At 42.3% G+C, this 72,089-nt stretch overlaps 2 protein-coding genes across 2 annotated transcripts; both read left to right on the top strand.

The window, feature by feature from the left end:
• Positions 1-3,246: 3,246 nt before the first annotated feature.
• LOC128066198 (paired mesoderm homeobox protein 2-like) lies at positions 3,247-4,049 on the top strand. Its single transcript, XM_052659294.1, has one exon. The coding sequence runs from the start codon at positions 3,247-3,249 to the stop codon at positions 4,009-4,011; it is 765 nt and encodes a 254-aa protein (XP_052515254.1). The 3' UTR covers positions 4,012-4,049.
• A 9,189-nt stretch (positions 4,050-13,238) lies between these two features.
• Positions 13,239-62,349, top strand: IL31RA (interleukin 31 receptor A). Its single transcript, XM_052659286.1, has 14 exons — positions 13,239-13,296; positions 18,719-18,836; positions 20,026-20,195; positions 27,211-27,362; positions 33,532-33,697; positions 40,462-40,541; positions 43,940-44,156; positions 49,526-49,708; positions 50,711-50,812; positions 53,169-53,315; positions 55,621-55,761; positions 58,779-58,872; positions 60,486-60,567; positions 61,903-62,349. Exons 1-14 carry the CDS (start codon positions 13,242-13,244, stop codon positions 62,347-62,349), a joined length of 2,154 nt encoding a protein of 717 aa, XP_052515246.1. The 5' UTR covers positions 13,239-13,241.
• The last annotated feature ends 9,740 nt before the right edge of the window (positions 62,350-72,089 follow it).

Genomic DNA, 72,089 nt, shown 5'->3' with positions numbered 1-72,089 from the left:
GAAGAGAGAGAAAAATGTGTTGAAAATATAATTTGATTAAATTGTGGGTTAAAAGTGTCTGAATCTGGAGAAGGAAACATATCTAGGTATGAGAGGCACAGTGAGTTCCCTAAAATTTGTGAACTCAAAGAGACCCATACCAAGATAGAATTAAAACAGCAAAATTTAGAATTTTAAAGGCAGCAAGAACAGACTCATGTAAAAGGGGATTCTCATAAGGTCATCAGCTGATTCTTCTGCAGAAACTTTGTAAGCCAGAATGAAGCGGCATGGTTTATTTAAGGTATTAAAAGGGGGAAAACCTACAATTTAGGATAATCTGCCTGGCAAGATTATAATTCAGAGTTGGAAAAATAAAGAACTTCTCAGACAAGTAAAAGTGAAAAGAATTCATCAATACTACACCAACCCTAAAAGAAATGTTAAAGGATTTTCTGTAGGTGGAAAGAAAAGGCTGCAAGAAGAACTTATAGGCAAGGAAAAATCCAATTAGTAAAGGCAAATATATAGATAGTAAAGATTGTGCATCAACCAGTTAAACTTGTGTAAAGATTAAAGATTAAATCTTTAATTAAAAGATTTAATTAAAGAATTAAATTCTAAAATCAACCATAACTATAATAAACAAGGGATAAACATGAAGATGGAAAATATGACATCAGAAATACAAAAATGCAGGGGAGATGAGTAAAAAAATTAAATCTTTTGTTTTTTTATTATTATTTTTTAATTTTAACATAATGTTGGCTTCCCTGGTGGTGCAGAGGTTAAAGCGTCTGCCTGCAATGTGGGAGACCTGGGTTCGATCCCTGGGTCGGGAAGATCCCCTGGAGAAGGACATGGCAACCCACTCCAGTATTCTTGCCTGGAGAATCCCATGGATGGAGGAGCTTGGTGGGCTACAGTCCACCGGTCACAAAGAGTCGGACACGACTGAGCGACTTCACTTTCACTTTCAACATAATATTTATTTTATTTTTTTAGACCATTTATCATTTATTTATTATTATTATTTTACTTTACAATATTGTATTGGTTTTGCCATATATCAAGATGAATCCACTACGGGTGTACATGTGTTCCCCATCCTGAACACCCCTCCCACCTCCCTCCCCGTACCCATCTCTCTGGGTCATCCCAGTGCACCAGCCCCAAGCATCCTGTATCCTGCATCAAATCTGGACTAGCGATTCATTTCTTATATGATATTATACATGTTTCAATGCCATTCTCCCAAATCATCCCACCCTCTCCCTCTCCCACAGAGTTCAAAAGACTGTTCTATACATCTGTGTCTCTTTTGTTCTCTCGCTTTCAGGGTTATCATTACCGTCTTTCTAAATTCCATATATATGTGTTAGTATACTGTATTGGTGTTTTTCTTTCTGGCTTACTTCACTCTGGATAATAGGCTCCAGTTTCATCCACCTCATTAAAACTGATTCAAATGTATTCTTTATAATGGCTGAGTAATACTCCATTGTGTATATGTACCACAGCTTTCTTATCCATTCATCTGCTGATGGACATCTAGGTTGCTTGCATGTCCTGGCTATTATAAACAGTGCTGCGATGAACATTGGGGTACACGTGTCTCTTTCAATTCTGGTTTCCTCGGTGTGTATGCCAAGCAGTGGGATTGCTGGGTCATAAGGCAGTTCTATTTCCAGTTTCTTAAGGAATCTCCACACTGTTCTCCATAGTGGCTGTACTAGTTTGCATTCCCTTACAAGAGGGTTCCCTTTTCTCCACACCCTCTCCAGCATTTATTGCTTTAGACTTTTGGATTGCAGCCATTCTGACTGGTGTAAAATGGTACCTCATTGTTGTTTTAATTTGCATTTCTCTGAATGAGTGACGTTGAGCATCTTTTCATGTGTTTATTAGCCATCTGTATGTCTTCTCTGAAGAAATGTTTGTTTAGTTCTTTGGCCCATTTTTTTGATTTGGTCATTTATTTTTCTGGAATTGAGCTGCAGGAGTTGCTTGTTTTTTTTTGAGATTAGTTGTTTATTAATTGCTTCATTTGCTATTATTTTCTCCCATTCCAAAGGCTGTCTTTTCACCTTGCTTAGAGTTTCCTTTGTTGTGCAGAAGCTTTTAATTTTAATTAGGTCCCATTTGTTTATTTTTTATTTTATTTCCAGTATTCTGGGAGGTGGGTCATAGAGGATCCTGCTGTGATTTAGAATGTGTATGAACTAAATGACTACCAGTTTAAAACAATAGATACAGGCCAACATATGTGAACCCCATGGTAACTACAAATCAAAAACCTACAACAGATATGCAAAAACTAGAGAGAAAAGGACTTAAGCATACCACTGAAAGGAAGCAAACCATAAGAAAAGAATCTAAAGGAAGAAAACAGAAGAACTGCAAAAACAACCAGAAAACAAGTAACAAAGTCACAGTAAGTGTATTTAAATGTCAATAAACCAAATGCTCCAATCAAAAGACAGGGTGTCTAATTGGATAAAAAATAAGACCCCTGTATATACTGCTTACAAGAGACTCACTTCAGAGCTAAAGACACACATGGAATGAAAGTGAGGTGATGGAAAAGAATATTTCCTGAAAATAAAAATAGCAAGAAAGCTGGGGTAGCAATACTCATATAAAACAAAATAGGCTTTAAAACAAAGACTGTAACAAAAGACAAGGCCATTATATAATAATAAAATGATCAATACAATAAGAGGATATAACATTTGTTAATGTGTGTATCTTATATAGGAGCATCTAAATAAAGCAAATATTAACAGACATAAAGGGAGAAATTGACATTGATAATAGGTGACTTTAACACCCCCATTTACACTGGTGGACAGATCATTCAGACAGAAAATAAGGAAACAGTAGTATTAAATGTAGTCTAAATACATTAGATCAGTTGGGCTGAATAGATATTTACAGGACATTCCATCCAAAACCAGCAGAATACACATTCTTTTCAAGTGTACACAGAACATTCTCTAGGGTAGATCATATGCTAGGTCACAAGTTTCAACAAATTTAAGAGGATAGAAATTATATCAAGCATCATTTTCTGACCACAATAGTATGAAACTAGAAATCAAATACATTTTAAAAAAATGGGGGGGCGGGCCGCGGAGCCAGGAGGCGGCCGGGAGCGGGGCCGAGAGCGGGGCGGCCGGGGCGCGCTCGCTCCGACCTGCGCCTGCCACCCGCGCCTCGGACCCGCGCCCACCACCGCCGCCGGCTACCCCGGGGCGGTCCGCGGGCATGGACAGCGCGGCCGGCCCCGCCTTCGCCCCGGACAAGCCGGCGCTAGGCCCGGGGCCGCCGCCGCCGCCGCCCGCGCTGGGGCCGGGCGACTGCGCCCAGGCGCGCAAGAACTTCACGGTCAGCCACCTCCTGAACCTGGAGGAGGTGGCGGCGGCCGGGCGGCTGGCGGCGCGCCCCGCGCCCAGGGCCGAGGCGCGGGAGGGCGCGGCGCGCGAGCCGTCCGGGGGCAGCAGCGGCAGCGAGGCGGCGCCGCAGGACGGTGAGTGTCCCAGCCCCGGGCGCAGCAGCGCCGCCAAGCGGAAGAAGAAGCAGCGGCGGAACCGCACCACGTTCAACAGCAGCCAGCTGCAGGCGCTGGAGCGCGTGTTCGAGCGCACGCACTACCCCGACGCCTTCGTGCGTGAGGAGCTGGCCCGGCGGGTCAACCTCAGCGAGGCGCGCGTCCAGGTCTGGTTTCAGAACCGCCGGGCCAAGTTCCGCAGAAACGAGCGGGCCATGCTGGCTAACCGCTCGGCCTCGCTGCTCAAGTCCTACAGTCAGGAGGCCGCCGTCGAGCAGCCGGTGGCTCCCCGGCCCACCACCCTGAGCCCGGACTATCTCTCCTGGACAGCCTCCTCCCCCTACAGCACGGTGCCGCCCTACAGCCCTGGAGGCTCAGGCCCCGCGACCCCGGGGGTCAGCATGGCCAACAGTATCGCCAGTCTCCGTCTCAAGGCCAAGGAGTTCAGCCTGCATCACAGCCAGGTGCCCACCGTGAACTGACAGCCGGCTCCGCCAGGATCCCAGTGCCTCCCTGGTCTAACGACAACAGAAAAGAGGGCAGACGCGCAGGAAAGTGACCTTCTCCTGCCCCCTGTCTCCGGGACAGGCTGGGTGGGCTCTCCTGGCTGGCCCTTCTCTGAAGCCCAGACTCCTGGGCCCAAGAGGCTGCTGAGATGCCTGGAGCCTGGCTCAGCCCCTCATCCATGGCCGCTGGAGACTTCGGCCCCTGATTCTTGGAGGGGTTGGGCCAGAAGGTGGAATAGCAGCTCACCGAGGACCTCACTTACTTGGTGTATGAAAGCCAAAAAGCTGTTGTCTGTAAGAAATAAAAAAAGAAGAAATTGAAAAAAAAAAAAATTAAAAAATGGGGAAAAAACGAAACACATAGAGACTAAACAATAAGCTACTAAAAAACCAGTGAGTCAACAAAGAAATAAAAAAGGAAATCAGAAAATACCCCGAGACAAAAATACAACTTTCCAAAATCTATGAAAGTGAAACTGTTAGTCGCTCAGTCACGTCCCACTCTTTGCAACCCCACCAGGCTCCTCTGTCCATATAATTCTCCAGGCAAGAATACTGGAGTGGGTAACCATTCCCCTCTGAAGGGATCTTCCCAACCCAGGGACCAAACCCAGGTCTCTTGCATTGCAGGCAGATTCTTTACCACCTGAGTCACCAGAGAAGCCCCAAATCTAAGGGACACAGCAAAAAGAGGTCCAGAAGAGAAGTTTATAGCAATGCAGGCCAACCTCAGGAGACATGAAAAGTCTCAAACAACCTAAGCTACTATCTATAGGAATTAGAAAAAGAACAAAGCCTGAAGTCAGTAGAAGGAAGGAAACTGTAAAGATCAATCAGGAAATGAAGTAGAGCCCCCTTAAATAAAAAACCAATAGAAAAGATTGATGAAGATATGAACTGTTTTTTGAAGAAATGAAAAACAGAATTGATAAGGTTTTAGCCAGTTGCCTTGTCAGGCCCTTACACATCTCTACCAGAAATATGTTATTTTTATAATTTTTCCATTTACTTTCAATGTACTGCTAAAATGTTCCTTTCTCTTACTTTCTGGGATCCATTTCCCTTAGGGCACAATTAATGGCTCCTCTTTCCCATTTCCTGTAGCACTTTATACACACCTTTAACAGCACTTGCCACTTTGTTTTATAGTGCCTTGTTTATTCTTGCCTGGAGAATCACGTGGACAGAGGAGCCTGGTGGGCTGCAGTCCACAGGGTAGCACAGAGCTGAACATGACTGAAGCGACTTAGCACAGCACAGCACACAGCACCTTTGTTTATGAGTCTGTTTTCCCACCTAAGTTGTGAATTTTTCCCAGTTGGGACCTCTGCTTTGCTCAACTTTGTTTCCACAATCTCAAGCATAAGATCTGACACTGACTTATGTTTGTGGAGTTGAGTTGAAAGGCTGGAATGTGTGGGTTTCATCTCTCCTCCTCCAAACTCAATGTTACTGTCTTCCAGTGTATTAATTAGCCCTTCTAGCCAGCACTGTCTCCTACTGTGCTCTGTTGCATGCTTTCTGTCATATGCTCAGATTGACTTAACTCCCTATCAGTAAACTCCTGCTGCCATAGCTTCTGCTGCTGCTAAGTCACTTCAGTCGTGTCCGACTCTGTGTGACCCCATAGGCAGCAGCCCACCAGGCTCTTCCGTCCCTGGGATTTTCAAGGCAAGAACACTCATCTTCTGAAATCATGAGATTCACGGCACAGATCTTGCTTCTTGGTGGCCTCCCTTTTAGGTGTTTCTAGGTTTCAACTTTCTCATGTTTCTTAATTCAGCTGCCACTTGACTCACTTCTCATACTCCAAAACTTTTTGACCTCTTTTATTGCCATGTTTTGTTGTCTCTTCTCCCATTTGTTTTGTTTTGTGTGACTTTGTAGCTTTCCTCTACCTTTATCATAAGTTTCATGGAGTTATCTGGTAGAGCAGAGAGAAATGTATATATCCAATCAACCGTGTAGCCAGAATTTTATTGTATAGCATCATTAGTCAGGTGCTATATGTATAATAAGTTTACTAAGTATTTGTTGAATAAATTAAAGAACTGCTATTTTTATGCAAAATTTTACCAGTCTTAGATAGTACATTATAATGGGATTTTTTAGTACCTCATAGTTTACTAGGTAAAAAAAAAAACTTTCTCCTCCTTACTTTTGCTAAACTTTCCTACTTAGTCAAACATTGCCTAAGGAAGATGGGAAATAAATTAAGACATATATGGGGACGTCCCTGGTGGCACAGCGGATAGGAACACCACTAATGCAAGGACATGGGTTCGATCCATGGTCCAGAAAGATTCCACATACCTCATGGCAACTAAGCCCATAAGCTTCAACTCCTGAGCCTGCATGCTTCAACTACTGAAGCCCAAGTGCCTTTGCTCTGCAATGAGAGAAGCCACTGCAATGAGAAGACTGCACCCTGCAACAAGGAGTAGCCCCTTCTCATCACAACTGGAGAAAGCCCATGTAGCAACAAAGAGCCAGCACAGCCATAAATGAATAAATAATAAGTTTTAAAAATTATTAAATAAAAAACCATATTCAGCTGGAGAACACATTTTAAAGCTTAGGTTGAGTTTCTTTCCTTTTGCATCGTAATTTTTTTCCATAGAGAAGAGATTTCTTTATGATTTTGTCAATTACAAAAAGTTATAAAATTGTAATGCCTAAAGTGATGCCAGAAACCATCAGATTTAACCTTTGATTTATAGGATACTGAGAGTTAGGCTGTCTTGGTTCAGTTCCTGGCTCTACTATTTGCTTTGGACAAGTGTCTTTTTCTGGCCTCGTGTCCTCATCTAGAAGATGAGAGGGAAAATATTATTGATGTCATAGAATTGTTGTGAAGATTGAGATAATTTCAAGTTCGTCATACTGTGACTGACACGTAGTAGGATCTCCATATATATTTAATTATCATATTAAGCCACTTAATTAGTAATTTAGCTGGCTTCCAGCCCTCCAGTTTAGTATACTTAATATTGGGTTGGTCAAAATGTTTGTTTTTCTGCAATACTGGATGAAAAACCCAAATGAACTTTTTGGCCAACCCAACACATGCTTAGGAATTATAAATCTCTTTCCAAGTTAGCCACCATTATTTTCTCTCCATCTCCTTCTTCATTTGCATGATGATGTATTTCTGAAGCTAAACATACTCTTAGCATTTCACCCATTACCACCCACATTTGTAAGGACTTCCTTCCTGTATAGAACATTTTAAGTTTAGTCATTCCTTTTAGTTGTTTAAAGGCACTTTCAGATGGCACTTTTTCCTGTAAAGTTGAGTGATCTCACAGAAGCAGATTTTTTTAAAGTTACAATAATGCACTCCACTTCCCAGCATAAGTGGATTAAGTGCCACCCTGGCCTGGGCTGGGCTTAAAAGCAAAGGAAAAGCCCTTGGACCAGAGAGGAAACACTTGCATAACTGTGTTGATAAATTACAAACCACTCTCCTTGCTCTCACTTGTGCTGTGGAAGACAGAGCATCCTTTGATGTGGATCTTTTTAAACAGCAGAACCTCTGTGGGATACCACCCCACACAGGAAGGTGAGTATCAGGCCACAGAATCTGATAACGCAAAAACTTGCAAATTTGGTCCCTTATTCTATTATATGAGGGTTTATTTCTGCTTTCTTCAATAAAGTTGTTGGTCAGAACTCGCTGCATGACTTACTCTGTAGTTAGACTGGTTATGGATGGTTACAAGGAATCTAATCTTCTGGCAGTAAATCTTTTTTAAAATGCTGTTGCTAGGGTGGGAGATGGTGGAGGACAGCGATCAGGGGCTGGGGAAAATATAGGAACATTAAAGGTTTATCTTTCTGGGAACTTGAGGCTGTAGAAAATTAGACCTAGGAGATTCAGAAGAAAATCCCTGTGGGTAATGGCATTTTGTGGCAGGAGGACTGAGGGAGAGTTAAATCACTAATAACTACTGCTTGATTTTGATGGAAAGAATCTAGGCTTTAGAATAAGACAAGCATAGGTTGGAATCCGGCTATGAGGTCGCAAAGAGTCGGACACGACTGAGTGACAGAACGGAAAAGGAAACTGAAGTCACTTACAAACTATGGGAGTTTTGGACTGATTACGTGATGCTGTGAGCCACAACTTCCATATCTGTAAAGCAGGGGTAATAATACCAACTCTGCAAGGATTTTAGGAAGAAAAGATGTAATTTATGTAATGCAATTAGGACTTTGTAGACTCTTACTATCGCATCACACTTGTGTTTTTACCAGTCTTGTTGCTGGCAGTCTCAAAGTATTCATTGTGTGAAAGCAGCCTGAACCTCAAATGGGTTTATACTCTGAAACTGAATGCAGTTTCCTTATAACTCTTTTTAAAAATAATTGAGATATAATTAACTTATTAGTTTCAGGTATACAACATAATGATTGAATATCTGTAGCAGTGTGACATGATCACCACATTAAGTCTAGTTAAGGTAACATATATGGTGGCACTAATGGTAAAGAACATGCCAGCCACTGCAGGAGATGTAAGAGATGTGGGTTTGATCCCTAGGTTGGGAAGATCCCCTGGAGGAGGGTGCGGCAACCCAATATTCTTGCCTGGAGAATCCCCATGGATAGAGGAGCCTGACAGGCCCCAGTCCACAGAGTCGCAAAGAGTCGGCCATGACTGAAGCAACTTAGCATGCACCAATATCACTATACATAGACAAAACTTCTCTCTTGTGATGAAAGCTTTTAAGGTCTACTGCCATGAAAGTGGAGGAGGCTGGTGGGCTGCCGTCTCTGGGGTCGCACAGAGTCGGACACGACTGAAGCGACTTAGCAGCAGCAGCAGCAGCAGCAGCAGCAGCCATAAAAGTGAAAGTTGCTCGCCGTGTCCGACTCTTTGATACGCCATGGACTATAGAGTCCATGGGATTCTCCAGGCCAGAACACTGGAGTGGGTGGCTGTTCCCTTCTCCAGGGGATCTTCCCAGCCTAGGGATCGAACCCAGGTTTCCCACATTGCAGGTGGATTCTTTACCAGCTGAGCCACAAGGGAAGCCCATACATAGTTACACAACTTTTCTCTTGTGATGAGCGTTTTTAAGGTCTACTGCCATAGCAACTTTCAAATATACAGTATTATTAACTAATATTAATATATTAGTCACCATGCTGATAGCTCTTAATCTCATCTTGGATAAGGTACATAAGAATTTCCTCACCCAAAAAGAAAAGATACAGTTCATTTACTAGGAGGAAATTGCCAATATTTGACTGTTTTAGACTTATAAAAATAGCAATTTTGTATAATTCAACCTAAAAGTATGTTGCTATCCCTAGAATTTACTTCTTTGCCCATCCTTTAAAAACTCAGTCCCATATTCTGCACAGTTTGTGGCACAGAATGGGTATCAACACACATTAACTGAGTAAATGTATGAGTGAATGAATGAAAGCAGGGTCATATAGTGATATATTTGTGGGCATGCGAAATCAGGTAAAACAGCCACGAGGACACAGCCTTGAGTGGGAACTGAAGCTCCAAAGGACAGCCTGTGTGTGAGGTGGCGGAGGTGTTTGTGTGTGTGTAATGGGAGATTTCTAGAGAGTAAAACAGCCGTGTTATTGCTTCTGCTTGGGTGATAGGAGACAGAATGTGGAGAGAAAGGGGTAGTTTAACATCAGCTGGCAAGAGCCGTGTCTCTTCCTTTGTTTTCTTGTCTCCAGCCACTGCTGTAGCCAGCAATAATTGGTTGGTTTCACTTCCAGTCATTGTACTCCTAACAGTAGCTACTAGTTTAAAGATAAGACACTAAAAATTACTCAAGTGGCATCACTTTATGTTCTGAGTCCTTTGGTTCAGCATAGAATATTCATAGTGTTGTTTGAGAATTCCAGAGCTCCTGTTGTATTCAAATCAGGCACCACTAATGAGAAGGTGTACATTTCTAGGAAGTGCCCTCTTAGTGGAGACAGTTATTCAAAGCTGCTGCATTTTAAAAGTTAGCGCTAATGAGTCAGGCAATGAAGGTAATAGTTTAATGGTTCTCCTTAAGAGCACAGGATAATCTTCATGAATTTTCTATAGCCCACAGTCTTGCTACACCCAAAATTGCTCAGATTTGGGGAGGCTGATTACCGCATATAAGACTTCATGAGGCTGGTATGTTTAAACAAGGAGAGTAGTCTTTTCTAATTACTAGAAAGCTTACATCCTTTGTTCAGAATCTGAACTTCTGCTAAATTATCAATAATCAGAAACGGCTTCACAGAATCAGAGCAATCATGGAAATTTTGGGTTTTGAGATATGTTGCATGAGGCTGCGGTGAAGTCTAATGATTGTCCTGTTATAGAGTACAGCTGACCCTTGAAAAACATGGATTTTAACTGTGTGGGTCCACTTATAAGTGGTCTTGTTTTCACTAGTAGATACTGTTGCACTAGACTGTTCGTGATTGGTTGAATCCAATGTTGTAGAACCTCAGATGGGGAGGAACTATGTGTATGGACAGAAGTTATGTGAGTGGATTTCTGACTGTGTGGAGAGCCTGTGCTCCTAACTTAGGCATTGCTCAAGGTCAACTGTATGTCACCCCAGCAATGGAAAACTTCATAATTTCCTTCCATGGATGCTTAGTCACTCAGTCGTGTCCGACTCTTTTTGACCCCATGGACTGCAGCCCGCCAGGCTCCTCTGTCCATGGGATTCTCCAGGCAAGAATAGTGGAGTGGGTTGCCATTTCCTCCTCCAGGGGATCTTCCTGACCCAGGGATCAAAACTGCATCTCCTGTGTGGCTAGCAGATTCTTTACCATTGAGCCATCAGGGAAGCCCAATGAACACCAATGAACACTGCCAACATTTTTTTCTGTGACCTCTCCTTTCGGTTCCCATAGTCTCCTTCCATTTAGGATACATTTAGTTGAATAAATTCCTGCAACTAAATGACAATGTTAATTTTCCAGATCCAACTCTCTTGGGTTTACACCTAGGCTTCCTTGGAAGAAGTTCGGAGTGAACTCAAGTTCTTCAAACACCATTTTACAAACATTCTTGATTTACTCCCACAGTTAACTAGGATCACTTCTGTGCACACATTTTGCTAGTTGAACTCTCAGTTGAACTTATTTCTAAGTTCCTGGGAGGTACCCATATTTGTTCACTTTTACTACCAATAAGGAGTCATGAGTGATGGTTCTCTGGTGTGTGAGGGGAAGTGGAAAAGGCACTGGAGGACAAACAGGTGTTAGGGCAGTGTCATTCTAGCAAAGCTTATTGACTCCCCAGTCATGAGCTCTTCCCTCTCTTTGGACATTCTGTGCTCTCCTTGCACTGCTGTAATTACAGCACTCACCAGGCGATATTTGCTATTACTATCCGTGCTTCTGTCGCTGCAAGTAGGTTAATGGTTCTCAGCCCTTTGTTCTTCTGCAGCTTTGTCTCTGGGTATAATTTAGTACTTTTAGTACTGCTGTTTTTTTGTTAAGGCTTTAAAAATTCACAAATAATAGGTGAGTATTCTCACGGTAAAGTAAAGAAGCAGTAATTACAATTAATTAAGTACAAAATATTCAATAGTTAATGTTGATAAGATTTTAAAATGTAAAACCCTGTGTTGGAATAACAATTTGAGCTTTAGCACGTATAATTGTTTATTTATTCAATCATTGAGACCATCAGTATCATGTCTTTAATAATGTCTTCATGACTGGGCCTCCCTCCCTTTCCAGTATGCTTTTAAAACTTGTAAAGGCATGTTTTTTGGCTAAGAACTGGAGAAAATTAAGACAACATTGTGAATAGTTGGATGTTAAAAAGTGCTATTACTGGGAATTCCCTAGTGGTCCAGTGGTTAGAACTCTGAGCTTCCATTGCAGAGGGCACGGATTCTATCTCTGGTCAGAGGACTAAGATCCCTGATGCTTCAAGGCCAAAAAAAAAAATAAATAAATAAAATTCTATTCAAGGCCAAAAAAAATTCTATTGCTGTTATAATTCATTTTCAAAGAACACATTTATTCTTCATTGAAAAATTTTAAAACTTCCTGTTTTATACTCATTTAAATGAAAATGGTTGTTTTTGGAGAGATTAGCCACAGCTCTTAAGTAACAGGCATTAACTATTGCTGTTATATAACCAGTCTTTTATTGTTTCATAATGGTATTTCTATTACTATGGATCCAAGTTCTCACTCTGCTTTATTTTGCCTTAGGCACTTTCAGTTAGTTAGATGTTTCAACTGGTTTGTGTGTGAGAAAATGTTATCCCTGTGGTTTTCATCCAGAAATGCTGCATTCAACTTTTCCTAAAATGATTTATCTTGCTGAAAACTCTCCTTTTCCCCCATAATAATATGTCAGCTGAAAATGTAGCATCATTTATTTCTTTCTGAACGTGAGGTATTGCCTTTACATTTGCTTTAATCCTTAGACTATCTCACCATCTCATCTGGGATGACGTGAGGAGCCAGCAGCCTTGTTATTCTAATTATTCCACAAACAATAGTGAATGTCTACCAGGTACCAGGCACTGCCTTCAACACTCAGGCTTCACAGAGAGAGAAGCTCCACTCTTCAGAAGCTCCCTACCTGTAGAGAAGCCAGCAGGTAAACTACTAAACCCCATTCTGTGTGCTGTGTGCACAGTACAGATGGCATGGAGGGTGGGTGGGGCACAGAGGCCGACTGGCGGGCTGAGTCCATCTGGGAGTTCAGCGAAGGCGCTTAGAGAAGGTTAGCTTTGAGCTGAGTCTGGAAAGATGGATCACTTTGTCAGGAATAGGGAAGAAAGGACATTCTAGACAGAAGGAACCATATGGACAAAGCATGGAGATGTGAAATTGCATGGTGCTTTCGGGAAATTACGAGATGTCTTGTTTAGCTGCAGTGCTCAGGAACTGAGGCAGAGACTGGAGGACAGTACAGTTTTTCTGGAGTATATTCTTGCTGGCTGGTGTACTTTTTGTATTATATGGTAGAATTAACTGTGGACAAAAAAATTGGGGTAATGGAATAATCACAGAGGGATCTGTGTGACACTAACCAAAGAAATATAACAAAATAGAATGTAACACAAAATATATAAAATAAAATACCTTTCCTCAAAATTCCCAGAATCCGTTTATCACTAGAAACAGAGCTGTTGAGGACAGACAGGAAGCAAACTAACTCTTGACTGATGATATTTTCTGTTCTCTTTCCAGCCTCCCTGCATTATTTGGGAACAATGTGGGCCTGGACACTGTGGATGCTCCCTCTGCTCTGTAAATTTGGCCTGGCAGGTAGGTCAGCCTGTGCCCTTTTATGGATTAGGTGATTCTATTTGCCTTTTTTGGATAAGAATTGTTAACTTGAGAACAAAGGGGCACCTGGACATGGGCATTCATGGATGAACAATGGTGGATTTGTGAACTCCCTAAATTTGTGTGGGGTTATATGTGCATGTTGATATATACGTATGCATATGCAAGTTTGGCAAGATGATCTATCATATTTTCAAAGGGAGATATGACCCTTTGAAAGTCAAGATTCACTGTTTTAGAGTGATAGTAGGTGATTATCTTGGTGATTCCTGTGTTCAGGATGCATTGCTTCATATAGGATACACACATAAAAACATATATACATTTTCACACTATTTGCCATAAATTCCAAGGGTATAAAGGGAAATGAAACAACATGTTTCTACAATGGTCCAACTCAAAACTATGGGCCTAATGGCCATATAATACCATGTAGGTCTAAGATGTATTACTTAGATCACATATTATGTTAAAAAAGATAAGACCAGATAAAAAGAAATGGTGATTGAGCACTGGGAATGTAGACAAGGCTTGTAGTATAAATATTGGTCTGGTCAGGCTGCTATATAACAAAATACCACAGACTGGATAGCCTAAACAACAGAAGTTTATTTTCTCACAGTTTTGGAGACTGGAAGTCCAAGGTCGAGGTGTCTGCAGGGTTGATTTTCTCTGACACCTCTCTCCTTGACTTGTTGATGACCATCTTCCTGCTGCCTCTTCGCGTGGTCATCCCTCTGTGTACCTTAATCTCCTCTTATAAGGACACCAGTCAGATTGAATTAGGACACACTGTAAAGGCCCCATTTTAGTTAATATATCCTTATATGCCCTGTTTCCAAATGCAGCCACCTTCTGAGGCACAGCAGAGAGAGAGGAGGGCTTCAACATATGAGATTTGTGGGAGAGGGACAAAATCCAGCCCATAACGTATCATAATTGGAGGTCACCCAGAAGGCAGTTGTGATCCAGAGATAATAAGAATGTCTTCCAAACCTCTGGCATGGCCTGGCCCACCTTGCAGGTCCCTGGGGTTATACTTGTGACACTCCAGAGCTTTGTAGACAATACAGGCAGGTAGGGCTGTGTGTCTCTGTCTCATTCAGCCTCTTTTGGCCATCTCAGAAATCCCCAAATGCTTCCAATTCTCCAATTTAAAGTTCTGCTTATACGCATCATGACACCTTTTCCCCTCAACTTGTCTTTTTCAGTCTTGTATCTCTGTCTTCTCTTACTACCTTTCACTAATACCATTTCCTGTGTAACTGACTCCAGTTTCCGTACTACTTCCCTTCTAGACAATTTTCCCCTTGGTCTCAGCCTTGCCCTTCTTTTACTTCAAGACACTGTTCGCAACAAAATTTGAGTTTGCAATGACACCAAAGTGATATGAGCGTAGAGAGGAAGAAGGGAGATTGAGAACAGAGGTAAAATGCCCTCCATTGCTCTATCACAATTATATAATGTTTGTGACAGTCTTTTGATGAAGAGTTTATGTTCTAATTAGAGGTAAGTTGAATAAGACTTAAAACAGGCACACTAGTTGCCAGCAAGTAGGCAGGACAACAGATGTATAAGCCTTGCTTCTCACTGACAGTTCTATTACATAAGTCAGGGCAGTTCAGATATGTGGGATCCACACCAGATAACTGAGGCTGTAAGTAATAACTATAAGTAAAGAAAGCAAGCAAAACTGAAGCTATTTGTTGATCTGGTTTTCCTTTTTTATTCTAGTTCCCCTTGACACCCTCATTTGTGATAAAACAAATCTACAATGCCCTGAGATCATATGCAGAGTTAGGATGTCATGAGGACATAACAAAGAGAAGAAGAGGGAAAATTACTCTTAAATGAATTCCTCCTCCAAGTCCTAAAATCTTGGATTTTCAGACAAGCTATTTTTCACATGAGGCAGGGAAAGTCGTTTATGCTGTGAAAATAAACAAGCCCAAAATCTTAGTGCTGAAGACAACAAAGTCTATATGTCCATCACAGGTAAGCAGGGACCTAGGCTGATGGAGGCTGTACCAGCCTAAGACTCATGATCTCACCATGGATTTGCAGGGTGTGCAGGGCAGAGGGAGGAGAGGAAGGGTAATAATGTAGTAGTGCTTTAGTCTCCTTTCATGTCAGGGGCCAAAGAAGTCACGTTGCTATGCCTAATTTCAAGGAAGCAAGGAAATAAAATCTTCCCATATGTCGGGGAAGGGGAAATACTGATGAGCACTGGAAATGTTCTTGGGCACTCATTTTATTTGCCATAAATCTCTTTTGTAACACCAACATAGGGGATCAGAATATGCCACCCCAAAATATACCACTTTGGCATAAGGATTTATTTTGGTTTGGAGTCAAATGAGAATCAATAGATGCAAAAGTGAAGTCTTTGGAACTTCTTTTATTTATTTAAAAGAAGAAACTTCTGAAAAGTAAGGACTGCTATAAATCTCCTCTTCTGGAGGAGTTTTATGACCATGAGGAAGACAGAAAATCAGTGCCAGGATGGATCTGCACATGTAAACCCTGACCCATTAGTGTCTCACATATATTTACCTTTTCACAGTCTGCCACCCTTGAAAGCCTAAGTTCATTTTCCTTTGCCCTGTCAGTTCTCTACAGATTTATTGGTTTGTCTTAAGATGCTGTATCAGCACAGGTTCTAACCACCCCTTTAAGTTACTCTTTATTGAGTTTTCGCCTGTGTAATTTCACTGCATGCATTAATACAATGTTTTTCTCTTGTTAATCTGTCTTTTGTCAGTCTGATTTTACAGGGCCCAGGCTGGAGAGCCTAGGAGAGTGAAAGGAAACAGAATTTTTTCCTTCTCTATACCAATATCAAGTGGCCTCTCCAAGAATATTTCTGTCTTGCCATGTACCAAACAGTAAGAGTAAAACAAATGTAGCTCCTTAAAAAAAGCTCAGGTGAAGAGGAAAATCATTTTTAGAACTACTTTCTCTTCTGATATCTGATGACACTGATGGTTCTTGTAACCAGAGGTTGGACTCCCCTCTGATTTATGGTTTTTATAGATATTAATCAAAGCTTCTGAAAGAGCTAAAGAGAGATATTCAAGGAAGAATAGTAAAGACCAGAGTTCACCGTGGTTCGACGGGGATATGTTTAGATACACAAGGATCTCTTCCTGTGCTGTGCTATGCTAAGTCACCTCAGTCATGTCCGAGGCTCCTCTGTCCATCTATTTCTACACTGGTTTTTTTGGTGGCTGTCTTTAGAGTCAGCCTGTTCAAGGCAAACCGAGAATGAAGGTGGAAATAAAATGTGACTGTAGGGGGCCGTAATGAGAATAGTACAAAACTAAAGACCATTCTGAGTAGACAGGGAAAGACATCTTTTTCTTTGTTTTCCAGCCAATGATCAGTTTTGATATCCTGCTTAGAGTCCATGTGCTGGTATGAGTGAAATGGAGGTGGAGGGCAGGCTAGCTTTGGATGACTGAAAGGAAATTGGCCAGAGGACTAAAGACAGACCCACATGTACGCACAAACACATACAGCCAAAATCTCTGAGCCAGAGAGTGAGTCAGTCAGTGTAACAGCTATTCCCCTGGGGACATTGTTGGCTAACTGTTTGCTCACCCTCTTACAGGATTTTGGCTGTCCCCACTGACAGTTGTGAAGTGTGTATCTGTTAATATTCTGCTTGCTGTCCTGAGGAATCCTGAGGGAGTGTTTTCAAGCTATGTGGGCTCTCTGAGGAATTACTGGGCTAATTGGTCTACCTTCTGATCTCCACTTAACATGTAGTATTATTTGGTTCAGGTCAGTTAACTTTGGTCCTTTAAACAGTTGGACTTGGAGATCACCAGCTTTTTCATGGTTTTCAGCATGCAAGTAGCTTAGATAGAAAGTCATTTTCTTAACTACTGACTAGTGGGTGTTGTCAAGATCAGGCTCATCTGCAGGACTCAGAGGAAGGCTTCTCAGAAAAAAAGCTGGAAGTGTGGACATGACATGAAGGCCCCCTTGCTCCCCTTCACTCTTGTTTGTTGCTCCCACATTCTTACCTATGTGGACAATTCTCATTTCTTAGACCACAGTCTCCCACGTTGCAGGCAGATTCTTTACCATCTGAACCACCAGGGAAGCCCATGAATGAATATACAAATCCCGAAAGTCCCAAATCTAAGCAGTGAATACAACCCATTCTGAAACTATTTATTACTGACTTCCTATTAGAAGGTGTTACCTCTGGAAGAGTTGAAATGTATACATTAGTCAGATATGCAGATATATTTTATAACATCCTTATTTTCGATGATTAAGCTAATCAGTTTTCAAAAAGTCCCTGCTCCCCTGGAAAGCAAGCAGGGCTGAGGAAGGGGACGGCACGGGCAGTACTTATTAGCATTGTCTCCGTTTCTTCTGATTTATAGTGTTTTCCCGCTGATTCAGTCTCTCTGGGGTAACTGTGCACAGTTCCAGAGTTTCTGCCTGTCCCCCTACTCCTGCCTAGGGTGGTGTCTCCGTATATGAGTGGGTTTATGTAACTTCAGAGTCCTGGTCTCCGAAATCTGTGTGAGCAAGTCTTTGTTTCCCTCTGGACGTTCTGCTAGGGTCTTATCCCTTCTCTGCTGTCTGCTGCCAGGCAGCCAGCTTTGCGTGGACTTTGGGGTATCATTGCCAAACCCACTCCTGTAGTTCATGCCCCAGCTGTTTGCCTGTGGTCTTGACATCCCCCTGTGCACAGAAACCTCTTCATCTGAATCCCAGGCCTGATCTGTAGCCATATCACCCTGAACGTGCCTGATCTCTTCTGAATCCCAGGCCTGGACCAACCCCACACATCTACACCCACCCACAGCTCCTCACCCTGAGATACTGGGGACTTCTGAATCCCTGCTTGCTACTCTGGCCTGTTCAGGGCTTATGTGAAGATCTTCCCCAGCCCACTCTCTGCAGTGCTAGGACTTCGATATCATGCTGGAGTTGGTGCTGAGTGGTACATGGGGCTCTGACAAGACTTGCTATGCCTGGTGAAATAGGCCACCAGCCCAAATGACCTTTGTTCTTCAGACTCATGCATGTTTGTACTGTTGCACCAAGAACACTGACATCCGAGTTCTTCGCTCCATCTTACTTTCACTCCCCCACTCCAATATTTTACTTGCTACAAGTGATGGACTTCTTACTTCTTATCTGATAGGAACTTCCTTGAATAAAAATATAAGAAGTGTTTTTTAAGTCAAAATCTAGCTGTTTAAAGGGAGTAACTGCAGAGATGGAGTTAGATTCTTTCCATGGCCCTGATAAGGAGAACCTATTATACCTAATAACTTACCAAGAAATTCAGCTTTCGATTAATCTGTTTTCATCAAACTCATTAATGCTGGTAATATCTATCATGTACTAAAGTTATTGTGTTTGTGTATTTTTCTAGACCTGCCAGCTAAGCCTGAGAATATTTCTTGCGTCTTCTACTATACGAAAAATTTTACTTGCACCTGGAGTCCAGAGAAAGAAGCTAATTTTATATCATACACAGTCAGGAGAACTTTGTGAGTATGGGAGCTTGTGTGCCATCAGGGAGAGTAAAGGGAGGAGGCAGAGGCTCCCAGTTTAACTCATGACTCAAGTCACTTAGACAGTAAAATGTTTTCTCAATTATAGCTTCTAGATAACCACTATTTGCATCCAGTGGCTGGGGTGGTATCTCGGTTATTTGCAACCATACTGATAGGATCTACAGCTAAGACGGTGGGGAGGGTGCTTGTATAACCATGACACAACATTACCCTGTACGCCATTTTTGCATTCTGTGATAACTGTGGAAAACCCTGAGATCCTTTCTGCTTTCAAAATTCCATGGTTCTATATTTCTGTATGTTCACTCAATGCCCCCTCACCCCTGCCTTTGCAAATCCTTACGCAGTGGGCCCCCTCTTCTGGTCTCAGCCTGTTTCATCTTCCACATAGTCCCTAGAGGACTCTAGCAATACCCACCTACTTGATTCCTACCGATATGTGTAGTCGTTTTCATTAAGTTACAGCTTGATAGGGTTTAAGTTATCTATCTAAGAAAATAACTGTAATGAGTTTTCTGAAAACAATGTACACCAGTGGCAAAAAATTCAATCTGAAAAATATGAAGAATATAAAAAAAATCACCCAAAATCCCACTACCAAAGATAACAATTTTTAACATTTTGATGAAGGCCTTCCTAGACACCTTTAAGAAGAGTTATGTAAATATGTAAGTTCATATTAATGTAATCATTATTTACCTAATATGCATCTTGCTCTTTTTCACTATTAATAGAGTACCAGGCATCTTCCCATATCAATAAATATAGCTGTATTAAAAACTATCATTTTAAATTCTATTTATGTATCTACTGTAATTTATTTAACAAGTTCTTTTTATTTTTTTCTTTTAAGAATAAGTTCTCAAGGTTAGAATCTCAGATTTTCAAGAGCCTATTCATTATTCCTTACCAATAGGAAATGCATTATATGAATGTAACTTTTGATGAACTTACAGGGTTCCCAGGGAGGTCTCCATGGTAACTTTTCTCTCTCCTTGAAGGTGAGGAAGGAATCTGGAGAGATAAACATCAATTTCTGAACTATACAGTTCTCAAGAGAGACCCAGAAGGGAGCTACCAAATACATGCTTAATATATTAAATATGCTTATGTTTCTAAACTGCTGTACTAAACTCACGCTGAATCATTTTTTCCTTCAAAGGTGTTATTTACGTGAAAATGATACTTGTATTTCTACAAGTAAAAATGGTTCTTCATGCTCTTTTTATTCAAGAATAACACCACCAGATATTTACATTATTCAAGTGGAGGCTCAAAATGCATATGGTATAATTAAATCTGATGTAACATGTTGGGACTTATATACCGTAAGTAAGTGTCACTTTATATTCTTATGTACTTTTTAATTAAAATATACCCTCTTCTTTTTTTTAAAAGAGATATCTGTAAACTCAGAAGTAGATTCACAGCTCAAGCATATAGTAGGTGTATGTTATGGGTATATGGAAAACTTGTCTTCTTTTGAAGAAGGAAAAGAGAGGTAGGGTCAGAGGGAAGAAGAAAGGAAGTAAGGAGGGAACTGACCGAAAAAAGAAAACAGAATGAGAAGAAACATTTTGCTGGTCCTTGATTTTCTCTGGCAGTTTGTACCACAGATTATATTAGAAGAAACAGTGTTTCTTCTTCAAAATATTATTGCTCCTGCAGGACCAAGTAAAACTCTTATTTTTAAAAATATCTCACTGATAGTTACTTTTTAAATTATTTTTCAGAGTCATTTTTACTATTTAATTTAAAAATAGCATCATTTGTGAGATATAATTCACGTTATAAGATTCACCTTTTTTGTTAATTTATTTATTTTTAACTGGAGGATAATTGCTTTACAATATTGTGTTGGTTTCTGCCATACCTCAATGTGAATCAGCCATAGGTATACATATGTCCCCTCCCTCTTGAACCTCCATCCCATCTCCAACCCCAAAGATTCACCTTTTAAAAATGACAATTCACCAGTTTTTAAAAATCATATTCACAAATTTATACAAATATCACCAGGACCTAGTTCCAGACACTTTTCATCACCCCTCAAAGAAACTTCATGCCCATTAGCAGAAATCCTTAATTCTACCTTCCCCTTGATCTCTGGCAGTCACTAACCTATTTTTCTGTCTTTATGGATTTACTTATTTTTGAAAATTCATATAAATGTAATAATACAGTATAGTCCTTGTATCTTATTTCTTTCACAGCATAATGTTTTCAAGGTTCAATCTATCTTGTAGCATTTATTCCTTTTAATTGCTGAATAATAATCCATCATAGGGACATATCACATTCTGTTTAACCACACATTGGTTGATAGACATTTGAGTTGTTTCCACTTTTTGGTTATGAAAGCTGCAATTATGAATATTTGTGTACAAATTTTTGTGTGGATATAGGCTTCAATTCTCTTAGATATATACCTAATGAAATTGCTGGGTCATATAACTCAGTCTTTAACTTTTTGAGGAACTGCTGAATTTTAACAAAATGGCTGTATCATTTTACATTCCCACCAGCAATTTATAAAGTTACCAGCTTCTCCATATCCTTGCCAACACTAGTTATTGCACTTTTTTAAAATTATAACCATCCTAGTGGGTATTGGAGAAGGCAATGGCAACCCACTCCAGTACTCTTGCCTGGAAAATCCCATGGACAGAGGAGCCTGGTGAGCTGCAGTCCATGGGGTTGCTAGGAGTTGGACACGACTGAGTGACTTCAGTGGGTATTAGGGGACTTCCCCGCTGGGTATTACATCATACTTCACTGTTCTGATTTGCACTTAACAAATGATTAATGATATTAAGCATCTTTTCATGTGCTAATTGGCTATTTGTACATCCTCTCTGGAAAAATGTTAATCCATAACCTTTGCTGATTTTACAAGTATGTTGTCTTTTTACTGTTCAATTTTAAGAGTTCTTTTTGTGAGGGTCTGTGCTCTGCAGCATGTGAGATCTTAGTTACTCTGCTGCTGCTAAGTCACTTCAGTCGTGTCCGACTCTGTGCGACCCCATAGACGGCAGCCCACCTGGCTCTCCAGTCCCTGGGATTCTCCAGGCAAGAACACTGGAGTGGGTTGCCATTTCCTTCTCCAGCAAGGGATCAAACCTAAGCTCCTTGCAGTGGAAGAGTGAGTCTTAATCACTGGATTGCCAGGGAAGTTCGAGTTCTTTATATATTCTGGGTATCAGCTCCTTATAAGATATATTTTGCACATATTTTCTTTCTTCCCATGGGTTATGTTTTCCATTTTTTAATAATATCCTTTGAAACTACAACATAAGTTAATTTTGATGATTTTATTATAATTTATCTATTTTTTCCTTTATTGCTTGTGCTCAGGAGTCAGAACTAATAAACTAGTACCTAACCTGAGGTCACAAAGATTTCTACTCTGTTTTCTTTTAAAGACCTTTATAGCTTTAGCTCTTACATTTAGTTCTATGATCTTTTCTGAGTTACTTTTTAAACAAAGTTAACAAACTTTGTATTCCTGAAATAAATCTCACATGGTTGTAAGTGTATAATCCTTTCTATATGTTGCTGAATTTGGATTGATAGTTTTTTTGTTGAGGATTTTTTCTTCTATCTTCATCGGGAATATTGGTCTCTTGCTTTCTTTTCTTGTGATATCTTTGTCTGTTTTTGTCATCATGGAAATATTGGCCTCACAGAATGAGTTGGAAAGTGTTTCCTGGTCTGGTTTTTTGAAAGGGTTACAGGGATAAAGACCATCCCCAAGAAAAAGAAATGCAAAAAAGCAAAACGGCTGTCTGAGGAGGCCTTACAAATAGCTGTGAAAAGAAGAGAAGGGAAAAGCAAAGAAGAAAATGAAAGATATACCCATTTTAATGGAGAGTTCCAAAGAATAGCAAGGAGAGATAAGAAAGCCTTCCTCAGTGATCAATGCAAAGAAATAGAGGAAAACGATAGAATGGGAAAGTCTAGAGATCTCTTCAAGAAAATTAGAGATACCAAGGGAACATTTCATGCAAAGATGGGCTCAATAAAGGACAAAAATGGTATGTTCCTAACAGAAGCAGAAGATATTAAGAAGAGGTGGCAAGAATACACAGAAGAATTGTACAAAAAAGATCTTCATGACCAAGATAATCATGATGGTGTGATCACCCACCTAGAGCTAGACATCCTGGAATGTGAAGTCATATGGGCCTTAGGAAGCATCACTATGAACAAAGCTAGTGGAGGTGATGGAATTCCAATTGAGCTATTTCAAATCCTAAAAGATGATGCTGTGAAAGTGCTTCATGCAATATGTCAGCAAATTTGGAAAACTTAGCAGTGGCCACAGGACTGGAAAAGGTCAGTTTTCATTCCAATCCCAAAGAAAGGTAATGCCAAAGAATGCTCAAACTACTGCACAATTGCACTCAACTCACACGCTAGTAAGTAATGCTCAAAATTCTCCAAGCCAGGCTTCAGCAATACGTGAACCATGAACTTCCAGATGTTCAAGCTGGTTTTAGAAAAGGCAGAGAAACTGGAGATCAAATTGCTAACATCCGCTCGGTTATCGAAGAAGCAAGAGAGTTACAGAAAAACATCTATTTCTGCTTTATTGACTTTGCAAAAGCCTTTGACTGTGTGGATCACAATAAACTGTGGAAAATTCTTAAAGAGATGGGAATACCAGAGTACCTGACCTGTCTCTTAAGAAACCTGTATACAGGTCAGGAAGCAACAGTTAGAACTGAACATAGAACAACAGACTGGTTCCAAATAGGAAAAGGAGTACATCAAGGCTGTATATTGTCACCCTTCTTATTTAACTTATATGCATGATGCATCCAACACTGGGCTGGAAGAAGCACAAGCTGGAATCAAGATTGCCGGGAGAAATATCAGTAACCTCAGATATGCAGATGACACCACCTTTACGGCAGAAAGTGAAGAAGAACTAAAGAGCCTCTTGATGAAAGTGAAAGAAGAGAGTAAAAAAGTTGGCTTAAAGCTCAACATTCAGAAAACTAAGATCATGGCATCTGGTCCCATCACTTCATGGCAAATAGATGGGGAAACAACAGTGGAAGCACTGGCTGACTTTAATTTTTGGGCTCCAAAATCACTGCAGATGGTGATTACAGCCATGAAATTAAAAGACGCTTGCTCCTTGGAAGAAAAGCTATGACCAATGTAGACAGCATATTAAAAAGCAGAGACTTTGCTTTGCCAACAAAGGTCCATCTAGTCAAGGCTATGGTTTTTCCAGTAGTTATGAATGGATGTGAGAGTTGGACTGTAAAGAAAGCTGAGTGCCAAAGAATTGATGCTTTTGAACTGTGGTGTTGGAGAAGACTCTTGAGAGTCCCTTGGACTGCAAGGAGATCCAACCAGTCCATCCTAAAGGAGATCAGTCCTGGGTGTTCGTTGAAAGGACTGATGTTGAAACTGAAACTCCAATACTTTGGCCACCTGATGCGAAGAGCTGACTCACTGGAAAAGACCCTGATGCTGAGAAATATTGAGGGCAGGCGGAGAAGGGGACAACAGAGGATGAGATGGCTGGATGGCATCACTGACTCAATGGACATGAGTTTGGGTAAACTCCGGGAGTTGGTGATGGACAGGGAAGCCTGGCATTCTGCGGTTCATGGGGTTGCAAAAAGTCAGACATGACTTAGCGACTGAACTGAACTGAAAGATCAGTGGCAATTCGTCTTTAAACCTTTGGTACATCTTACCAGTGTAAATATCTGGGCCTCAAATTTTCTTTTTATGAAATGTTTTGACTTGGGTTTCTTTTTAAAACATTTTTAGGAACTCCTTTTGAAATGCTTACATCACACTGCTAACATTGGCCGTACCTCTTGTTGATGGGCCTAAAAAGGGCAAGGTTTTTCATTTCGTAAACACAAACTATTATTTTATTATTATCTTTGCTTTCTTAACATGAACATATATTACTTTAGCAATAATGTAGATTGATGTGACCATTACAGAAAATAGTATGAAAGTTCAAAAAAAACAATTAAAAATACAAGTACCAAATTGATAATACAACTACCAGCAATTCCAATTCTAGGATCTTATTGGGATCTTAAAGAGATACTTGCATTTCCATGTTCATTGCAATATTATTCACAGTAGCCAAGATATAGAAACAACCCAAATACCCACCAACAGAGGCATGAATAAAGAAATTGTGCTATATACATACATTGCAATTACTGTAGCTATTTTGGAAAGCAAAATGAGGTTTTGTGCAAAGTTGCCTAAAAATGTCTATGTTCTTGTTGTTTGTTGTTTAGTTCCTAAATCATGTCTAACTCTTTTGCAACCCAATGGACTCTAGCCCGCCAGGCTCCTCTGTCCATGGGATTCTCCAGGCAAGAATACTGGAGTGGGTTGCCCTTTCCTTCTGCAAGGGATCTTCCCAACCCAGGGATCAAACCCACATCCGCTCACTGGCAGGTGGATTCTTTACCACTGAATCACCTGGGAAGCCCCAAAATGTTTATACCTTTTAATTTAATCCTTCTGTCCTAGGGGAATCTAAGGAAGCCATGAGAGATGTAGACAAATATACAACTATTATCCACTTACTTGTTCACTTAACAAATATCTGAAATTTGTTGAGTGCCAAGTGTTAATCCAAGGCCTTGTGATTGAGACTCAGCTTCTGTTTTCAGGGGGGCTTTAAAATGAGAAATTGGAAACACTATCACTGCAGATGGTGACTGCAGCCATGAAATTAAAAGACGCTTACTCCTTGGAAGAAAAGTTATGACCAACCTACATAGCATATTCAAAAGCAGAGACATTACTTTGCTGACTAAGGTCCGTCTAGTCAAGGCTATGGTTTTTCCTGTGGTCATGTATGGATGTGAGAGTTGGACTGTGAAGAAAGCTGAGCACTGAAGAATTGATGCTTTTGAACTGTGGTGTTGGAGAAGACTCTTGAGAGTCCCTTGGACTGCAAGGAGATCCGACCAGTCCATTCTGAAGGAGATCAACCCTGGGATTTCTTTGGAAGGAATGATGCTAAAGCTGAAGCTCCAGTACTTTGGCCACCTCATGCGAAGAGTTGACTCATTGGAAAAGACTCTGATGCTGGGAGGGAGTGGGGGCAGGAGGAGAAGGGGACGACAGAGGATGAGATGGTTGGATGGCATCACCGACTCAATGGACATGGATCTGAGTGAACTCCGGGAGATGGTGATGGACAGGGAGGCCTGGTGTGCTGCAATTCATGGGGTCGCAAAGAGTTGAACACAACTGAGCAACTGAACTGAACTGATGTACAGTACACTAATAAAGAAAGTGTCAAATTCTGTTTCTCTATAGAGAATATTATGAAGCTTTGAAAACATGTTTTGAAAAATTTTAATGCAAAGGGATGTTTGCTGATTCCATAATGTTTTTCATAAAGACAAAAGATTTATTTAGCATAGCATCAGTTTTCTTTTAAAAAGTACAAATTTTTATATAGGTAAAAGCCTGGAAATACACCAAAATGCTAATAATGATGATCTCTGGTTGATGGCAAGGAGGGCATGGCAACCCACTGCAGTATTCTTGCCTGGGGAATCCCATGGACAGAGGAGCCTGGTGGGCTATAGTCCATGGGATCACAAAGAATCCAACATGACTGAAGTGACTTAGCACGCATGCTGGTTGATAGAATTATGGTTGACTTAAAGTTTTTCTTAGTAGTTTTTCTATATTTAAAAAAATTTGGGGGGACTTCCCTAATGGTCCAGTGGTCAAGACTCTGCCTTCCAGTGCAGGGGGTGTGGGTTCAATCCCTGGTCAGGGAACTAGATCCTACAAGCTACAACTATGAATTCTCATGCTGCAACTTAGACCTGGCATAACCAAATAAATAAATTTAAATAAATAATTTTTGAAATGAGCCTATGTTACTTTTATAACCAACCCCTCCTTTTTCAAGCAGAGATTTAGGGTGAGAATGTTTATAGTGTTCAGGGGAGATGAGAGGTGCTTTCTACTGGGCACTTCTTCATCCTGGGAGTCAAAGAAAGAGAGATGGGGAGAACAGACAAGAGGAACCACCCATTCTCTGGTCCTGAAGTTTCTTTTTACCTCCCTTCTGTTTGACAAAAGATCTGACCCAGTTAGTAAAAGGCTGATTTGTTAAAAACAAAAACATAGAAATATAGCCTCTCCTCACTGGACATTCTTTTTTGAAGGGGTGGGAGGTGGCAGCATTCTTTTTGCCCTGCTTTCTTAATGCCTTTTGCATACACTAAATCATGGAATATGCACTATGATTTCCTTTGCAATTCTGGGTGGATGTTATTAGCACTTTCTGGTCTTTGTGCAAATACAAGAACTGTATGATTTTTATTTTCAGCTAAAATTGAGCCACCTAAGATTTTCAGTGTGAAACCAGTTTTGGGCCTCAAACAAATGGTTCAAGTAAAATGGACACAGCCTGTGTTGGCACCTAAGTCATCTACTTTAAATTATACACTTCGATTCAGAGCAGTAAATAGTACCCATTGGGTAAGTTATGCCATTATAATGTTTCTAAGAGAATTATTTGATGTTTGTTGATCTGGAATAATTTTTTTCCATTTTCTACACTTAAAATAGAAGATAGACAATAGTGAATACTTTTCTCCCCAGTTTCCCATTTGGGCCTTTTAGATTGGAAAAGTGTCTTACTATACGCATCTTGCATTCTGAACATAGGGGCATACAAAAAAGTGAGAAATTTATTTTTGCATTTCATTCTGTTTTGTGTCTAGCTACATTGGTTCTTGAAAGTCTATAGCTTGGGAATTTCCTTTTAAATTGTTTTAACCTTTGTGATCTATAACACATATTTAGAAAAGTAAACAAAACGTAAATATTGCATTTAACAAATTATTATTAAGTCAGTGTGCATGTAAAAACCACTGATATAAAAAATAGCATGCTATAGCCCCCTGCCTACCCTTTTCTGATGACATACTCCTCCTGCCTTTAGAACTAATGATTATCCTAGTTTTCATGGTAATTACTTCTTTGCTTTTTATTATGGTATTACCATGTAAGCCTGCACCCCTAAACAATGTAGTCTGAGACAGTGTATAAACGGAATCCGTATATTTTGTATTTTCTTTATGTTTGACTCCTCTCTCTCAATATTGTGCTTCTAAGATCCATTCATGTTTTACAGTGCTGGAGTTTATACATTTTTATTCCAGTGTAGTCTTCTGTTGCATGCACATAATGGAATCATGGCTTTAATTTGCACTTACCTGACTTTCAGTGAGATTGTATGTCTTTCCATGTATTTATCGGCCACTTGGAATTCTTCTTTGTGAAGTATTGATTTAAGCCTTTTGCACACTCTTTTTTCTGCTGGATGATCTGACTTTTTAATTGACTTATAGGAGTTACTTACATATTCTGTTTATGAGTCTTTCATTTTTTATGTGTCTTGTAAACATCTCTCACTATGCATCTTGCTTTTTTACTTTCTTAATGGTATCTTTAGAGGAACAGAACGTCTTAATATGAATACTGTAAAATTTTATCAAGCTTTTCCTTTATATTTATTGTCTTTCGCATCTTGAGAAGTATTTTCTTACCTCAAAATTCAGAAATAATTATATTTCCATAATGCAGTTTAATATTATATCAGCTTTCTATTTCTAACCAACTTACATTATTGACTCTTAGCTTCCAGCCAATTAAATCATTTAAATCTTTGACTTCCCCCCGACACACACACAAAAGATTTTCTAGTAAGAACATTTCCGTTATCTTATAAACTTATCCCTTTTTAACCTAAAATGCTGATGTTTTATTTATTCCTATTGAATTTATTCAGGTTGGTCTTATCCATCATTTTGGCCTATTGAGAATCTTTATTCTATTACCCAAAGCCTGTAGTCAACTTTCTATTTTCTAACTTTTCAATAAACCTTAGAGTTAACTTTTTACTTTTTAATTTTTAAAATATCTTCAGATATGATAACACTTTTATACCTTCATCTAATCATTGATCAAAAAGAATGACTATATCGGAGCCCATCCGAGACATCAGCCTCTCCTTTGAGCTAAAAGAAGCTCATTTACTCAAGCTTCTTTGAATATAGAAGACCACCACAATCATTCAGCCTACTTTTTTCATCTTGGCCATGAGGCCATCACTAGACTTTTTCCTTTGGTGAAGCCCATCTTACTGTATCTATTGCATCCTCCACTAGACTAGAACTCTTTCAGAAAAAAAAAAAAAAAAACTGGTTAAGTTTCACTTGTCTTATATTCAAGTCAAGAGAAATAATGAGTTCACTCTTCCTCTCAGCTTCTCTTCTGTGCCAATTCTGGATCCATTCTCTTAGAACTGACTATAGGAACATAAGACTCTCTAATTGGTAGTTTCTGGAACCCAGAAAGGAACCTCTAAGTAGGGCACTCCCCAGCACAACATAAGCTCATCTTCATACCACATATCATGGGCTCAGTGAATCTGAGGAACTTCTGTGTGATCTACTGTCTGGCAACCCTTGGTTTCTTTTGTCTGATCCTAGAGTCCTGTGACTACTTTATAAAATCCAACAAGAAAAATAAACCAGGATCTATATTCCTCTGGAAAATTACTAAACCATTTACAATACAAAGTGAGGGCAACACGTGCAAACGACTTCAGTCCCTAGCATCCTGTACCCCACCTCTTTGATACACTTACCTCCATCTGTACTCATCCTTGTCTCCCTCCTTCCAATCCCCTGGAAGGAAGAGGTCCTTCCTCCTGCTAACCTGGAGAAAGTGGGAAGGAGAGTAGAATGTGCAACCAGAATCTCTCTCAGTTCTCAACCACAACCAAGTCTAATCAGTTCTAAGTCCAACTAAACCAATCCAGTCTTGTCTGGATGGTTCTCATCCCATTGTCAATGGAAAAGGTCTAAATTCTTAACCCTCCAGGGCCTGGCCCCTATCAACCCCTTCAAACTCATCTTCCATCTTGCTCTTGCTTCTCTAATGATTCTCAATTGCTAGTTTCCTTTGCGTCATGTCATTTCATTATTCTGTGCTTCTGCCTAGAACAGCTCTCTGCTTTGTACCTCTCCTCTTGGCCTGAACCTTGCTAGATCCACTCATCTCTCAGAACTCTGGTCTGACATATTTTCTTCTGGGAGTCTGAGATAGGTGCTCCTCCTCTGTCATTGCACTTAACATAGTCACTTAAACTCATCTCTCCCCATATTTGATGATAAGTTCCTCAAACACAGAGACTGTGATTTTCATCTTAGTTTTCTCATTGCCTGCCACATATGCTCAATAAATGTTTAATTAAACTAAACCACATAAAAACTAACTCCAAAATCCCAATATGTTCATATAACAAGACTCATATTTGTGTGATGCTAATATATGGGTTTGCTTCCCAGGTGGCTCAATGATAAAGAATCCTACTTGCCAATGCAGGTACTGCAGGAGACTTGTTTTCAATTCCTGTGTTGGAAAGATCCCCTGGTGGAGGTAATGGCAACCCACTCCAATATTCTTGCTGTGACAATGCCATGGCCAGAGGAGTTTGGTGGGCTACAGTCCATGGGATTGCAAACAGTCAGACACGACTGAGTGACTGAGCACCCACGCACACAATATATGGGTTACAGAGTGCTTTTTACACTCCAAGCTACTCAGTCCTTGGAAATATCCTATAAATTGTTGTTGTTTCGTTAATAAGTTGTGTCTGACTCTTTGCAATCCCATGGACCATAGTCTGCTTGGCTTCTCTTTCCATGGGATTTCCCAGGCAAGAATGTTGTTGTTGTTCAGTCGCTCGGTCATGTCCGACTCTCTGCAACCCCATGTGAATGCTGCATACCAGGGTTCCTGGGCCTTCACCATCTCCCAGAGTTTGCTCAAACACATGTCCATTGAGTTGGTGATGCCATCCAACCATCTCATCTTCTGTCACCCTCTTCTCCTCCTGTCCTCAGTCTTTCCCAGCATCAGGATTTTTTCCAGTGAATAGGCTTTTCACATCAGGTGGCCAAAGTACTGGAGCTTCAGCTTCAGCATCAGTCCTTCCAGTGAATATTCAGGGTTGATTTTCTTTCAGATTGACTGGTTTGATCTCCTTGCAGTCCAAGGGACTCTCAAGAGTCTTCTCCAGCACCACAGTCCAAAAGCATCAATTCTTTGGTGCTCAGTCTTCTTTATGGTCCAACTCTCACATCCGTACGTGACTACTGGGAAAACATAAGCAAGAATACTAGCGTGGGTTACCAATTCCTTCTTCAGGAGATGTTCCCAACTCAGGGATTGAAACTGTATCTCCTCCATTGGAAGGTTGATTCTTTACCACTGAGCCACCTGCGAAACCCCTCCTATAAATAAGATATCACTATTCTTCTTTGTTGTTTAGTCAGTAAGTTGTGTCTGACTCTTTGTGACCCTGTGGACTGTAGCCCACCAGGCTCCTCCTCCATGAGATTTCCCAGGCAAGAATACTGGAATGAGTTGCTGTTTCCTTCTTCTAGGGATCTTCCTGACACAGGGATCAAACCCACATCCTCTGCATTTGCAGGTGAATTCTTTACCACTGAGCCACCAAGGAAGCCCCATTATTATTACAGATTAGTAAATTGCAATGTAGAGTGCTTTGGTCATCTGTCCAAGATTTGTAAGTTACAGAGTTGAGCTCAGGTTTTGCGATGCCAAGTTCAGCCATTCATTTGCCCATACTTTAGCCTCCAAACCACCTTCCCATGGCCCTAGTGTAAAGGGTTTCTACTTTTATAAAAGGGAACCATGTGAACACTCTACCAAAGGATTTCAAGACTATTTTAAGAATTTGATTTAGGCTTTGCTCCAAAACTTCTGACTCATCTTTTAACACATAAACAATTGGAATAAGCTAGGACTTGGCACAAAATACAGGTTGCTAGAAACAGAACTGATGAAGTTAATTAGAGTTTTGGTAGGAGTCCATTGCTTGTGCTGAGTTTGGGAAGTTTTAGATTTAAGCCTGTATATAGAGGATCAATTGATCTTGGACCGAGTGAGGACCAAAGCCACATAGCCCGGAAAAAAGCCACAGCAAAGAAGCCTTAGAGGAGCACTCTTTGGAACTTTAACTGCATTTTTTACTGCCCTGAGCCTAGGCTAGGATGAACAGGTTTGCATAGGTACAGTAAAGAGAGCTTTCTGATTGTGAGGAGGCCCAGCAAGAGACCAAGCATGTGCTGAGAGTACTAGCAAAGCAGAAGGAAAATTCTGAGAAATTAAAAATAGAAGAATATTATGTATTTTAAAAAGCATGAAAAGTAAAATAGAATGTCATTAGACTCCCTTGCATGTATTTTGTGGATTAATACTGTTTTTATTTTGACTTACGCATGGAGAGTACCACGTAGTTGACCTTCTCTCAAACGTCTTAATCTGGTTTTGACTGAGCCCCATAACTGAGGTCAGTTGGGGAGGGTACTTCCCCAGAGATGATGAATTGTCCCAAGATATGTTCCCAACAGCCCTGTTCTACCACTGCAACGTCTCCAGGGGCTTTTGCAGGAAGGTGCTTAGGGAACCTGGGGTTCAGCAGCAAAATTGCCCTCAGGCTGAGATGCTGCTTCCTTGCTCTGATGCCATCTCACTGGACTGGGAGTTCAGAACCGTCCATCTGCAGCTGGGATGTTCAGCTGTTGGCCACATAGACACATCCTCATTTTGCCCCAATTTCCTTTAGGCCCAGCACCTATAATTGTGTACCTATTTTCACAGCTGTTGTTGTACACATAAGCGATGTCAAGACTTCCTATTCTTGCCAGATTCTATGGGCCACTGTGCATTCTCACAAAGTAGTCATGTCTGTAATACAGTTGATTTTCATTAATAAGCTCAATATAAATTTATATAAACCTACAGCTAAAAGTTCATGTTGCAGCAACAATGATCATGCTCAGCAAGACATAGCTGAATTTCTAGTTTCTTGTGGAGAGTTAAGCCCAGAGGGACTTGATAGAAAGCAACACGCTCATTTACTAACAAGGAAACTGAGGTCTAGAAAGGGGAGGTGGTTTATTTGCCTCTCCCTGTTCAGCACATTGAGAGAGTGTCAAAATCAATTTATTTATCTAGGATACTGAGATCTTTAGCAACTTGAGTGATCACCCAAAGACCAATCATTTGAAAAGGGAAGTTTGAATAAAAGGAAAGAGTCTGACAATGAGGGGATCTGTGCTCCCATCCTAGTTCTGCTGATTATAAATGCTGAGGTAGTCCATAATCACTTAACTTGTCTGGGTTTCATTCATGACATGAGTTTGAATTTAATACTATCAAGGTGTCTTTTACATGCTGTTCCTTGAGATCTTATCTCTACGTATTGTTGTCACCTCCAGAAATTAAACTGAGGCCTGTGTTGGGTGCCAAGACTACCCTGCATCTTCCAGAACAGCAAGATTCACTCACATTCAGTCCAGAGGCAGGAATCTCTACCTCACAAGCTTAGAAACAAGAAAGGGGAGGGGTGGTGATTCTTGGGGTAACTCACCTCTATTTGATGCTAACAGTTTCCAGGTATGTGGAGAAGTTTATTTATGAAAATTAAAAACTGTGAAATATAATGCTACTAGTTCAGAAAGGTAAGAGAAGGTTGGGAAGTAAAGAAGAAAAATGGAAAGATAACATGTGGTCTCCCATCTAGCTCAAGGCTGTCTTTGTCTTGTAGATGGAAGTCAACTTCACCAGAAGCTGTGTGAATGAAGAAGAAGCATACAACCTCACAGGGCTGCAAGCTTTTACAGAGTACGTTGTAGCCCTGCAATGTGTGGCTAACAAGTCAAGGTTCTGGAGTGGCTGGAGTCAAGAAAAAAGGGGAATGACTGTGGAAGAAGGCAAGTTGGTCCCTTGTGTTTTCTTTTTTGCCTGCTCTGGTTTAGGGCAAACTGAACTGAGCCTTTGTGAATTTTGTCAAGTACTTTGCCATACTTGGGAATCATGGAATCCCACAATCCCAGAGCCAGAGAGTCTGTACAGTGCCCCTCCACAGGGCATGCATGGCACATGCCTGAGCCTACAGGATAAGCTGGCCCTCCCGTAATGATGTTAGTGACATTAGCAGCTTTTTGCCTTGAAGGCAAAGGAGCATATCTTGAATACTTGTGTAAAGTTCTTACACTATGCTTGAAGTAGTATAATATTATTTAAAGATGTCCTATGATAAATTAAAGATTGATGTTGCAAACCCTGAGCTACTGCTAAAAAATAAAGGTATAACTAATGAGAAAAAAGGTCACATCTTTAATTATAGTGAAGGAAGGAAGGAGAAGAGGATTGCACCTTGATTGAATGGTTACCATGAGTCAGGAGTAGTAACTAAGAATACTATTGGGTTAGCCAAAATGTTCATTTGAGTTTTTCTATAACCTCTTACAGAAAACCTGGAATGAACTTTTTGGCCAACCCAATACTTCAAATCTGTGGGCTTGATATAAAATCCAGCCTGGCTGTGGAGTAACTTTGGGCAAGATACACAAACTCTAAGACTCAGTCTCCTTACTAATTTTTCCCCTTTTCCATAATGAACTATAATTTATAAAATTGAGTTAATAGTGGTACCTACTTTTTAGTATTATTTTAAAGATTAAATGAAATAATGTGTTTAGCCCATAATCAACATTCAGTAATTGACAGATTTCCTATTAGTGTTATTAATTCTCCTAAAAGCCCTATAAAATATGTAGAATCACCTCCATTTACAAGGGAGATAGATGAGATGTTAATTTGTTCAGGGTCATTCAGCATGTTACCATGCTCTATAAATTAGGAGCCTTGCCCAGAGCCTGACCCCAGTAGATGTTCAATAAGTGTTTAATGAGTGTGTTAGTTTCCTGTGGCCACTGTAACAAATTGTGGGTGTGTGGGTGTGCTCAGTTGCTCAGTCATGTCTGACTCTTTGTGACCCCAGGGACTACAGTATGCCAGGCTTCTCTGCCCATGTAATTTTCCAGGCGAGAATACTGGAGCAGGTTACCATTTCCTACTCCAGGGGATCTTCCCAACCCAGAGACTGAACTCCCCTCTCTTGTGTCTCCTGCATTGGCAGGTGGATTCTTTGCTACTGCACCACCTGGGAAGCCCGCATTTTTTTTTTTTTTCTCTTCTAGTTCTAGAATTCAAAGGTCCAAAATCAGTTTCACTGGACTAAAGTCAAAGTGTTGTCACAGTTGGAGATTTTGAAGGGAGAATATATTTTCTTGCCTTTTCTTCCTTCTAGTAGCTGCCTGTATTCCTTGGTTTGTAGCCCCGTCCTATGAACAAAGCATATTACTCCAGACTCTTCTGTTATCATATTACCTTTTTCTCCTCTTCCATGTCAACTCTGTCTGCTTCCTTCTTGTAATGACCATTGTGATAACATTTAGGGCCCACTGGGATAATCCAAGATAATCTCCCCATCTCAAAATCCTAACCCAATCACATGTACAAAGTCCCTTTGGCCATATAAGGTAACGTTTATAGGTGATCGAGATTTGTACTTAGATCTTTGGGGTTCATTTTTCAACCTACTACAACGAATGAATGACTAATTAAATGAATACCTGTCAAAGGCCACACATCTTCTGAAATATGTAAAAGAAACAGAAAAATGCTGATCATTCTAATCTTCTGAGGCTTAAACTTTGTTTATGGGACATGTAAGTTCTAGACCATGAATTTGCCCCCACCCCACCCCTGGGCATAATTTCAAGCCCTTCTTAACCAATCTTACAACAAGTGCCTCACTGGTCTTAGGCAACATGTGGGGTCAGCTCCTGTGCTCCCTGTTCTATATGGCAAAAATTTATTCCCCTGGATCCTGGTTGAGTTTCCCATGACACCCAAATTAGTGTTAACAGATATTTGGCATGTTTGCCCATATGATCATATGTCTGGGAATAATCTGGTGCCTTCTGAATTTTGTATCTCCCACTGGAGATGTTCATGTTTAGTCTGGACTACACACTGGTGGATGTAGTTACAACAAAGATTCATGTGACACACATAGAGGATTGGGCTAGATGGCCTCTGAAGTCCCTTCTTACTCTGAGATTCTATTCATCTATGACATTCAGGCATCCAAGCTTCCATGCTCAACTGTAAGAATACAGAAAAAAAGTAATAAAAAATTTCTAATCATTATGCTTAGAACAGTACCTTACAAATGGTAAGTGCTATATAAATTTTACATAAACAAAAATACGTGCATGATTAAAACAAAACTAGTCAAGTTGTGGACCTAACGTGAATTTTTGATTAAAATTATATGCCGTATTTGGGAGCACTCTGTAGACATCATCTCAAATAATCCAATCTTAAAACAAATATACTAGTTTACAAATACCAAACAGCACATAAATTGTACAATATAAAATTACCCAATGGTTATACTCTGTTGGAGTGCTTAGTTATTGCTGTCTGTAGCTTGGCTCATCCCTATCTTTTAAAATATTAGAATGAAATGCAAGCAGTATCCTTGTGCAAGCTGTCTTCTCCCTCTGCTATGCCTTTCAGCAGGCAATCTGGGAGAGAGAGTTCTACCCTGGGTTTGTTCTTGTTTTGTACAGCTCTCCTCCCTGCAGCTGTCATTCTTCTTAGAGACCTAACATCATTATGGTTCACTGTCTTAAGTTCATCACAGTCCAACCACTTGCTAATGTCAATTTCATATACTTGTTTCATCGCTAGAAATGAGATTTACCATTTCAACTGATTTATTATTTCAGCTTGCTTGGCTAAGATTGACTACCAAAACGCTAGATGCTAGTGTTCTCTGTGCCCTGTGCTAATTAAATAAAACGAACATCTGTCAACATTACCACTGGACAATTTCTGCTTTTCTTAATTTTTTCAGAATCCCAGAAGAAACTAATGAAAATGTACCCACCCCTAGCAAATCCTAATTTATCCTCTTCTAATTCATAAAATGTTTCTGTTTCACAATGAAATGCCAGCTGTTTTATACACACCACTTCAAACCTTTTCTAATTTGAAAATTTCTGTTTTAAGTTGAATATGAAGTACTCTTCCCTTTTACATTTCAATATATTGATTATTAGGATTATTTACTCACATTAAAGCATATAAATATATACTACATGAAACATGCATACTACATGAAACAGCCAATTCATTAGAAAAGACCCTAATACTGGGGAAGATTTAAGGCAAAAGGAGAAGCAGGCAGCAGAGGATGAGATGGCTGGATCACATCACCAACTCAATGGACATGAACTTGGGCACACCTCGGGAGACAGTGGACAGGGAGGCCTGGAGTGCTGCAATCCTTGGGATCACAAAGAGTTGGACATGACTTAGTGACTGAACAGCAACAGGAAACAGATATAATAATATTCAATTCCTGGCTCTGTTACTTAAAAGTTATATTGGGCAATTGTCTCACTTCTTAACACCTCAGAAGAGGAAATAGTAATATTGATGTACCTAATTATAGGCCTGTGGAGGTTAGATGAGATGATTCAGGTAAAATGCTTAGTATGTGATGCTTGCTAAAAATGAGCGATTCTTAGTGTTAGTCTTCAGCAAAGGCAGCAGAATGTGTCTAAAGTGCTGATTGGTGGTGACTGTGGGTATTTCCAGATTGTAACTGGAACAACAGAGCAGCAAATTCTTACTACATCTGTCCAAACAGTTGATGCCTTGGAATACGTAAACTCCAATATGTAATTGTAGAAGGAAATGGCAACCCACTCCAGTATTCTTTGCCTTGAGAATCCCATGGACAGAGGAACCTGGAGGGCTACAGTCTGTGGAGTCACAAGAGTCGGACATGACTTAGTGACTAAACCACCACCACCAATATGTAAATATTTTGGCAAATTTGTAAAAACTTAGTATTATTCTTTCACAAATACAGAAGTATTACTTTTCCCCATTTGGTTAAGCTGGATTATTAATTTATTCATTATCAATTTATGATCATGGAAAATTGACTGTAATAGTTGTAGAAGAGGGCTTTTCAGACAGCTCAAGTGGTAAAGAATCCACGTATGAATGCAGGAGATGCAGTTTCAATCCCTGGGTTGGGAAGATCTCCTGGAGGAGGAAATGGCAACCCATTCCAGTATTCTTGCACGAAAAATTCCATAGACAGAGGAACCTGATGGGCTACAGTCCATGGGGCTGCAAAGAGTTGGACACAATTGAGCATGCACACACAATTGTAGAAGATTTAAATGCTAGCCGTTTGTTTTACTAAAAGTCACATCTGTAGGAAGTCTACATCAGAAAGACTGTTTCTCTCTGGAACACATCTGCAGGAAATAGTGACCACAGTGAAAGAAGAAAATACCTGATTAAATTCATTCATCAGCACCGTCTACCATCTACTAGAATTAAGTGGCTGCCTATGGGGTAAATCTAAGTAGAATTTTACTCTTTCTAATCAATGACTGGAATGATTAATTATTGAATAATCAGTTTATTTTTGTTTCTGTCTATGCTTCAGATGAGTATTTGGAACTGGCTTGTAATGAATACTTTGTCTTTAGGTTTTTTCTTTCTTATTCTCAATATTATTATCCCTGAGTCTGACTTCCATGTAACTGGAACAGAGACAGTCTGCAAGTAAGAAATGGATTGAGAGTGTTTCCAGGTCTGTGGGTCACCTATGAAGATCTCATGACTTTGTAGCTTTGTGCTGAGAAGACTGTCTCCTGGGAGGAACACTGTCTTTGCTTACATCTCAGGGTGTATCCTGTTGACAGGCTGAAACCTGTTGCTCAGTGTCTGAGAAAGTTGAGTTCTGACTGTCCAGTCTCTTGATTCGGTAAAGACCTTTTGGAAAACTCCTGGCAGAGCTTGTGAAACCACATTTCAATGGAGTGCAGATCGAGTCATATATAAAGATTAAATAGTTTCAATTTCCTTGTATGGAATTTACATGGAATTACAATAGGTCTCACTGGGAGACTTGGAACCTAGCAGTTAGACTGTGTTACCCACAGTTTGGCTTCTGCAAGCGTAGTTGTAGAAATGTCACCCTTCATTGATGACAAGACAGGTCATTGATTTAATTGCCCTTTAGTGCACTTTTCTACATTTTGAAGTTGTCTTTAATTAGGGTTCAGTATGTAATTTCATTTTAAACACTCAATTACCTGAATTAAAAACAAAAAAAAATCCCTAAAAATGGTCTCTCAGTACTAAAATAGTTTAGATCTTGGCCTGATTGGCAGACCCCGTTTTTTGCAGACTGAATTACATTCTTTTCATCCATGTGATTTCCTCAAGAGAAGATTTAGTGTTCATCAACTGCAGCTTCAGAGACATTTCCTCAATTTCATAAATTACAGGCCAATAGCCTTCTGAACAGTTCTTTAGAACCCTGCTTTCCTCTCATGACTAAAGTGTATGTGTCATCCTCTAGTCAGTGGCTTGGCATTTTGAAATTTGAGGTGCATGTCAGAAGGTTCAACTATAAATTACCAGTGGCCCACTTTGTGCCAAAACTCCTTGAGACAAGATATATAGGAGATACAGTCCAGAGGTCAAGTGTAATAGAAATTGCTCTCTCTCCTATTTTTTTAATTGTAAGTTTTATCCCTGAATAGTTAGATCATCAGAAGCTAACACACTTGAGCTATGCTGTCTTCAGGTATGTTGTTTTTCACTGGAGAAATGCATGAACCTAGATTTCTTGTTATGACCTTGTATTTCGTAGAAGACAACCATGAGAAGTGTACACCTGCCATATTTACGTACTTTTGTTCAATTGTGTTTGCAGGCATCAGCTTTTAGGTTATTTTTTGTCTTTCCTGACTGGATCTACAAGATAATTCCATTTATGAATTTAATGCCCATAGCCTGAAAAAACATGGCTCTTCACAATGACTTCTGTGTGTTCTTTTTTTCAGTCCATAAGGAATACACAACTAAATTTTATCATGTTCATTCTTCCTGCCTGGAAGATCAGCATTAAATTTAGAGCTCACAGAGGGGCTTAGGAAAGATTATTTCTCTGCTTATTCTTTGATTTTTTTGTTGTGCTTTATAACATTGTAAGTGTGTGGTTTCATCTCTTTGGGGAGTAGATATGGCATAAATTATATATAAAATCTCTTTAGCAGTTATCTATGTTATTCCTAGCTTTCATGTATATGAATGATAGAGGACATGAGATGTCATATTCCAATGCAGATTTGGGTGATAAATTATATTACAGTTGGATCTATTGTAGTTTTGTTTTAGCTTACCTTAAGTCATCAGATCCAAGAGCAGTTTTATTTTTTTATTTTTATTTTTGCCCTACATGATTGTGGTTTTATTTTTTCACAAAATACAAAGCTTTTTACCACATTATAGTAGTTTCTAATACAAGAAGATCCCAACATTTTCATTGCAGGGGAGGAGTGATTTATATATTGGATATTAATTTTATAGATCTTTTGTTATTTTTGACTTTTGGTTGATTCTAGTCCTTCAACCACAGCATGAAGACATCATTGCAATGAAGTCTTCCACTCTCCACCTTACTCCTGCTAGCCCCCTCATGCAAATCCTCCCCAACTGCATTTTCTAAACAGCCTCACTAATTTCACCATCTCCTGCTACAGCTCCCTTCTGTTTCTGCTGAACACCTCACTCTTATTCTTTACAGCTCCACATGGCCTGGATCTATGGAGAGTCCTGAGATCAGACAAAGTGGATGGAAAAAGGCCAGTGCAGTTGTTGTTGAAGGTGACCTCTCTCTGGGTTATTTATTTATAATTCTGTGTAAAAGCCTTGGTCTCTTATACCTTTAAGAACTGTGATCATGGACATTTTACCTCCTTAATTTCCTTCCATAGAGGCTTTTCTGCCCCAAATCTCACCATGATTTCCTATCTCAGAAAAGCCCCTGTATGTCATTTTGTAGATGTCCTGAATGCAGACCCTGAGCCTTCTTCTTTGATCTGAAATGTTAACACTTGGAAATGTTAACACCTGGGACAGGTACAAAGTGTAAGTGTAAGTGCAAGTGCGGGAGGTGCCTTGACCTTCTGGAGAAAACTGTCGCTGGCTGGCCTTCACTTTAAGGCAATGTAAAATTATATAGCCCCCGCCCCCTCCCGACACTGGAGAAGAGCACTGGCTTGGGGGTGAGCTTACTAGTGTGCCCTGAGATCATTGCACAGGTGCCCCCCAGAGCACTGGGATAGTGGGGTGCTAGGATAGAACAGGGGCCAAATGGTCCTTTGTAGGATGGAGACGTCAGAATGAGGAACAAAGGAGGAGCCAGGTTAGTACAGAGGACACAAAACAGGGGATGAGAGGTGATGGTAGGAAAAAGGATAGAAAAGGAGGGGAAGAGGGAATCAGTAGGAAAGGAAAAGGGCAAACAGAGGGGAAAAAAACAGCCAGAAAGTAGGAGAGAGGAGTTGGGGGAAAGAAGAGAGGGAGGAGAGCAGTGAGATGCCCCGACTCTTTGGTGTGTCTCCAGATTTCTCAGGAAATACTCATTGGGTTATCTCATACTTGCTCAAGTCTGGGCAGGTTTCAAATGCTCTTGAAAATGGGGAAATCACCCTGCTTTTTCCAAATGACATTCCATTCCCAGTTACCTCAGGGTTGGAGCATCCTTCTACCTTTCTCCTCTCCCCACCCCGAGGACAAGAAGGACACCCTCAGTGGCAGCAGGCAAGGGAGAACACAGCCCGTGGTGTTGGGAAATCTTCAAGAATTGATCCCAGATGTTGTTGAGTTCTTTCTCAGTCATCAAGTGTGGAAACGAGTTACTCTGTCAACGTAGTTCTGAGAAGGAAAGTAAACAAGGGCACATCCTGTGTGTGGCCAGACCCACATAGATCAAGTAGGCCAACCTGTGAAGTAGGTGAGATGGACTTGAACACCCTTCTTCTCCCCCTCGCCTGGGGACTGGTCTTCCTTTTGCTTCAATAGGGTTTTCTAAGAATTAGAGCTGCTTAAAAAAGAATGAACTAAAATCAGATCGTGGTGATGATTGCACAACTCTTGACTATACTAAAAGCCACTGAGTTGCACATGCCAAGAAAGTGAATTTTCTGATATGTGAATTATATCTCAATAAAACTATTAGTTTATTATAAAAAGAGAATGAGTTATCATGAAAGATAAATGCCTCCCAGTCATTAGGAAGATGTTTAACTGACTTTTTATGTCATGGGAGGTGTAAAGGAAATTCTCAAACCAGAAAGACAGTGGGGCAAAGTGACTTCTGAAGTCCTTCTGACTTTATATTCAGTCATTCTGCTCATCTCTCTGTGTAATCAGTAACAGAAAGAGAAAAATAGGAAAGCCCTCTAATTCCTGAGAAATATTCAGCATGCTGATCTCTAGCAAAATATGGGCTCAGGTTCAAGGCTGAAAAAAAGAGGTTGGCCTGGAGCCCCTGGGGTCACCTTCATTTCGCACCAAGGATTTGGTCTGGTAGGGTAGCCTTGAATGTTCTAGTCCTCTTAGCTGGAATGTCTGGTTGAGGAAGCTAGCTTTCTCCTTGGAGAGGGTGTTATGGAGATAAAAGGACAGGGCACTCTCCAACCCCTGGACGTTTCCATGGAAGAAATGACCCAGGGCCAGAACAGACTTGGGATTGGCTCAGAGGAAATGCCTCAACTTTTGTGTATGCTTCTCTGTCCATTACCAATATCCATTGAATCATAGAAAAAGCAAAAGAATTCCAGAAAAATATCTGTATCTGTTTCATAGACTACACTAAAGCCTTTGACTGTGTGGATAACAACAAACAATGGAAAATTTTTCAAGAGATGGGAATATTAGACCACCTTACCTGCCTCCTGAGAAACCTGTATGAAGGTCAAGAAGCAACAGTTAGAACTGGACATGGAACAACAGACTGGTTCCAAATTGGGAAAGGAGTATGTCAAGGCTGTATATTGTCACCCTGCTTATTTAACTTATATGCAGAGCACATCATGTGAAATGACAGGCTGGATGAAGCACAAGCTGGAATCAAGATTGCCAGGAGAAACATCAATAAACTCAGATACGCAGATGACATCACCCTTATGGCAGAAAGTGAAGAGGGACCTCTTGATGAAAGTGAAAGAGGAGAGTGAAAAAGTTGGCTTAAAACTCAACATTTAGAAAACTAAGATCATGGCATCTGGTCCCATCCTTCATGGCAAATAGATGGGGAAACAATGGAAACAGTGAGAAACTTTATTTTCTTGGGCTCCAAAGAGCCCACTGTGGATGGTGACTGCAGCCATGAAATTAAAAGATGCTTGCTCCTTGGAAGAAAAGCTATGACAAGCCTAGAGAGTGTATTAAAAAGCAGAGACATTACCTTGCCTACAAATGTCCTATAAGTCAAAGCTATGTTTTTTCCATTAGTTGTGTATGTATGTGACAGCTGGACAATAAAAAAAGCTAAGCACCGAAAAATTTATGCCTTCGAACTGTGGTGCTGGAGAAGACTCTTGAGAGTCCCTTGGACAGCAAAGAGATCAAACCAGTCCATCCTAAAGAAAATCAGCCCTGAATATTCATTGGAAGAACTGATGCTGAAGCTGAAGCTCCAATACTTTGGCCACCTGATACGAAGAGCTGACTCACTGGATAAGACCCTGATGCTGGGAAAGATTGAAGGCAGGAGGAGAAGTGGGTAACAGAGGACAAGAGGGTTGAATGGCATCATCGACTCAATGAATTTGAGTCTGAGCAAGCTCCGGGAAAGAGTAGAGGACAGGGAAGCCTGGTGTGCTGCATGCAGCCCATGAGGTCGCAAAGAGTTGGACATGACTGAGCGACTGAACAACAACCACTTCCATTTAAGACAGAGAGAAAGATGCTGCCTAAAGGAAGAAGGAGTGGTTTGCTTGCACTGGGGTTTGGGCATCATGCTAGTTTAGCTTTGTGGAATTAGACTCATGTCAAGGGTTTATACCAAGAGACCATTTAGAAATCCCCTCTTCTGGCATTTGGAGGGTTAACATGGCACAAGGTATGTTACTCATCCCAGAGGGATCATCACATGGTTATAGTTTAGCACCTAATAGTTAATATTACCTCCCATCCCTGATTCCCACCATTTATTACTGTCTCAATGACTTTCTTTCTTTGCTGTTAGCAGTAAATTTTGTTTCCTTTGTGTTCAGAAGGCAAAAGGAACCCCAGTCCTGGAGAAAGTACTTGGTTACAACATATGGTATTTTCCAGAAAACAATACTAACCTCACAAAGACAATGAATACTACTAACCAGCAGCCTGAACTGTACCTGGGAAACCAGACCTACTGGATACATGTGATTTCTTATAATTCTCTTGGAAAATCTCCAGAGGCCACCTTGAGGATTCCAGCTATTGATGAAAAGTGTGAGTATGACATAAACTTTTTATTTAGATGCCTAACCCCATCTGATATGCCAAGGAGTTGTCCCTATCCTCTCAATGGTTGCTGTTTTTTTCGCATCAAAATGAAAATGAAGTAAGGACATTTTAGGTTAAGGTGGGGTGATCATAATCTTCAATTAATTAATGAGCTTCTTGAAATAATTTTCTTTTGGAATAAAGCCTGTATTGAAAATCAGATTTCGTAAACCATATGATACACAGTCATGAGCCAGAAGTTCTGTGTGCAGCATGTATTTGTTTTATTCTGAGTGAGTATAAGCTGGATTGAGCATTATAAAACTGTCAGATCTGCCATGTTTATCCTCAGTGGCTAAAAGATGTCTTTCGAAATCTTCCCTTTACAGTGCTGACCATATCCCAGTCTTGATTTGTTCACTCTCCTGTTTTCTTCCAGAGAAGGCAATGGCACCCCACTCCAGTACTCTTGCCTGGAAAGTCCCGTGGATGGAGGAGCCTAGTAGGCTGCAGTCCATGGGGTCGCTAAGAGTCGGACACGACTGAGCGACTTCACTTTCACTTTTCACTTTCCTGCATTGGAGAAGGAAATGGCAACCCACTGCAGTGTTCTTGCCTGGAGAATCCCAGGGACGGTGGAGCCTGATGGGCTGCTGTCTCTGGGGTCGCACAGAGTCGGACACGACTGAAGCGACTTAGCAGCAGCAGCAGCTGTTTTCTTCCTTTTCTCCCTCCCATTTGACTATCTAGTTAGGGATATTTCTAATTTAATTAGAAATTAGTTAATTGTTGTTGTTCAGTTGCTAAGTAGTGTCTGACTGTTTGCAACCCCATGGACTGCCTCATGCCATAGGTTTATTCTTGCCAATAATTGCTCATTACACCTTTAATTAATTTTAAAAACGTTACTACTTTCATACAAACTTATATTTTATATCCTGTTTTGGAATAAAATAGTTTCTTTGAGTCTTATTCAAGGAATATCAGGCAATCTATTTCCTCTTCCTGGCTTTATTTTCTCTATAGATGTTATTGCTGTTGTTCAATTGATAAGTCATGTCTGACTCTTTTGCAACTCCATGGGCTGTAGCCCACCAAGTTCCTTTATCCATGGGATTTCCCATGCAAGAATGCTGGGGTGGGTTGCCATTTCCTTCTCCAGGGGATCTTCCTGACTCAGGGAAGGAACCCTCGCCTCCTGTGTCTCTGCAACAATGTGCAGCAATGGCAGCTATTTGCAACAGAGCCCTGCGAAACCTAAAATGTTTACTATTTGACCCGTTACAGACCTCTTTGCAGTTCCCAGTCCAAGACATTTAAGAATGTGATGTTTTACAGAGTTTTGTTTAATAGAGTCACCTGGAGAATAGTTATAATAATAATTGTAACTTAAACAATCATTAGGTATAATCATCCAGCATTGTCTATTAGGATGTGTCAGACATTGTGCTAAAATGATACAGTTCAATCTAATTTTAGCCTCAAATGACCCATGGGATAGGTGCTATCAGGTTTACTTTTTAGCTGATGAAGCTGTGATTCAGGAAAGCTTAGTAATTTGCCCAAAGATCTCTCAGGTGGACTTAACCACAGGTCTACATGATTCCAAACTTGTCCAATATATTTTATCCAGAACCGTGGACTTAGTAAAGTGACTTAGAAATCTAATCACAGCTGCTGTGTGACACTGAATGATTATTTTCCTCTGTGGACCTCTATTTTCCTATCTTTCAAATAAATAATTGAAATAGAAACACCTTCAGGTTCCTTTTGGCCCGAAGACAAGAAGCTCTGCTTCTAGGAGACCTTAGCCAGCAGACAGCTGTGGAGTGGTCTGAGGCAGGACAGGGCAAAACATGGCCAGTTGTCCATGAGGAGGTCGGTATTAAGTTGAGGTAGGGTTCAAGTTGGGCTAGGAGGGTGGGCAAAGATGAAGCACTGCTAGCATCTGAGAATGGTACTTGATGGGCCCAGAGTGACTGACTTCATACAAATCATAAGAAATTAATGGCTTTTGCAGTCTAAGTCCCTTTCCTCTTTTCTCAAGAGGGATCTATTTCCTACCACATCTGGGGGTGTATTGTGTTTGGAGAAGTTGCTCAAAAAGTGATTATTGAGTGATGGAGGCAATTAGTCGACATTCAGTAGAACAATGACTTGGAAACTTCTTTCAACAACCCTTAATGCTGCCCAGTCTCTTTCATCTTACTAGGCTGACTTATGGCTTGATTCCACACCCTCTGTGGTCCAGAATCTGTGCTTATTTCTTAACTCTTTAGACCTGGCTTCTGCTTCTCAGAGTTCTAATGCTGCTAAAGAGAAAGAGTGTGTGGTTAGCAACCAACATGCTCTTCCATCTTCAAGTTGGGATGTTCGTGCAAGTGGTTTATTAATCAGAAAAGGAAGGAAGGCCAGGGAAGAGGAGGAAGAGGAGGCTGAGCCAAAGATGCTGATTGATTTTCCCAAATCTTCTCAACAAAGCGCCATAGACTAGATTACTTCAAACAACAGAAATTCAACTGCCTCATTGTTCTGCAGGCTAGAAGTCTGAAAATCAGGCATTGGCAAGACCGTGCTCCCTTAAAAACTTCTAAGGGAGGATCCTTCCTTTTTATTCCAGCTTCTGGAAGCCCCAGGCTTTCCTTGGCTTGTATCAGTATAATTCTAATCCAACTCATTCCTCACATGACCAGCTTCCTGTGTGTGTGTCTGTCTCTGCATTAAAATTCCACTTTTAAAGAGACCAGTCATATTGGGCTAAGGACTCTCATCTTATTTTAGCTACTTACACCTGCTTTCCAAATGAGGTTACATTCTGCAATACCAAGAATATCTTCTGCAGGCACACAATTCAACCCATAATGGTTCTATCTGAGTTGACAGTCCTGGGGAGGGTGGCTCTAGCCTGACCCTGCACAGGAACTCTGAATTTTGTTACAGCTCAAAGTTATCCCAAGCAGGCAACATATAAAGACAGCAAAAGGCATCAGAGGGGATCGGTTGGCAGTTTAGTCTCTAAGTCGTGTCCGACTCTTGCGCCCCATGGACTATAGCCTGCAGGCCCCTCTGCCCATGGGATTCTCCAGGCAAGAATACTGGAGTGGGTTGCCATTTCCTTCTCCAGGGGCTCTTCCCAACCCAGGAATCGAACCCAGGTCTCCTGTATTGCAGGCAGATTCTTTACCAACTGAGGGGATCAGGGAACACTAATGTTACCTGCTTCAAGAGGCTGAGTAAGTTTACAAATGCTCCAATAATGACTTTCAGCTTGACTGCAACAGTGACTAAGGATGCTTAGAGGCTGTGAGCAGGGGAGGGCAGGGAGGAGAGAGCTGGAACGCTAGGGCTTAGGTGGGGTTGATTTCCTGGCTCTGTACTGCTTGCCCCACTCCAGCTTCACAATTTCCCCATGTCTCAGAGCTGCCCTTTCAAGTTGACAGATTCTCTGGCCTTGCCTCTAGACCAGATGCTGAAGTCTCTCATAAAGGCCCAGTATGGGGAAAGAACTCCTTTCCCATCAATTGTGAGCTTCAAGAACAGAGGCTCCTAAATACATACACAGCCCTCTGGGGCTTGTTGTTTTCCTTTTATTTTAAATTAATTTTTATTGGAGTATAGTTGCTTTTGGAGGGGGGAGCTTCCTTGGTGGCTCAGATGGTAAAAAATCTGACTGCAATGCAGGAGACCTGCGTTCGATCCCTGGGTCAGGAAGATTCCCCTAGAGAAGGAAGTGTCTACCCATTCCAGTATTGTTGCCTAGGAAAGCCCATGAACAGAGGAGCCTGGTGGGCTACAGTCCATGGAGTCGCAAAGAGTTGGACACGACTTAATAATGACTAATATACACACAGTTGCTTTACAGTGTTGTGTTAGTTTCTGCTGTACAGCAAAATGAATCGGTTATACATATTCACATATCCCCTCATTTTTAGATTTCCTTCCCATTTCTTTGGCTTCCCTGATAGCTCAGTTGGTAAAGAATCCGCCTGCAATGCAGGAGACCCTGGTTCAATTCCTGGGTCGGGAAGATACCCTGGAGAAGGGATAGGCTATCCACTCTAGTATTCTTTGGCTTCCCTTATGGCTCAGCTGGTAAAGAATCTGCCTGCAATGCAGGAGACCTGGGTTCGACCCCTGGGTTGGGAAGATCCCCTGGAGAAGGGAGCGGCTACCCACTCCAGTATTCTGGCCTGGAGAATTCTGTGGCTACAGTCCATGGGGTCGCAAAGAGTCGGACACAACTGAGCAACTTTCACTTTCCCATTTAGGTCACCACGGAGCACTGAATAAAGTTCCTTTTGCCATAGAGTAGGTTCTCATTAGTTATCTTTTTTACACATAGTAATGTATTTGTTGCATAGGCATAGCAGAATTTAGTACCCCCTGGCCTCTTATGCCAAATCTCTATACTTGCCTAGGTTTCCACCTTCAAGAGGCATTTTGGCTTTTTTGAGGGACTCTATCTCCTCTTCTGCCCTCATCCAGGACCATCTTTGATGTTTATTTAAACATGCTTCCTGTGGATTCCAATTCTAAAGGCTCAGGGTTGTTGCAGGTGGTGAGGAGTAGAAGAGGGGAAAGCCACATGCTGTGGTCTTCTGAGCCCCACTCCTTCATGCCCTCCTTCTCCTCCTTCTCTCCCCACATCTCCAGTAGTGCTCTCTTCTGTGTATCCAGAACATTTTCAGTAAGGGAACTCTCTGATTCTGATTAGACCCCAGGTACTAGATTTGAAGCCACATGTTCAACTTTTCTACTAAAGAACACTGTGGACTGTTTCCCCGCCTGTCTTTTTGCTAGGTCTGCAGGGAATGTAGTCATTTACCTATTGGTCCACAAATAGGTGCTTCATTTGAGTGTGTCTGTATCCTTCTGCAGCAGACACAATTCTTCCTACCTGAAGATGGGACTGCATAGACACGTTGTATAGCACCAGTTTAGATAGTTGAAATTCAAAGTCATCACCCTGGTATGATTTTAGGGTCACCAGCTTCCAGCTTCCCAGTCACAAAATTACAGATGCCTGAAATTCTACCTTTAGAGATCCATTCTTTGTCTCCGGCTTACTTTCCTTTTGACTTGCACAGACCTCAGAGCTGCCAGGTAATTCTTCTTAGTCATCAACTGTCTAGTACGATTCTCTGCTGGCAACAGGCAAATTTAGGGAAGATAACAAAAGGCACTTCATCAAATATTAAGAGTAAGGAAAAGGGATACCATAAAAACATTAAAAATAGCATCCTAGTGGAAGGTGGCAGTGGAGATCCTGAACCTTGACCTTCTTTACACTTTGGGCAGTGAATAGATGTAAATATGGTTGGTGCATCTGGAGGATGAGTTCGGTGTTGTGAAGCAGTCTTTCCCTCTCCTTTCAGCGTTCCAGTGCATCGAGGCCCTGCACACCTGCCTCACTCAGGACCAGCTGGTGGTGGAGTGGCAAAGCTCTGCTCCAGAGGTTGATACATGGATGGTGGAGTGGGTCCCAGACTTGGACTCAAAGCCCTTGGCCATCTCCTGGGAGTCTGTATCTCACACCAGGAACTGGACAATCCAGCAAGGTAGCCAGTGAGGACCCCACAGGTTCTTGCTGTGTAGGATTCACTTTCATTTTTACCAGTTTTAAAATCCTTAATTTTGGCTTCTTACCTGTAAATTGTGAGTAATAGAATTTGACAGGCTAGGGCAAGCTTAGTGACGTGTGCTTCTTGGCATTTCCCAGCATTGCTGGAATAAGAAGCCATGAGGATCAGACTAGGCAGCTGACGTGTTTCCAGGTGGAAAGCACCCTCTTTGGTGGTGGACACCCACCATCAGAGAGCTCTTCCCAGATACCGTGATCATGTGGATGCAATGTGGAAATCATGTGATTGCGTGGAAACACCGGACTTTGTATCCCATCTGTCCTACTCAGGGCGCCTCCTTCAGTTCTGGCTGCATGTTTAGGTTCTAGGGCCCTTCCCCAAGTGACTGATACAGAGAATAGCCTTCTTTTCAAGAAAGTCCCTGCTCCATATAAGACATTTAAGTGAGGCTTTACTCTCCCAGTCCTATCACCCCAACCATTTTTAGTACTTAATAGCATCTATATGAAGAATTATACTTATGTAGGGATGCAGACAGACAGAAGAGCTAGAATTTATGGTAGCTGAGTTCTCTAGGGTGATATGCTATTGAAAGAAGAATTAAGTTTATTCTGAGGTGCACCCCAAATGATGTAACAAAATCAGTGATGAAGGAGAGCCTGGATCTCTTACTTCTCCTTTTCTGGGTGGCTCAACCATTTTGTCAGAGTGGTGCAGGTTTGGTTCTAGGAATTAGTTTTAAAATGTTAGAACCAACATAGATATTAGAGACCATCCAACTTAACTCCCTTATTTTCCAGATGTGGTGATGATAGGGAAATAAAATACCTTCTGTAAGTCATATATCCTAAGTCTTAGTCTAGCATTCCTTCCTCTATGCCGTGCTCTGCACCTAACGCTTCTTTCTCCCTCCCTCCCTCCTTCTCTCTCTTTCCCTCCCACTGCCCCATTCCCTCTCTACCTCCCCTTTTTCTACAGATGAACTGAAACCTTTCTGGTGCTACAATATCTCTGTGTATCCAATGTTGCAAAACCGAGTGGGTGAACCATATTCCATCCAGGCTTATGTCAAAGAAGGTGGTATGTATGGACAAGGTTCCATTGGGCAAAGGCAACTCTGGGGCCTGTCCATCATTTACCCAAGGCTGCGAAGGCCTGTAGCTTGTTCACAGTTGCCTTAGTGCTCATCCGTGCTGCACATTTAGCTTGTAGTAAGCCGTGTATACTTATTACAGTTTGTAGTAGTTGACACAGTTGTGGTCAAAGTATGGAGTCACTGAATTTTAAAGCTGTGGTGGACATCAGAGATCATCAAGCCCAAGTCCCTCATCTCACAAAAGCAAGGCTCAAAGAGGTGAACCAACTTGCCCAAAGTCACAAAGAAACAGTGCCAACGGCTCTATAACCAGAAAAGACCGAGCTAGGGACCCTAAGAATAACTTGGAGATGCTAAAAAATTATATTTGATTGTATAACAATAAGCAAAGGTTTTATTGGTGAACTGCCGGGGTCCAGCCCCGGTGGATCCAGGGTAATTCGAAGTGGAGATGGAATCGGCGTCCTAGGAAAAAACTTATTTAATTACAGATATAGATTAGAAACGGATAGTGTAGTAGGAAAGATTAGTGGAGAAAAAGAGGCTGAATAACTTGGTTTACGTGGGATACCAATAAAATTCCAAGACAAGGAATTTGCACCATCTACGTTGGGCCACCGGCGCCACTTGAATATCAGAAGATGCCCCTCCTCGGGCTCCTTCTCACATGGAACTTAAAAGCCAGGGCAAGTAAGTAGACGTGGCAAGCACCCACGCTCCAGATGGGAATTCAGCCAGAAAAACGGGGAGCAAGAAAGAAACGACACGGGGGAATCAGTCTTTCCAGAAACTGATCCGATCTCTTTATTTTTTAGGTTTGCTTATATACCCTTTATTACACATAGAGACAAATGGAAACTTTAAAGTCACGTGGGGGTCGGCAGTCCTGACCTTTATCAAAATCAGGTGCTTCACATAAATGTATACAAAACAGGTCATAGGGGTTTTACATCATCTTCTGGCCATGAGGCCTGCTGACATTTTACAACCCTTTCTTTCTGATAATGGTCAGTTAACCAGAAAACTTATTTTTTCCAAGGGTGTTTTTCTTAAACCAGGCACCACCCTCTGAAGGTACCAGATAAAGTTGGATTCCTATAGGGTGAGGGTGTAGTGGGTTATAACTAAGAAAGGAATTTATTTAACCTAAGGTTAACATGATTAATCTTAAAGGTTAATATTTATTTCTCCTATATGCTAGTTATATTTATTATAAGGGCAGGGAATATGGAGATATAGCAGCAAACATCAGCCCAACAAATGAAAACCCTTCACTGATGTTCCCCTTAAGATCTATTTAGTCTTAAGATAGTGATAAAGTTACATTTTTACATAGCAAGGACACAGTGATTTATAACAAAGTACAGTGAGTAACAGAAGAGAAAATTCATTAATTAAAAAAGTCTAGTATTGCTAATATCAAAAACTACTATATTTCCTTTTCTATATTCCAAATACATTAATATATTCCCAGGTGCCTAAGGATATGGAGTCCTGGTGGCAATCATTGACTCAACAATGAGAAAAGCCCTATGCTAATTGAGATTTTCAAAATACTCCAAACTCTCTGTGCTGTTTATGGTTGAGAGGTAGTAAACAATCATGTGCCTAGTGGCAGGAGTGTGAATAATCCTGTCACACAAACTAGTCTGCCAGCAGAGAGGTTTGACCTGAGACACCCTTGTCACGCCCAGGAATTTTTATTGACTGGACCTGCAAGTTTACTCCTTCTCCGAGAGAACTGGTGGGGAACAGCCCCCATAAAGTCAGAGGTGTAGGTGAGAGCATGAAACAGTAAAGTAGGTAGACTCCGGTTTTGGGGGTAGATGCTCGGGAACAGGGGGTTTCCTGAGGCTCGATCTTGCCTTTGCATATGCCGAAGCCTCCTTCCTCATGATCTTTGCCATGGGTGGAGTTCCTCACACTGGCTCCCGGCATCGAACCACTCAGACTTTGCTTCTACCTTTTTGGAAGTTAACATCTTCCAGATTCAACCTTAGGAAATATATCCTGTCACTCAAAGATAGCTCATGGAGGCATAATCTTCAACGGTTTGATAATAGCTATTACACGTATGGATGAAAGAGCTGGGTGCCAAATTAGTGAGAGGTCTATGAGGAAGTACTCTTTCTCTGGTCTTTGACTCTGCTTCTCTTCCTGTTTGAGAGGCATGATTCTAGACAACAGTTTTCTCAAGACAAGTTGATTCATCATTTCCCTACTCTGCCCCACCTCCCACCCCCAGCACTGATTACAGTTTGAGGACTGGGCAGAGACTTCGTAGGGGAAGGACCTGCTGGGGTGTGATTCAGTGTTCATTTGTCTCCTTGTCCTATAAAGTTCCATCAGAAGGTCCCGAGACGAAGGTGGAGAACATTGGTGTGAGGACAGTCACAATTACATGGAAGGAGATACCCAAGCATCAGAGAAATGGCTTCATCAACAATTACACCATATTTTACCAAGCTGAAGATGGAAAGGAATTCTGTAAGTGAGCTTATAGTCAAGCTGAAAGAACCCCGAGCCCCAGATAGATGCTGCAGATAGACCTGCTATCGAGGTAGATCCTGTGGTGGGTGCCCTTCCATTTTGCAGGAATCACTAACTTCCTTGAGATTCTCTGAAAACAGAGTCAAGGGTGTCCATCTCTTGAGTTTTTAAGAGTCAAATGAGGTTGAAATGACTGTACCTGAGAGTCCTGTAGGGACCAGAGAATTGATACAATTTGTGCCCATCAGGCTGTGAACAGTGGGCCTCCTGGGAGCTTCTTGACCTTTAGTCCAGAGTGGCACATGCCTAGATTAAAGGCTAGAGGGGACAGACCCTGTTTGGTGGCACTTGCTTCAGTGAAGGACCCTTTACAATGGCTTCTACCGTCCACTGCCTTTTTCTTGCATCTACAATATTGCCTGAGATCTTCAATTGTGGGCTAGGCCTGGGTTTCTGTTTAGGCTAATTTTTTTTGTTGTTATGGTAAAATACATATAATGTAAATTTTATCACTTCAAACATGTGAAAGTATACAATTTAGTGGCACTAAGTATTAAGCATCCATAATGTTGTAACCATAACACTACTTATTTCCACTCCAAACAGAAACTGTGTACCCATCAATCAGTCACTTCCTTACCCTTGTCCCACAGTCCGCGGCAACCAGAAAACTCCTTTCTGTTTCTATGGGTTTACCTATTCTGGATATTTCATATAAACAGAATCATACAATATGTGACCTTTTTTTTTTTTTTTTGGCCTGGCTTCTATCACTTGGCATAATGTGTTCAAAGTTCATCCATGTTGTAGCATGTATTAGCCCCTCATTCCTTTTTATGGCTAAATAATATTTTATTATATCAGGAAACATTTTTTAAAATCCATTCATCAGTTGATAAAACATTTTAGCCACTGTGATTAATGCTGCTGTGAACATTGGTGTATAAATATCTGTTTGAATCTCTGCTTTTAATTCTTTGGGGGTATATACTAGGATTAGAATTGCTAGATCATTTGGGAATTCTAAGTTAACTTACCAAGGAGCCACCAAACTGTTTTCCATAGCAGCTACACCAATTTACATTACTACCAGCAATAAATTAGAGTTCTAATTTTCTACATCCTTATCAACACTTGTTATTTTCCATTTTTAAAAAGTGTGGCTGTCCTAGTGGGTATAAAATGCTATCTCAATGTGATTTTTAAAAAATGTATCGATATTTAATTGAAGGATAATTGCTTTACAACAACATGTTGGTTTCTGTCATATATCAACATGAACCAGCCATATCAATGTGGTTTTGATTTGCACTTCCATAATAACTAATGATGTAGAGAATCTTTTATATGTGTTTGTTGTCCATTTGTATATCTTCTTGTTTTTTTTAATTTTTATTTTTACTTTATTTTACTTTACAATACTGTATTGGTTTTGCCATACATTGACATGAATCCACCACGGGTGTACATGCGTTCCCAAACATGAACCCCCCTCCCACCTCCCTCCCCATAATATCTCTCTGGGTCGTCCCCATGCACCAGCCCCAAGCATCCTGTATCCTGCATTGGACATAGACTGGCGATTCGATTCTTACATGATAGTATACATGTTTCAATGCCATTCTCCCAAGTCATCCCACCCTCTCCCTCTCCCTCTGAGTCCGATTATACAGAGTGAAGTAAGCCAGAAAGAAAAACACCAATACAGTATACTAACACATATATATGGAATTTAGAAAGATGGCAATGATGACCCTGTATGCAAGACAGCAAAAAAGACACAGATGTGTATATCTTCTTTAGAGAAAGTCTTTTCAGTCTCTTTGCTCATTTTTAAATTGGGCTGTTTGTCTTTCAGTTGTTCAGTTGTTAGGGTTTTTTTTTTTTTAATTCTGGATACAAATTCCTTATCAAATGTATGATTTGCAAATATTTTTTCCATTCTGTGAGTTTTTCCCTCTCTTGATAGTGTCTTTTGATGCACAAAAACTTTTAATTTTGATGAAGTGCAGTTTAATCTTTCTGCTGCTTCTGTGCTGGTGTCATATTTAAGAAGTCTTTGTCATATTCAAGGCCATATAGATCTACCCTATGTGGTTTTGTAAGCATTTTATAGTTTTAACTCTTATATTTAGGTCTTTGATCCATCTTAATAAGCTAATTATAATGGATAGAGAGATAGGAGTGTGAGATGGCCAAGCTTGGAAGCACACAGGTTCCAGTGCTCTTATTTGAGCTCCAATAAAGCACAGTTTTCACTTGAGTTTGGCTGCGGTGTTTGACTTCTATATTTTTCCTTTAGCCAAGACAGTCAACTTCAGGATCCTGCAGTATGACCTGGAGTCCCTGACACGAAAGACCTCTTACACTGTTTGGGTCAAGGCCAGCACCAGTGCTGGGGGAGTTGATGGCCCCAGGATAAACTTCAAGACATTGTCAATTAGTGAGTACTCCTTTATTCCCTGGGAATGTCTGCTTGGCATTTCTCCTAGGCCAGTCACAGGTGGTGTTTGCCAGGGGCAGGGGGAAGCCAAGTGAAAGGGTGAAGTAGGAAAAAACATTTGTTCTCTGACTCACTGGCCTTCCAGGAAAGCATATGAGTAATGGGAGGGAGGGCAGGAAGATTGAGAGCTGAATTTGGAAAGATGGTTCGTTTTGCTTCTTCTTCGGGGGTAGCCCCAAATCTTCATAGAGAGGAGGGATCAAGTTAATGCCAACTTTACTGACCCTTCAAACCAGCCCCAGCTGAAGACAGTCCCCAGTTCACAGTCGTCAATCCCTGTGTGTCAAACAAGTAAAAACCTTGCACAATTGACCCACTTAATGTCACATTTGTGGAGTCTTCTGAGTAAAAAAGTGAATAATATGTTCTAGTAATCAGATTTTATATTAAAAATGGGAGCAAGAAAAATTTAATAAATACAACAATAATGTAAAATATAATGTGATTCATATGATGCTTGTGGGGGCTATTCAAGAGGGAAAGAAGATGGGCTGAGAAGGGAGATGAAAGAGAAAGAAGGAAGGAAGATGGGAGAAACAGGTTAATTTTTCCAAGTCTTTGAATGACAGAGATTTGATTGTTCAGTTCAGTTCAGTTCAGTTCAGTCGCTCAGTCATGTCTGACTCTTTGCGACCCCATGAATCGCAGCACGCCAGGCCTCCCTGTCCATCACCAACTCCCGGAGTTCAATCAAACTCACGTCCATCGAGTCAGTGATGCCATCCAGCCATCTCATCCTCGGTCATCCCCTTCTCTTCCTGCCCCCAATCCCTCCCAGCATCAGAGTCTTTTCCAGTGAGTCAACTCTTCGCATGAGGTGGCCAAAGCACTGGAGTTTCCGCTTTAGCATCATTCCTTCCAAAGAAATACCAGGGCTGATCTCCTTCAGAATGGACTGGTTGGATCTCCTTGATATGCTAACACTTTTTTTAAAAATGAAACTTAAAAGTGAAAGAATATTGCAAAATTTCAATAAAAGCTAGAAATAGTCTAAGTATTCTTGGAAGTCCCTTGTTTATCATGTTTCCAAGAGAAGAAAAGTAGTTTATGGTTCTTGAAAATGTGGGTACAGTATATGTTTCTACACAGAAAACATATTCTTTTTTTAATTGACTGAAACATTGTCTTTAGGGACTTCTTTTTTTGATACTGCTCTTTAAAATTTTTAAAAATCATGTTATATTTTTACAACACTAGGCACAAATTGCATTATCTGGTGGAATTTCTCTAGGGGTCAACTTGAAGGCAAAATTCTACCTTGGAGCCTAGACGTTTCTTACCTTTGGTTCTTATAGATCTCCCTGCTTCTATCTTTGATCCTCTACCATCTGTTTTCCACACAGCAGCCAGAGTTTAAAATCCTAGATGCCCTGCTTAAAAGCCACCAGTGGCTTCTGTTGTATTTTAAATAAAATCCAAACTCCTTCCCATAGCTTTTAGGACCCTTCCTCATCTGTCCCTTCCTGGTCTCACCTCCCACCACTTCCCAATTATGTTCCCATTTATGCTCCTGCATCTGCTCTTTTTTCTGCCTGGAATGCTTTCCCCAAAATGAACATGGCTCATTCCTTCTCATTATTCACATTAGCTCAAATTTCACTTCTCCCAAGAGCCTTCCTTTGCTACCCTATCTAAAGGTGCTAACTCCTATCCTACTTTACCCTAGTTATTCTCTAATAATAAAAATAATTTTTAAAAATACTGATTTTATCTGAAATAATCTTGCATTATTTATTGTCTCAATTCTTCTACAATTCTTTACTCTCATGTAAACTCCATGAGAGTAGGGATTCTTGTGTTTCTTGCTGTTTATTTTATTACTCAGAATAGTGTTTGGCAAATTGTAAGTTCTCAGAAATTGTTTATTAAATGAATGAAACTGGAGGATGAACCTGGGGAACATAATTTCTGTCAGTATTATTCAGGGAAGGAGAAATGAAATGAATTTGAATTAAATTGAAAGAAGATTGACAAGGAATATGTTACTAAAACTACTGGTTCAGTTCAGTTCAGTTCAGTCACTCAGTCGTGTCCGACTCTTTGCAACCCCATGAACCGCAGCACACCAGGCCTCCCTGTCCATCACCAACTCCTGGAGTCTACCCAAACCCGTGTCCATTGAGTCGGTGATGCCATCCAACCATCTCATCCTCTGTCGTCCCCTTCTCCTCCCGCCTTCAATCTTTCCCAGCATCAGGGTCTTTCCAATGAATCAGCTCTTCGCATCAGGAGGCCAAAGTATTGGAGTTTCAGCTTCAAAATCAGTCCTACCAATGAACACTCAGGACTGATCACCTTTAGGACGGACTGGTTGGATCTCCTTGCAGTCCAAGGGACTCTCAAGAGTCTTCTCCAACACCACACTTCAAAAGCATTAATTATTTGGCACTCAGCTTTCTTTATAGTCCAACTCTCACATCCATACATGACCACTGGAAAAACCATAGCCTTGACTAGACGAACCTGTGCTGGCAAAGTAATGTCTCTGCTTTTTAATATGTCTAGGTTGGTCATAACTTTCCTTCCAAGCAGCAAGTGTCTTTTAATTTCATGGCTGCAATCACCATCTGCAGTGATTTTGAAGCCCAGAAAAATAAAGTCAGCCACTATTTCCACTGTTTCCCCATCTATTTGCCGTGAAGTGATGGGACGGGATGCCATGATCTTTGTTTTCTGAATGTTGAGCTTTAAGCCAACTTTTTCACTCTCCTCTTTCACTTTCATCAAGAGGCTCTTTAGTTCTTCTTTGCTTTCTGCCATAAGGGTGGTGTCATCTGCATATCTGAGGTTATTGATATTTCTCCAGGCAATCTTGATTCCAGCTTGTGCTTCCTCCAGCCCAGCGTTTCTCATGATGTACTCTGCATAAAAACTGGAAGGAATTATTAATCTTTGATTTTTGTCAAGAAAGTAAGGAGCTCAGCCTACTACTGACTTTTGTTCTCCTTTTCCCAAAGGTGTCTTTGAGATTTTTCTTGTAACTTCTCTGGTTGGAGGGGGCCTTCTTATTCTCATCATCCTGACGGTGGCATATGGCATCAAAAAACCCAAGTGAGTTTGGAGACAACAATGTGGGCCCTCAAAATCAGGGATGGAAAGGGGGTAGAAGGCATCATGGGTGGAAGAGGGCACTCTGCCATTTAGGCATATTCGTTCATTTTTTGATTTTTCACATAGCTACTGAATTTATCATGTGCCTTACACTGTGGCACATCAGAATTCTAACTGGAGCAGATGACCTCCACCCCCCACAGTCCCATGTACCAGGCCTAGGACTTTTTGAAGCCAGGAAAGTGCCAGCTGCCTCACAGGCTTTATCTGCTATGTTCTGCAATTGAGACTAGAGCTGGGGAGAAGATCTTCTCTCTCAGTGTCTAGTGGGGACCACTGGCAGCAGCAAAGGGTCTCCAGGTGGCCAGCTTATCTTCTAGGCAGAGTAGGGAGCAGGGTGCCCATGGCGATGGAGCACTGGCTAGCACATGCCCAGCATAGACTGCTCCTTGCTAGTTACACAGTGTTGGAGGGCGGGCTGAAGGCCATTTGTCCTGCCTGCTCTGGCCACTGTATGGAAGGACGCCTGTCTTCAGGGTCTTGTGCCTTCTCTCCCGGGGTGCCTCATTCTACCCTGAGGGTCACAGGCTCCCTCCCTGGTAGGCCTCTCTCTCCAGAACTGCACAGTTATGCACCTTCTCTGCCAAGCTGCGCTTGCGTGCGCATGTGCGCTACGTCACTTCAGTCGTGTCTGACTCTTTGCGACCCTAGAAACCCCAACTAGGGACCGTAGCCTGCCAGACTCCTCTGTCTGTGGGATTCTCCAGGCAAGAATACTGGAGTGGGTTGCCATGCCCAACTCCAGGGGGTCTTTCCAGCCCAGGGATTGAACCCACGTCTCTAATGTCTCCTGCATTGGCAGGTGGGTTCTTTACCACTGACGCCACCTGGGAAGCCCAAGATGTGCTTAGTTATGGTCAGACTAAGTCAACCTCAGTTCCTGTGGATTGTAACTGAATCTTCAGCACAAATTCTTGTACATTTTTCGTATCTAAAAGCTCCCAGGTGGTGATGGAGCTGCTGGTTGGGAACCACACTTTGAGAGTCACTGCTCTAAAATATGGGTATCTTATAAGACTTAGAGTGTTACCTTTCCTGTGGAATAAATCTCAAACAAATGGCTCTGCAATAGTGTGATTCCCGGCACCAGGATCAGGGGGTGGGGACGCAGTGGCAGGAGAGTGGGAAAGAGTAGCTTTGTCTGGGGAAAGGTCTCCCTCCATCACGTCCCACAGATGACTTTCAGTTTCACCACCCACCCCCCCACAACAAAGTATTTTGTTTTCTCAGTTTCCATCAGGAGGCTATGAGCTTGCCATTATTCAATAGGGAGCCATATAGTTCCCCATGTGTGTGTGCATGCTCAGTCATGTCTGATTCTTTGTGACCCCCATGGACTGTAGCCCACCAGGCTCCTTTGTCCATCGAATTTTCCAGGCCAGAATATTGGTGTGGGATGCCATTTCCTTCTCCAGGGGATCTTCCCAACTTGAACCTGGGTCTTGCGTCTCCTCCACTGGAAGGCGAGTTAACACTCTTTTGGTTTGGCCATGCAGTACAAGTAAAATGCTTCTTGGACTCACTTCCTGTTTTAAAATCTTCTCTCTTATTAGCAAACTGAAGCACCTATGTTGGCCTGATGTTCCCAACCCTGCTGAAAGCAGTATAGCCACGTGGTGTGGAGATGATTTCAAGGTAAACACTCCTGTTTCTATTAAGGAGATTGTGAGCAGGCTGGTTATGGGAGGTGGACAGGATGTTGCAGGTGGGGAGCAGTCCTGGGCTGAGATTTGCACAGGGTTCACATAAGGGGAACTCGAGGTTTAAACATCCCAGGGAATGGCTGGCAGGACAAGTGGAATCAGCCTTCCTGGAACAACTTTGACCTCAATCTTTGGACAAGAGGAAAGGACTTCGCTAGGCTCATAGAACCTGGTGTTTGCTGGGCATAGAACTGGTCCTATAAAGGATGCCACAGAAGAAAGACACTGGCCTTACCTTTAAGGACATGACTGTCCAGTTAGAAAGCAGGAGAGCCCAGCTATAAGGTTGGAGGCCATTGAAAAAGCAGCCAAGAGCAAATTAATCCAGAAACCTCGACTGCTTATGTGCATTTCTGTCCAAAGGCTGGGGCAGGCTGCATCAAATTGTTTTTCTCAGATTGGAGAAGTTGGCAATGGGTATTCTCATGAGTTATTCATAATAGAAAGTTTCCTTTCACATACATTTTGAAAGTGAAAACTGTTCTGAAATTTTTAAGGTTCAATTTCTTGGTTAAGTAGAAATAATCCCAATCAAGCATAACCTTTAAATCCTTATTATTGAAGGACTATTTTCAGTATCCCTTGATCCAGGAATTTTTAGTATTAGCCCTCATTTCAATTCAGAAGACTTTTTAACATGGACATTAAAATTATTTTATTATTTATTTAATTAAATTTTTGTTATTTTTATTTTCTTCTCTCATCATTCATGTATTATCCTATTTAATTTCCTACTGATCAGAAGTTATTAAGAGAGTAAATTAATTCATAGGAAGTCTTGTCTGATGTCTAAAATGTTTTTTGAATTATCTGTAGCACCCACTTATTAATCACTCAATATATGCCAGGCATTGAACTAGGCTCTGAGAATGCAAACAGGTCAGACCCTGCCCCTGCCAGGAAGCCATCTTTGATTTTTCTGGTGACATTGGGCAAGTCATTTGTATTTATGACTGTGGTTTTTCCATCTGTAAGAGTTTTAATTTTGATGCCTCCATCTCCACTGGGATTCTGTGAGCTTGTGATTATATGAAGAATAGCTCTGGGCTCCCTAGAAGAAGAAATTATTTCAATATAGTGTGTTCTTCTCAGGAAATAGACTACTCTTGCCAAGTTCCCATGGAAGGGCACCACTTCTAGCCTCTGAGATGAATGTGGCAGACTAGTGCAGAGGTGGGCTTTGGGTGTCCCAAGCCCAATAGCTTTTGTCTACATCACATGTGGCCCCCAAATGACCACTGAGGGCGTGTCTCTCTCACTTTCCCAGGGTAAGCTAAATCTGAAGGAGTTTGACGACTCTGTGAACAGAGAAGACGGGATTCTAAAACCATGTTATTCACCCAATGACCTTATTGACAAGTTGGTGGTGAACTTTGAGAGTTTTCTGGAAGTGGTTTCCACTGAGGATCCTGGAAAGGTTTGGGAAAATATCTTGGGAGGAGAAAAGAATGAGTACGTGGCCTCCCCAAACAGGCCTTACTGTCTCGCTGTTTCAGCCAAGATTCCACCCGGAGGGCCCCAGTGCCTGGGCTCAGGGATGCTAGAGGGGACCTGCCCAGAAGCCAGAGAGCAGCTTCTCCCTCCCGCCCAGGGCTTTGGGCCAGACCATCTCTGTGAGGAAGGAGCACCAAACCCATACTTGAAAAATTCAGTGACAACCAGGGAATTTCTCGTGTCTGAAAAACATCCAGAGCAAATCCACAGAGAAGTTTAAGTGCTGCCGTGGCTTGACTCCCGCTGTGTCTCAGTGTGGGTGCCACACAGAGGGGGAAGGTATGGCTACAAGAGCTTTCTTGGCATCTTCCCATCCTGCTTGTGTTAGAGAAAGCCTTGCACACCCCCAGACTTGGTTGGTACAGACGTGGAATTTGCTTGAGAAGAAAGGATGCTGATCAGCCTGAGCACTTTGCAGAGGAAGAACAATTTTGTCGTTGTTGTTGTTCAACTGACAAGCTGTCACTGAGGCCCCTGGCAGTTGGACTTAGAGGGGCAGTAGACACTGGAGGCAGACATATGTGGCCTTCCCAAGGAAGTGGACCTTGGGCATGGCCTGTGCTGGCGCCACTCCTTGCAGCTCCAGGAGAGACTTTCCCTGTTGCCAGAAGACCGTTGTTTAGTTGGCACTTGGGTGACCTGCTGGGAGGCAAGGGGATCTCCCATCTCCTTGACTTCCCTGGCTCTAGGCTCTACTCTGAGGCAGCCCTGGCCTCGCTTTAGAGTCGCTTTAAATCTCTCTTTAAACACAGAGGCGGCAAGTGGGGTGGCCTTCCAGATGGAGTACCTGAAACACCTCATTACCCTCATTAAATCTTAAGTGTTTGCAGCAACAACCAACCCAGGACTCTTGCCCTTGGTCCACTCCATGCCTGCAGCGGGGGATGGAGGAACAAGGGAAGGCCTCAGCAAGGCAGTGGGGGAGAGACGCTAGCCTGGGCTGGCAGGTCCACCCTGCTGTCCAGGTCATAGCCCAGCCCTACCAACAGTTTCCAGAGGCCCCTGCTGCCCCTCTGTCTGTATCCAAGCCTGGGAGCTGAAAGGCACTGTAGATGGAAGTAGCTTTTTGACAGGGACTCAGGTCCCTCATGCTGGCCCGGAGCCCAGGAATGCTTATGGAACACACCCTGCAAAGGCCTCTCCCCAGAAGCAGCCAGGCAGGGCCTGCACACGTGGAATGCTTAGTAACTGTGCTGCTCCCGCACCGGGCTCCTCTGCCTTCACCCGGCAAAGCCGGGAGCCCACAACCTTGACTGGAACCACTAGCCCAAGGGCTGATGGCAGACCCCTGGGAACTTGTGGCTGGCCCTGGGCTCACACCCTGCGCACAGTGGCTTGCTGGTGTTGGCGATGGCTCGTCTGGCCATTGCGGGAGGTTGCTGAGAACCTGGTGAGGTGGGGCAGTGGGGCCCAGTGAGCCCAGCATTTGCCAGATAAAAGGTTGACGGTATTTTCTCCAAGAGTGAGAAGTCTGTGCTTGTGGTCCACAAGCAGCGGTCACAGACTTCACAAGCCACTGACTCAGGTGTGCAAAAACATTGCTTTACTTTCCTATAACCAAGATTAATTTCTAGTGCCAGCCGCTGACCTTTCGAAGGAACCACCCCAAGTTAGAGATTTTGAGTTGCCTCGGGTTTGGAGCTTGGGCTCACCTGGGATTTCAATGCCCCGTCCATCCTGGGATTGGCTCTGAGTGCCAGCAAATATTCAGGGGAATGTGAGGTCTGCTGCCTGATCCCGGGCAGGGACGTGCCCTCTTCCCTGTCCCCTGCCACTTTCCTCTAATAACTGCATCCTTATAGTGGGCACAAGCAAGGATGCTTTCCCAAAGCTGTCTCCTCATTAAGTCTCCAGTGTCGACAGCACCCCCAGATTCCACAGTCCTGGTTCACAGAACAGTAACCTCTGATACATCTAGGAATAAAGGATGCCTGGGGCAGGCGCTGGGAGCCTATGTTCTGGGAGCAGAAAGGGACCAAATGAAAGGGACTCCCGGCTGTGGTGGCCGCTCTCTGCCCTGACGCCTCCCTCCCCAACCCTCTTGTTATGTGGGCACTCCTGTGGACTCCCTGTCTTCCAGAACCCCAGACAGGCCCTTTCCACCCGCCTCTGATCTCTGAGCTCACAGGAGGCCCCAGCCTGGGACCCCGCATTCCTCTCTCTCCTGAGAAACCCTCTGCCACCTCCAGCTGAGGAGCAGGGACTGCCATGAGTCCCTCTAGTCTTCTCCTCACACCTTTTTGAACCTAAAGTCCAAGAAGTTGATGGTGGGGAGAGAGAAAAGGTCACAAATTGAAGTGGGTTTCAGGGATGAAGCCATTACCCTTGCTCTCCCTCCCTTACCATTTGTTAACACCTGAAGCTTCGGATGAATAGCTGGCAAATACCACGCCCTGGGGCTTCCCAGGTGGCAATACGGGTAAAGAACCTGCGTGCCAGTGCAGGAGACATAAGAGATGCAGGTTCCATCCCTGGGTCAGGAAGATCCCCTGGAGGAGGGCACAGCGATCCACTCCAGTATTCTTGCCTGGAAAATTCCATGGACAGAAGAGCCTGTCGGGCTTCAGTCCAGTGGGTCGCAAAGAGCTGGGCATGACTGAAGTGACTTTAACGCGTGCACCACACTCTTGGCCCTTCCTCTGTTTCATTCCCTTTCTCACTTTCCTTCTTGCCTCCTGTCTTCTGCTCCTTTCTCCCCACCATTCCCAGCAGCTTTGCATCTTTTTAAACGCTTCCTTTTTTTCCTCTTCCCATTTCTTGTTTCTTTTCTTTTTATCCCTTTCTCCCCTTTCCATTAGCCCCCTTATAACATCTTAAGATTTACTTCTGCTAGCTTTGAGGGCTAGGGAATTTAGGGCCCTCTGTTTTGTTCTAGATGGCCCAAGGCGGTTTCGCAGGAGTCAGTGTTTCCTGCCAGGAAAAGGGGCAAGTTTCGAGGAAGGCCAGCGAGCACACTGAGCAGCACTGCTCTGCAGAGCAGGTCGCGGGCCTGGCCTGGGAGAAGCCAGCGCGGGCCTTCCCCTCCTGGAATCCTGCCCTGGCCCGTCCCTGCTCTAGGGTCCTGCGCTGCCTCTGTGGCTGCAGATGGAGAGGGCCATCTGCGTTTTTTTCTGTTGCTGTCAGAGAGACGCTGAGAAGACACAAACAGGAAAACTTGTGTTATCAAGCTCATAAAAAACTGATCAAATTCTCCTTAGAGTTTTCTGGGGCTCTGGGAACCACGCAAACAGCTACATTAGTGCCGTGACTAGCCTTTCTTTTACAGTAATATCAGAAAAAATTTTTAAAGAATGGCAGAGAAGCGGTTAGTGGTTCAAAAAAGAGAGATGGTACCTTCATTCTTTCTCGGGCAGCTGCAATAAAACACATGTGGGGTGGGGGTCCTGGTGGGGGTGGGGCTTTGAAAGAGGCGGAAGATGGGCAGGTCCTGCCACCCCCATGGCCCCTCATGCCTCGTGTGGGGAAAGCCTGTGCTGGTCTGCCCAACACCCCCAGTCACCCCCTGCCCCCAGTCCCTTCCCCAGGTCTCCAGGGGCTCTTAAGCTATTGTTGCGGCAGCAGGCATGCTTCGGCCCAGGTCCCTGCCAGCTGGCCCTCGAGCCCAGTCTGGGCTCTGTGTTTGAAGGGCCCATGAGCCAAAAATGATTCTTACATTTTCAAAGACTAGAAAACAAAATTAAATGAAGAATAACATTTGATGATCTGTGAAAATTCTACAGAATTCAGTGTCTACTGATGAAACTTAGTTGGGACACTGTCACACTCGTCTTTTACATATCATCTCCAGCTGCTTTCTGCACACAAAGACAGAACTGAGTAGGTGTGACAGAGTTTCTACCATAGAGCCTAAAATGGTCACCATCTGGTCCTTTATAGAAAACATTTGCTGACCCACCCCTGTGAAGCCCACAGACACAGGGCTCAGACTGGACAAAATGTTTTAATTTTGAAGTATCTGCAAAGGAAAAACAAAATCAGGCTGTGTCACTCTGGACTCCTAATTGGTTCAGGACAGACCTCTTAAAAGGGCACATATTCCCTGGCTCCCCGCGGCCCTCACGATCTCTGCCTCTGCCTGTGACTAAGCTGGAGAGTTGTGGGTTTTCAGCACTCACTCCGGTGGTTCTTGACCCAGGGCATTTGTCTCCCATCCTTGACTGTCAGACATTTGGCAATGCCTGAGGGTGCTGCTGGCATCCAGTGAGTAAGAGCCAGCAAAGACGGTGGTCACCCTACAATGCACAGAACAGCCCCCGCAACACAGAATTATATGTCTCCAGGCATCAGTGGTGCCGAGGTGAGAAATCCCAACTGAGCTAACCTCTGCCCTGCACCCATAGCACTGGCCGTGGGGCCGCTCAGAACCCACACAGCTCTAGGGGTTTCCCTTTTTTATTTTTTCGTAAATTAAATTTTGTTTTGTACTCAAGTCTACAACAGCAACAAGAACAAAAACCTCAATACCAATTATTTATTCCATTCTTAATTCATTTCTGATATGACCTGTGTTCCTTAAATGAGTACGTCTCCATTTAATCACAGGTGATATGTTGGTCCAATTGGAGCTTCCCTTTATTGTCACTTGTTATGTCATGTATGAAATTTCAAGTATGGATACAGTTCATAGTGGCCACACCGCGCCTCTCAGTGTACCTGCATCTTGTGGTTTGCTAAAGATTGTTTTAAATGTCCTCCTCTTAAAGGGAGAAACTTCAACGAACATTGTTGCACAAAATTTTCTTTTCACACCTTTGTCCTCACTTCTTGGGTAGAATTGCTGGGTCAAAGTATTATGGTTATTGCATGACTGTTCCCCCCACAAAAGCTACACTGATTTGCAGTAGCACCAGACACTGCTGTAAACTGGACTTTGTCAATTTACTGGGTATGGTCAATGAAACTTCATAGTCATTTGTCTTGCTTAAATCATTGTGAAGCGAAACTTTTCCCATTTATATTGTATAGCCCACAGACATGTGGGACCCTATCCACATGTCTGATAGCACCCACATAGGGGCTTATGGTTGAAATGGCTCATTATGTTGACCTCACAAACAAAGAATAAAATCACAGTGATCCTTGAGACTGACCAAATTGCTCAAATGCAATTCTATTTTCTCACTGGCCCCTACTTTCTCAAGGCTACGAGACCACTGGATTTCAGACCTCCAGGTACATGTCAGCAGGACTCAGCTACAGGCTAAAAATTAACCATCCCTTCAGATAATTTTTCATTGGCAGGGTGTAAGAAAGACCCCATGAGAAAGGGAGGACACTGATTCTCCTTAAGGGCCAGTCATCCTCTCGTTTTCCCTCTAATAAGTTTCTTTTTCTTGCCTGACTGCCCAGCTTGCTCTCTTTTTCTCCACACTCTCCTTACAATGTCCACCTGTTGACATTTAAAAATCTTCTATTTCTAAGCTCCCGAGGGCATTGAGAGACCAGCTGAGCTGCTACAAATGAGAGGCGCTCAGCAGGACTTTAGAACAATTGATGGACTTTATCCTTCAGCTGACAATTTAAAAATATGGGTTGTGTATGGGGTCACACAGAATCCGACATGACTGAAGCGACGTAGCAGCAGCAGCAGGGCATTTTAAAAGAGAAATTTCATGCTAATGTATTTTGTTAATTGTTTTATGTAGATGCTAATTAGCAACAAGGCCTATTTGTCTGTGGCAAATAGTATGTGGCATTACCATGCCACATCAAAGTATGTGGCATTACCATGCCGTGTGCTCTTGTTGGGAATGCTCCCTTGCTGCTAAGAAAGGGGAGTGACTCCTGCGGGAGAGCAGCCAGCCAGCCTGTAGGGAGCCACGTGGCGAGGGGAGGGGTTTGAAGGGGGCGGTGCGGGTCCAGGTCCTGCCAAGCTTGGGGGGTGAAATGCCGGGAAAATATCCCGAGGCCTGGACTTAGAGATAGAAATCAAGATGTGCATACCGGAATGCTGATGTCAGGGAGGAAAGCTGAGTCCCTGTACCAGAGAAGCGCCTCTTGGTGTGCTCTGCCTGTCATCTTTTCCATGGGTTGTTCGTATGTCGATGTAACACGTAATGCACGTGCATGAAAGTTCATGTGTGTGAAAACATGGTTATTGTAATGAGAATAGCCTTTCAGATGCTTTATTGTAAGTGCATTTATATTTTGATTTTTCAAATAATAAAGCGGTAACACCATTTTTAAGTAATGCGTATATGTCCATTTTAAAGTTTTACCCACTCAGATGTTTAACATAAGACTTCGAAATGTAAAAGACCACCTTTGTTAGACATGAGGGGTGACTGTGGGAAACTCTAGAGGTCAGGTGACCAGGAAGCAGAGGTGGGCAATTACCCCTCATGCGCACCTCCCACTGCAGAGCCAGCCGGGCCTCAGGCACAAGCCCTCGCTGTCCTCCGACCTGATTCCTCCTCGTGGCAGCGTTTCAAACTCCTTCCAGCTCCTCAAGCTCCCCGGGGTCTCCCCTCACTGCCCCCTCACATCAGCAGGTGACATGGTCCCCACTCATGGCGGCCCGTCTCTCCTGCGAAGGTCAGAGGCGGAGGGGACCCAGCTCGCATCCATCCCTTCCTTGGCCTCTCCTTGGCCTCCCCCTAAGCCTCCCCCTAAGCCTCCCCCTAAGCCTCTTAACAGGCTTCCAAGAGAAGAGGACAGCAAACGTGCCTCCATCTCCACCTCTGCTGTCTGTGACCCCACGGCTCCACTGAACATCAAGGTAGAAAGAGCCGCACCCCAGCAGCAGCTTCTCCAAGCGGCTCAACTCCTTTATTTTTCTTTTCAATAATGAGAAGATGGAACTGCTAAAATGTTCTAGAGGAATAGAAAGAAAGTGCTTTAGGAGCAGACAATTTGGAAACAAAGGCTTCAGACTGGCTTCTTAAGTGTTCAAGTATAAGGCACACATGTGCCCACTGTTGTTGGAGAAGCCCTGGGGTTGGGGGGGTTACCTCAGGTTTTGTTCTGTTCATCACTAAGGTCACTCCTACTTGATGCTTCATGGCACTTACTAAGAGCTTTCTGTGCACCATCCAGCAGTTCTCAATGCTGTGTGGTACTGTTATCCAACTTGCAGAAAGGTGGGTACCATCGATAGGGTAGTGTTATTGTTCAGTTGCTAAGTCTTGTCTGACTCTTTGCAACCCCAGGGATTGCAGCATGCCAGGCTTCGCTGTCCTTCACCATCTCTTGGAGTTTGCTCAGACTCGTGTCCATTGAGTCGGTGATGCTATCTGACCATCTCATCCTGTGCTGCCACCTTCTCCTTTTACCTTCAATCTTTCCCAACATCAGAGTCTTCTCCAGTGAGTCCTCTCTTTGCATCAGGTGTCCAATGCTGGAGCTTCACCTTCAGCATAGGTCTTTCCAATGAATATCCAGGGTTGATTTCCTTTAGGGTTGACTGGTTTGATCTCCTTGTAGTCCAAGGGACACACAAGGCTGTGATTTGTGAAGGGGTGAAAGGGTAGTGAAAAAAGTGAAAGTGTTAGTTGCTCGTAACTCTTTGTGACCCCATGGACTGTAGCTCGCCAGATTCCTCTATCCATGGAATTCTTCAGGCAAGAATACTAGAGTGGGTTGCCATGCCTTCCTCCAGGAGGTTTTCCCAACCCAGGGATCAAACTCCCCACATTGCAGGCAGATTCTTTACTATCTGAGCCACCAGGGAAGCCCAATAGAGTAGTACCATTATCCAATTTACAGACAAGGAAATTGAGCTCAGAGAGGCTTCAGGGACTTGGCCAAGACTCTGCAATTGGGAAATGGTGGGTTGGAACTGGGCCGCTAATTCCCCTGAGCTGCCCTGCCTCTCTCCTGAGGTCAGAGAGAGTTAAAGAGGATTGGATTCTTCAAGGTGCAGAGGGCCCTTGAGACTCTCTTCCTGGTTGCGTCTGGAGACTCTTCCTCTCTCTTTCTCAGTGCCTGCCAGGACCCCTGAGATTGGTTATTGATCCAGGAGTGAGTGGAGGTGGAGGCAGGCACTATGTCCCTGTTCTCAGAACAGGGATTGACAAGAAGAGAGAAGACCCAAGGGAGCCTGAGCTTCCGCATGGGCTTGGGATGCTGCAGAAGCAAGACAAGATGCCGCAACCGAGTGATAGACTCTGTGGACACCCTGGCCCCTCAAGCAGGACACAGGGAAGTCTGGTGGAAGACGGGACTTCCCATGAGATTTGGAACAGGGCCCTGCATGTAACCTTCCCTTCTGACTAATTCTCTCTTTCCACTCCTCCCTAATCACTCTTCTGCTCTTTGTTTCTCAGACTCCTCTTGTTTGACTTGCCATTTGAACCTCACAGATCCCAGGGGTTGAGTCCCTGGTGGACAGCTTGCTCCACAAACTCTTTGTCATTCACACCCAGCCTTCAGTTGCATCTGTGTCATCCCCAAATTTCCATCTGCACTGAGCCCAGGATCTGCATTTCCAATTACTTGTCGGACATCTCCACTTGAAACGAACATGTCCAGGACAAAGAATGTATATCACCAACCCACCCCTCCTCTTTCAAACCTTGTTTCTCCATTCTCCTACTTGGACAACCTGAAGTCATTGAAGCTCCTTCCTTCCTTGCCATCAGCACCCAGTGGGTCACTGAATCCTTACCCTTTTCTCTGCAAAACTCCTCTCCCCCATAAGCCTCTCTACTCTATTCATCCAAATCCCATGCCAACCTCTAGCTTGGTCATTTTTGGTCTGGGTCTTTGAGCAGCCTCCTCCCTGGTTTCCCTTGCTGCGACCCTATTTTCTACACCCAAATCCACCTTCCACATTACCTCTAGAAAGATTTCTATGCACAGGTCTGGTTCCATCTCTGCCCTGCTTCCTAATACCCAGTTGAATGGTCCAGAGGTAACATCCAAACTCCATAGCATAGTAATGGGTAAGGTTCCTTTTAAATTATTTGCTCATGTGCTACACTTTTAAAGAGTTAACGAATATTAGTTTTTAATGGCTTCTGTAACAAATTACCACAAACTTTGTTGTTCAGTTGCTTAGTTGTGTTCGACTCTTTGTGGCCCCATGGACTGCAGCACACCAGGCTTCCCTGTCCTTCACCGTCTCCTGGAGCTTGCTTAAACTCATGTCCATCAAGTCAGTGATGCCATCTAACCATCTCATCCTCTGTCATCCCCTTCTCCTCCTGCCTTCAATCTTTCCCAGCATCAAGGTATTTTCCAATGAGTTGACTCTTCTCATCAGGTGGCCAAGGTATTGGAGCTTCAGCTTCAGCAACAGTCCTCCCAATGAATATTCAGGACTGACTTCCTTTAGGATTGACTGGTTTGGTCTCCTTGCAGTCCAAGGGACTCTCAAGAGTCTTCTCCAGCACCATGGTTTGAAGGCATCAATTCTTCGGCACTCAGGTTTTTTTTTATTGTCCAGCTCTCACATCCATACATGACTACTGGAATAACCTTAGCTTTGACTAGATGGATGTTTGTCGGCAAAGTAACATCTCTGCTTTTTATTATTTTTTAAAAATATTATTTATTTATTTATTTATTTCTAGGTTTGTCACCACAAACTTAGTGCCTTTAGTGACATGAACTTATCTTACAGTTCTGTAGGTTAAAAGTTCAATGTCATCTCACAGGGCTAATATAAAGGTGCCATCGGCGTTGTGCTCCTTCTGTTTCAATGCCTTTTCCAGCTTCTAGAGGCAGCCTATATTCCTCGGTTTGTGGCCCACTCTTCCATTTACAAAGCCAGCACCATTGCATCGCTTTGATGGTTCTTCTGGAGTCCTGTCTCCCTCTGCTCCCTGGAGATGAGCTCAGTCTGAGGTCTGAAGCACATCACTAAAGGCCCAGCCAAAGCTTCACTCTGTGTCTGATTAGCTTTGTCTGCTTCTTAGTGTTCCTGACCCAGGGACAAGCCTTGTCTGAGACCAGAGCCCCATGGAAGCTAAATACGGACCATACCTGGACAGAGACCTGAATAATCTTATTGCCAGCAAA

This window comes from Budorcas taxicolor, chromosome 20 (assembly GCF_023091745.1).
Source record: "Budorcas taxicolor isolate Tak-1 chromosome 20, Takin1.1, whole genome shotgun sequence".
Taxonomy (NCBI): Eukaryota; Metazoa; Chordata; class Mammalia; order Artiodactyla; family Bovidae; genus Budorcas; species Budorcas taxicolor.
Note: the sequence above shows the minus strand (reverse complement) of the source record. Positions and strands in the feature narration are given on the sequence as shown.

Excerpts from the sequence above, each read along its gene's own strand:
- LOC128066198 (XM_052659294.1), top strand. The coding sequence starts at position 3,247 with ATGGACAGCGCGGCCGGCCCCGCCTTCGCCCCGGACAAGCCGGCGCTA.
- IL31RA (XM_052659286.1), top strand. The coding sequence starts at position 13,242 with ATGTGGGCCTGGACACTGTGGATGCTCCCTCTGCTCTGTAAATTTGGC. Across the intron at positions 44,157-49,525 it reads TCCAGCTATTGATGAAAAGT|CGTTCCAGTGCATCGAGGCC; the intron begins GTGAGTATGACA and ends CTCTCCTTTCAG. Across the intron at positions 53,316-55,620 it reads TGAAGATGGAAAGGAATTCT|CCAAGACAGTCAACTTCAGG; the intron begins GTAAGTGAGCTT and ends TTTTTCCTTTAG.